This window comes from Kogia breviceps, chromosome 7 (assembly GCF_026419965.1).
Source record: "Kogia breviceps isolate mKogBre1 chromosome 7, mKogBre1 haplotype 1, whole genome shotgun sequence".
Lineage (NCBI taxonomy): Eukaryota > Metazoa > Chordata > Mammalia > Artiodactyla > Physeteridae > Kogia > Kogia breviceps.
In genome coordinates this window covers 51024454-51096542 of record NC_081316.1, presented here as the reverse complement: position 1 = coordinate 51096542, position 72089 = coordinate 51024454, and positions in this window count along the sequence as shown.

Sequence of the window (72089 nt, the reverse complement as noted above, 5' to 3'; positions counted from 1 at the left end):
TCATACTGTATTTGTCTTTCTCTGACTTATTTCACTTAGCATAATCCCCTCCAAGTCCATCCATGTTGCTGCAAATGGCAAAATTTCATTCTTTTTTATGGCTGAGTTTTATTCCATTGTACATGTATATCACTTCTTCTTTATCCATTCACCCATTGATGAACACTTAGGTTGCTTCCATATCTTGACAGTTGTAAATAACACTGCTATGAACATTGGGGTGCATGTATCTTTTCAAATTAATGTTTTTGTTTTTTTGAGATATATACCCAAGAGTGGAATTCCTCGGTCATATGGTAGCTGTATTTTTAGTTTTTTGAGAAATCTCCATGCTGTTTTCCACAGTGACTACACCAATTTACATCCCATGAACAGTGTACAATGTGACAGTTCCCCTTCACATCGCCCAGCCCACCACTATTGTTCAGCCCACCACTATCACTCACATGCCCTTGTGCAACCTCCAGTGAAGGGGGAACACAGACAGGCCAAGTCAGTACCCACAAGAGGCAGTGAGGACACCACAAATAGGGGCCACCTGGCTCCAGGAGAGGGACACTTGTGTCTCCTTTATCATCTAGACCTCCATAAGAGAGGTGCTCACTGAAGCACCACCACAGTGGAGACTGAAGGGGTTCACTGGGAACAGGAAACAATGCCACCTGTTCAGCCTTGGGCACATGAGGCATGCCCTGGAGTGCTCCAGGGGCATCGCAGAGAGCCTGTGAGACATGCTCTCACACTGGCCAGTGGGCACAGCACCAGGTGCCCCACCCCCATCCCCACCTCGGGGAGGGTTGCTTGTGGACACAGGCTGAAAGGTGAAGTGAGTGTCTGCTGTCTCAGAGAACCCTCGTCCTGCTGACACCTTGAGGCTAGGGTGGGAGACCAAGGGTCAGGACAGGTTCCATACCCCTCTCTTCCACACACCACCAACAGTGGGGAGGAGAGGCGAGGGGCCGCCAACAGAAGGAGAAGAGCAACCCTGCTGCTATGAATGTCAGTTCCTCATCTCTCAAGGCTTAGGCCCCACCTGAGAGAGCATGACATCACCACATCAATGGATCCAGGTATGGTCATTATTTTCATTCTTCCAAACTAAGAACATGGTAGATCTTTCCATCTGTTTGTGTTTTCTTCAATTTCTTTCATCAGTTTCTTATAGTTTTTGGAGTATAGGTCTTTTGCTTCCTTACAAATATATTTTCACATATTTTCTCTCTGCAAATACATGCTCACACAGGAATACACAATCACATCCCAGAACCACATTTTAGAGTCATTAGATACTATGAAATGATACTAGATCAGAAGATAAATTATAGCAAATCATTTCCAGATTATGGGAAATTTCAAAACAGTAAAAAAGTGAGTCCAGAATATTATCGCCCATGATCTATCTTATCAATTAAATAATGTCAAAGAAAAACTATTATCTATTCTCATTACTATTTCGTGTGTATGTGTGTGTGTATACACTAAAGAGAGAGAATAAATAAATTTTAGAATAAAGGCCAGTCCTTTAATGGAATAAATTTATTTTTATGACATCAAAAACTGACACTAGTCTATACACTGACATTTGTAAAGTGCTGACATAAGAGTTGGAATCTCAGGTCTTTTAGTTAAACTTTTTTTCTTCCAGTCTCATTGAGATATAATTGATATATGACACTGTATAAGTTCAAGCTATGCAGCATAGTGATATGATTTACATACATCACAAAGTGATTATCACAATGAATTTAGTAAACATCTATCATCTAATATAGGTAAAGAAATAAAGAAATAAAAATAATAATAATGCAATTTTTTTACATCAGTTTTGTTTTTGACATCATGTTTTACGTCTGTTTGGGGTTTTTTTTTGTTGTTTGTTTTTTCTTGTGTGGTACGCGGGCCTCTCACTGTTGTGGCCTCTCCCATTGTGGAGCACAGGCTCTGGACATGCAGGCTCAGCGGCCATGGCTCACGCGCCTTGCCTCTCCGTGGCATGTGGGATCTTCCCGGACCAGGGCACGAACCTGTGTCCCCTGCATCGGCAGGCAGACTCTCAACCACTGTGCCACCAGGGAAGCCCCCCATCTGTTTGTTTTGTGTATCCCTTAACTGCTCAATTTGGATATAGGTGATTTTACTACTTTTGTGTTTTAACCTTCCTATTAGCTGTTTTTTTTTTGTTTGTTTGTTTTGTTTTTGTGGTACGCAGACCTCTCACTTTTGTGGCCTCTCCCGTTGAGAAGCACAGGCTCCAGCTGCACAGGCTCAGCAGCCATGGCTCATGGGCTCAGCCGCTCCATGGCATGTGGGATCTTCCCAGACTGGAGCATGAACCCGTATCCCCTGCATCGACAGGTGGACTCTCAACCACTGCACCACCAGGGAAGCCCCCTACTAGCTTTATATGTGGTTGGTTTACTACTTTCACTGTATATTTGCCTTTACCAATGAGCTTTTTCCTTTTTTAATTTTCGTGTTTCTAGTTGTGGCCTCTTTTTTACTTTGGAGATGCCTTTTAAAATTTCTTATAAAGCTGGTTTGGTGACGTTGAACTCTCTTAGCTTTTGCTTGTCTGCAAAATTTTTGATCTCTCCATGATACCTAGGTGAAAGTCTTGTTGGGTTGAATATTCTAACTTGTAGTTTTTCCCCCTTCATCATTTTAAATATATCATACCTCTTCTTTCTGGCCATCAGTTTAAATATATCATACCACTCCTTCCCCTGAGCTGAAAAGTCAGCTTGTAGCATTCTGGGGGAGTTTCCTTGTACATAAGTTGTTGCTTTCCCCTGCTGTGTTTCATATTCTCTCTTTATCTTTAGTTATTGCCATTTTAATTATATGTGTCTTGGTGTAAACTTCCTTGGATTAATTCTGTCTGGGACTCTGCTTCCTGGACCTGGGTGTCTATTTCCTTTTCCAGGTTAGAGAAGTTTTCAGCTATGATGCCTTCAAATATGTTATCTGCACCCCTCTTTTTCTCTTCTCCTTCTGGAACCCCTATAATAAGAATGTTAGTACACTTGATGTTGTCTCAGAGATCTCTTAAACTGTCCTCATTTATTTTATTATTTTTTTTCCATTCAGCTTCCATGATTTTCACTACTCTGTCTTCCAGCTCACTGATCTCTTCCTCTGTATCATCCAATCTACTGTTGATTCCTTCTAGTGTATTTTTCATTTCAGTTATTGTATTCTTCAGCTGTGTTTGGTTCTTTATACTTTCTAACTCTTTGTTAAAACCTTCTAACCTCTAGCTCTGTTCATCCACTTTTCTCCTGAGATCTTTGATTGTCTTTATTATCATTACCTTGAACTCTTTATTGGGTAGATTGCTTTTCTCCACTTAGTTGACCTTCTGGTGTTTTATCTTATTCCTTCCTTTGGAACATGTTCTTTTGTTGCCTCATTTTGCCTAATTTGCTGTTTTTATTTCTATGCATCAGGCAAGTTGGTTACAGTTCACAGCCTTGGAGAAGTTATCTTTTGTAAGAGATATCCTGCGTGTCCGAACAGCACACTCCCCTCTGGCCACCAGGGCTATATGCTATAGGGGTGCCCCCTATATGGGTTGCCTGGGTCCCTCTGTTGTGGTCAACTGACTACTGTGAGTGGTCTGGTAGACATGGCTGGCCCCTGGTCTGGTTGGTTGCAAGGCCCTAGGGGGTCTTGGGGCTGGGGCTGGCCCACTGGTATGCAGAGCTGGATTCTGGAGTGGGGCTGTGGTTCCCAGACCTAGTGTTGGTCTGCTGGTTGGTGGGGCCAGTTCATTACATGGCTGACTATGGGTTCTAGCACATCCCAAAGCTGGTACTGGCCCACTGGTGAAAGGGGCTTCAACCCAGGGTGGCTGGCTGAGGAGTTCAAAGTGTCTTGGAACTGGTTTTGGCCTGCTGGTGTGTGGGTCCTGGGTCCAGGGGGTCCTGGAGCTAGTACTGGCTCACTGATGGAAGGTTCCAGGTCTTGGGGTATCTGGCTGCAGGGCACTGGGGTTCCTGAAGCTAGTGTCAGCCTGCTAGTTGGTGGTGTTGGATCCCAGGGCTAAGGGGCTCAAGGTGTCCTAGAGATGGTATTAGCCTGCTGGAGGGTAGGGCCATATATAACATATATGTAAATTTCTTAGTTTTGATAAATACAGTATCAGTGTGTAATATGTTAATATAATAGGAAGTTTGATCAATTGGGTATGAGAATTCTCTGTATTAACTTTGGACATGTTCTAAAAATCTAAAATTATTTGAAAACAAACGCTGTATATGGGCCATGTGTGTTTGTGCGTCTGTGTGTGTGTGTGTGTGTGTGTGTGTGTGTGTGTGTAGCCTGAACATTGAATAGTTGTAATGAAAATCTACTATTTATAAAATAGACACACAAACAACCACAGAGGTGACTAAGGCTCAACAAAATTATTTTAAAGCAATACCAAGCTAGCAACCATTGCTGTGGCAGCATGTCATATCTCAGGTAGAATGAAAGGATTGATAAAACCTATGCTTGCTTTTCTATTCCTTCCTTATTTTCTGGAATCATTCAAAATAAATTTTTCCTTATAGCTTGTGTGTATTCTAATATTCTTTTTCTTGACTGAATCCTTCCCATAGGTATTTAGAAACTCCTAAATGTCTCCCATCTTAAGTATACAATCAAACAAATCAATTCCATTTTTATTTCAAATCTCCTATCTACTTCCATACATTTCCTCTTCTTCATCAGTACACTTAGAGAAGGAATTTTCCATATTTAATACCTCAATTTATCCACTTCTCATTTACTTTAAAAACCCATTCAAACCTGGTCCCACTGTTTCCCCAAAGCAGCTCTCAATACAGTCACCAATGATCTCCATATTGTTCAATCCAACAGACATATTTTATCACTTGCTTTACACAGGTCTTCCTTGTTTAAAGAGATACTTTTCTGTTGGCCTCTAAAGTAATATATTCTCTTGACTTTCCTCCCTCTATGTCTGTTACTTCTCCATCTCTGTTGCAGGTTTATTAGTGTTGGCATTACTCAACCCTCAATCTTAGAATGAAAAGTATAGAATACTTTTCGTTCTATACATAAATATTTCACAATCTAGTGTCTTTAACTCAAAGCTTTCTATGACTCCCTGACCTATATTTTTAAGTATCTTCTGAACTTCGATGGTTCACGTGTACCTCAAACTCCATACTGTCATCTCAGTTTATTACCTATTATTATTTTACTCATTCTTATTTCACTCTGTGAAAGACATCTTCATTCATCCAAATAGTATACTAGGGGACTAAAACTCTTCTTTAAGACTTCTCTTTACCTTTACTCGATATATTAAAATTATCTCCGATTCCTACTGATTTTATTCTCGTCTTCAAATTAAATTTCTAATCTCTGTCTTTTTAACACCAAATCCCCTAGTCCAAGTTGCCAATAATCCTTGCCTAGGGTTCAGCAAGAAAATATTAGCTAGTCTTCTTCCATCCATTCTAATTTTCTTTCCAATATGTTCTCCATAATGCTGTTAGAGTATTCTGTTCAAACAGAAAATTATTTACATCACACTCTTGTTTAAAATTATTTTGAGAAAAATGAAAATATATAACTTTAGTTTGTGAAATGAAGACTACCTCCTTTCCAGCAACAGCATATACTACATTCCATCTTACTTTCTCCAAATTAACCTTCTTTGACTTTCCTTAAATCTGTCATGTTTCTTCTCTGTTTCACATCTTTGGAAATTTATGCCATGGGTGATTGTGATCATAGAAAAGCATGAATAAAAGCAAGGTGTCAAAGAACAGAGATGTATATGTGAATCTCTGATTTATTTATTTGTTCCCTTATTTAAAGGAATTTTCCTATCACTTTTAAACTTTACTTTCTTCATCATTAAAATGCAGTTAGTAGTGATATTTGCCTTATAGACTTCCCAAGTGCATTAAATAAAATGAAATAGAGTAACTAGCTAAATTCCAACATGTAAGTCATTGGCTTTGTGTCTTTTGACAAGTCACTTATCATCTTTAGACATTACTCTCCACATCAGGAAAAGAGTATGTTGGACTGTATATGTTATATAGTGCATGTATAATGTTGGTATTAACTGTTTAGTAATGTTGAAAATATGGGACTAATAATAGGAAATAATCATTTTCCTTTTTGATTTATGGTTTTGGGTAAAAAGTTATTTTTGAACAATACTGTTAACCAAATATTATAAATATTCTCTATCTAAACACTAAATATTCTTTATATTATAAATACTGAACATTCAAAAATTCTGCACTTTAGTTTTATCAGTGTTCCATAAACTTAATATGCATATGAATCACCTGGGGGTCTTTTAAAGGTACAAAAGCTGATTCAGTTAGGTCTGGAATGATTTCCAAAATTCTGCATTTCTAATAAGCTCCCAGGTGATGTTGGGATTCCCACCTTTAATTTGCTTTTTAGATATATAAGAATGGATGGATAGAGAACACTATCATCAGCATAAATCAACCTATCAATGCTAGTTTGAGCACTCTATATTTTTAAGTTGTACTATGAACTATGAAAGAAAGAAATATAAGACATGTATATCCTTCCCATCATGGCAATTGAAAAGTGAGGTTAGCTTTTCAATAGAGGAATAATGGAAGCCCTATTAAACCAATTTAAATGGTGTTGGCTGGTACAAAACAAATGGGAAGTTAGAGCATGTTGTATACATTATAGATGTGTAATAAATACTTAAAATAGGAACTCAATGGATGAGCAGATTGTTACTTGCAGAAATAATTAGGTATGATTAGGAAAAATAAAAGATTTGAATCGGGACTTGAAGGTTAAATAGACATTAGATTCTTGGCACAAAGAAGAAGGAGTTTTTAGGATGGAAAAGTGACATTGATCAAAGTTGCAGAAACAGGAGTATGTACCACAGAAACTGTACACATACAACGACAAGTAAAGTTCATTTGGACTTATAGGACTTGGAAAAGTTAGACTGAGCAGCAGCATTTGACATGCTGGTAAGTCTGGGTTTGTTATGTGCAATTTGTCACTAATAAGATTTTAAGTACCCAATATTCATGTTGTATAAATTACAGTAAGTCAGTATTCAATATTATTTATATAATAACAATATTCAGTTACATCTTAATGTTATTCCTTGAATGCCAGAGAAAAATAGAGCAACAGCTGACATTTCATGGTACTGCCTATTGGATATATGTCTCATAGGTGAATGTCATCTCTTATGTACATCACAGCAGTATAAAAGTTGAGAATCTCTGTGCTAAAGACTAGTGCCAGACACATAGTAGGTACTTAAGAAAATACTTGCTCTTTGACCAAAAGGATACCTGATCAATTGGCAGTGGTGTTCCTTGATTACAGAATCCCTTGTGCTTAAACAGATTATTTAGTGGTAACACTTTTTATCGGAAGAAAGCTAAACATAATATTGCCTTATTGTGTCAAAGATAGTAGAGAGAACCATAAATATTTATTAAAAATTCAGTTTTATTATTATCTGCATTTAACAATCAGAAGAATGAGATAACTAAGCACGTAAATTGATAATTTCAGAGGGAGGATCCTTGTTTGAAGTCCCTATATGTCTAACATAAAGGAGCCAGACATTTTAACAATAACTTCTCAAATACTGGAGGTCACAAATCATTTGAGAGATGATAATGTACAACAGTTTATTTAAAGAAATACTAGTATTTAGAAGGGGTCCAGATTCCATGAATATAATCTTTCAATGACTTTTCCTGATTTGAAATAGAGGGATTTATATTCTCTTATGCTTTTATTCAGCTGTTGTCCCAAGTACCAATGTGATGCTGTTCAAATTAAATTAGTGTTCCAATATTGCGAACTTTACGTTCTAACGCCACTCTTAAACTAGCAATGTAATTATATATATTACCTCCTGGTATTTATTATTAATAGGAAGATAATAAAGTGGGTGATTAAGCATTTGCTAGTTACTCTTGTAATCACTGGACCAGCCTCCTGAGGAAGCCAGGTTCAATCATACATCACCAAAATGATAAAAACATAATGAATCATTAACTACCTGTGGAATTGTCAGACACAGAGGAGAGTTATTTTGTTGATCATAAGAAAGGACATTGAGGCTAAGAAAATGATGTAATAATTTGGGTCACATTTATTAGGACACATTAATACATATATCCTAATGCTGGGTTTTCTAGTTTGTCAATTTCAGGTGCTCTGAAACATAGACAAATTATTTTTTCCTTTATCCTGAGTTACATTATGTAAGACTTATTTGAGTAAAACACTTGCAAGACTCCTAGTACTTTTGGATCTGCATAAATAAGTTCTTATCAATTCAAAAGTCATCTTATCTTACAATTCTCTAGTTTCAAAGTTATGCTTAGTTTTCTGTCTTTTGTTGCCATGTAGATGTACAACCACAGGTAATATACACTTCTCTTTTTATCTCCTCTAATTCGTATAGGCTAGAAATATATATATATATATATATATTTATTTATTTATTTATTTATCAAGATGGTTGACATAGTGTAGACACTGTTGTAACCTCTACAACTCAAGCAAACTAAGTTTCTGAAAGATGAACTCCCAGGTGGCATAAAGGATACAGCTTGTGTTCTTGTGACACATAGTTAAGTGGTAGAACTGTAGGAGAACCCGTGAGATACAACTAGTCTTTCATGTAGTCAGCCAACCCTGCAATGAGATTTATAAAACAAACCTTAGATGCAAGCTGGAGGTTTTAATGGATTCTGACTAGAGGAGGGTAAAAATAATCTCAATCAGTTGGGCTGCCATGTTGTTTGAGAAATGTTTCTAGGTCCCAGGGAGGATTATCACATAAAGAATTTGAAGAGTGCAATGACAGCAGATTTTAAGTATTTCACCTGAGAGACTTTACTTGTAAGAAAGACTAATGAAATTAGGACCACTGAATGGATATTGATGAGGGTCATTATTTAGCTCAAGGAATAACTGTCTAAGAAATAAAGCCATCAAAAATGCATTCAGTGGTCCAGCAATTCCACTCCTGGTTATATATCTGAAGAAAATGAAAACTTAATTTGAAAAGATACATGAATCCCAAGGTTCATTGCAGCACTTATTTACAACAGCCAAGATATGGAAGCAGCCTAAGTATCCATAAACAGATGAATGGCTAAAGAAGATGTGATATATCTAGACGCAATGGAATATTACTCAGCCATAAAAAAGAATGAAAATTTGCCATTTGCAACAACATGGATGGACCTGAAAAGTATTATGCTTAGTGAAATAAGTCAGAGAAAGGCAATACTCTATGTTATCATTTATACATGGAATCTAAAAAATAAAACAAATGAATATAACAAAACAGAAACAAATTCACGGATATAGAGAACAAACTAGTGGTTAACAGTGGACAGAGGGAAGAGGGGAGGGGCAAGATAAGGGTAGGGGATTAAGAGTTATAAGCTATTATGTGTAAAATAAATAAGCTACAATGATATATGGTACCACATGGGGAATATAGCCAATATTTTATAATAACTATAAATGGAGTATAACCTTTAAAAATTGTGAATCACTATATTGTACATCTGAAACATAATATTTTAAATCAACTACACCTCAATTAAAATATGTGAAAAATAATGGTCTTAGGAGAAAACAAATGGGGTAGTTTCATTGACATTTTTCTTGGCAATTATTTTTTGGACTTGACACAAAAAACAAACATAACAAAAGCAAAAATTAAAAAGTGAGACAGGGCTTCCCTGGTGGCACAGTGGTTGAGAGTCCGCCTGCTGATACAGGGGACACAGGTTCGTGCCCCAGTCCGGGAAGATCCCACATGCCGCTGAGTGGCTGGGCCCGTGAGCCATGGCTGCTGAGCCTGCACGTCCAGAGCCTATGCTCTGCAATGGGAGAGGCCACAACTGTGAGCGGCCCACATACCAAAAAAAAAAAAAAAAAAAGAAAAGAAAATTGGGACAATATCAAATTAAAAAGCTTCTTTCTGCACAGCAAAGGAAACCACTAACAAAATGGAATGGGAATGTACAGAATGGGAGAAAATATTTGCAAAGCATATATCTGAAAAGGAGTTGCCAAAGTTAGTGTAGCATCAACATATATACACTATCAAATGTAAAATTGATAGCTAGTGGGAGGCAGCAGCATAGCACAGGGAGATCAGCTTAGTGCTTTGTGACCACCTAGAGGGGTGGGATAGGGAGGGTGGGAGGGAAATGCAAGAGGTAGGGGATATGGGAATATATGTATGCATAGGGCTGATTCACTTTGTTGTACAACAGAGACTAACAGCACTGTGAAGCAATTATATTCCAGTAAAGATGTATAACAAATAATATCCAAAATATATACAAAACTTATATAACACAATAGCAAGAAAAAAATAATAATAACAACAAGCAATTTGATTTAAAAATGGGCAGAGGGACCTAATAGAAATTTTTTCCAGTGAAGGCATCCAAATGGCCAACAGGTACATGAAAGTGTGCTTAACATTGCTAATCATCAGAGAAATGCAAATCAAAACTACAACAACTTATCTCATAATGATTAAAATGTCTATCATCAAAAAGACAAGAGATGACAAGGGTTGTCAAGGATATGGAGAAAAGGGAACCTTTGTGCACTGTTGATGGGAATGTAAATTGATAGGGTAATAATGGGAAATAGAATGGTTATTCCTCAAAATATTACAAATAGAATTACCATATAATCCAGTAATTCCACTTCTGGATATTTATCCAAAGGAAGGAAAATCACTGTCTGAAAGAGATATCTTCTGCAGCCGCATGTTCATTTCAGCATTATTCACAGTAGCCAAAACATAGGAACAACCTAAATGTCCATCAGTGGGATGAGTGGACAAAAATAATGTGGTATGTAGATACAATGGAATATTATTCAGAAATAATAAAAAGAAGGAAATCCTCCCATTTGCAACAACATGGATGGTCCCTGAGGGCTTTTCTATGTTAAATAAGTCAGAGACACAAATACTGCATGATCTAATTTCTATGTGGAATCTAAAAAAAACCAAACTCATAGAAAGACAAAACAGATTGGTGGTTGCCAGAATTGGGGGTGGGGGAGGGTTGGGGAAAATAGGTGAAGGTGATCAAAAGGTACAAACTTCCATTTTTAAGATAAATAATTTCTGGGGATACAATGTACAGCATGGTGACTATAGTTAAGAATGTTGTATTGTGTATTTGAAAGTTGCTACGAGGTTAAATCTTAAAAGTTATCATCACAAGAAAAACAATTTTTACTATGGTGCTGGATGTTAACTCATTGTGATAATTATTTGCAAATATTACATATATAATATATATGCATCACATAATTATATTTTATACCTTAAACTAACACAGTGTTATACGTCCATCATATTTCAATAAAACTAGAAAAAAAAGAAAGAAATGGATTCAGTGTTAAAAAAAAATTAACAGTCTACTATGTGAGGTAGTGGGCTTCCCTCTATTTTTTTTTTTTAAGCTTGAACGATTACCTATTAGAGATGTAATAAGTGAGATTTCTGAATTTGTTGTATTAAATATCTTATATTTCTATATGATTATTATAGTTATTACATTATTTAATTCATGCAAATCATATAGAATAATCTCTGCCACGTAGTAAGCGCTTAAAACTGCTAGTTATGTTTATTATCAGTAATGTCTTTACTATGTCTTATTATCTTATGTTGCCTTACTTTTTATATTGTATCTTCTGTCCAATTGAATTGTGTGTCTTAAATAACAACATTTGACAGGTTCTTTCCTGTTGTAAAGACCAATTAGTCTCTAACCTTTAAGGTATGTCCAACAACTGCCCAGTTAAGGTGGAGAGTGTCAATCTCAGTTCACGAATATGTTAATATGTATGTCTGAAATTGGAAAGGCATTCAAGAAAAAATAGAGATTTGGCCACACTGAGAAGAACACTATCCTAAAAGTTAACCTCTTTTAATTTGAAGTGTTTCATATTGGTAAGGAAGTCATCAAGTTAAGTATTTGTCCTTAGCTGATCTTTTCATTAACCGAAGGTATAAAACTAGGGTTTGAAACCTTATCATTATCACCAAGATTTTGTAATGACTGGATTGCTCATACAGAATTATTGTAAAATGTTTTGCCTATTGATGGAGGGATCTTTAGAAATATTAGACCATGACATATCTCTGTAATAGAGACTGCTATATGTTCCCCATGTCCATTCTCTACTTCTTCTTTTAGGGGTAGAACTTTTGCTAAAGTATACTATATAGTTGTCCAATCAGATTACATTTTTCCAGCCTTCTTTGCAGTTAGAAATGACTATGTGACTAAACTTTTGCCAATAGGATGTGAGCAGAAATGACATATGAAACTCCTGAGTCTCTTTTATATCAGGAAGCTGCTTACTCTACTTTTTTTCATCTGGAGAAATGTGGGCCAAAATGAAAGCCAATATTGACTATACAGGTAAGAGGAACACGCTAATGAATGCAGAGCAAGACAAAAGGAACATAGGCACTTTTAGATGACCTTGTGGAACAGAGAATTCCATTTAACTGATGTCCTCAACCCTGGCTTCTGACAAGTTTCCCTTTATCTGCTCCCTGCACGTGCCTCACTGCTTCACCACATGCATGTCTTTTGCTCAGGCTTCCTGTTGTTACCCTAGTTATTTGAGAGAGAAATTTCTATCTTGTTTGACCCACTATATTTGTTGGCCCCTATTTCTTAAGAAGCTTATCCTATACCACAACTAATACATTCTCTAATGTATTTTAAATGAGGCTGGGATGCTTACTCTTTCTTTTTTTTTTTTACAGATTGTCTGATTAGTTGTTGTGGATTTTTCTCAAAATAAATGTGAATCTTTTCAAAGCCTTTGCTCACAAATAAGATATATGCCTAAAAAAAACTCTCAGTCTCATGGAACTAAATCTATCCTATTGGATAGATTTAAAAATGACTTTAAAGATTTCAAATTTAATAAATCTGACTTATAGTTAAATAAATAAATAAACAGATAAATAAAAATGAAGAGGTTTTCAATTGAATACTGCCTACTTAACCATAGATGTCTATAGAAAGGTCAGCTATGGAGTTGAGGCATGAAATCTGTCTGAGTAGATCAAGAAATCCATGAAATGAAAGAGTCGTCACTTAGAGAATAATTTATTTTGTAACTTAAAAGTGATTACTCTTTGCCTGAGAGAATATAGCGGAAGATTTTATATATACTTTGTTTTGACTATATGTGTACACTCATAAGTTTAGATTTTTGATTTGGAACTCATTTTTTTAAAAGGACCCTGTTTCTAAAATGAGTTGAATATAGTGGGGTTTCAGAACACTTTAATATCCACAGGAAAATTCTATATAGATTTTTTTTTGGATAAATAAAAATTGTCCTGCACTTTGTCATTGTCTTACTTCTCCCAGTGGAAATTCCATGAAAGCTCAAGTAACAGTCATGTTGTAGAGATAACATGTATCTATATCAGGAAGGATAGAAATGAAAATCAGAAAATCCTAGTAGTTGGGTCTATATGCTAAACATAAAATGAAGATCAATTACTTGATTCCTTCATTGATAGTTTGATATGGAAGCAATCTCAGCTCTAATTCCTTGACTTATAAATAAGAAATTAGAGGCCAGAAGAGTTAGACAAAGTAATAAGATTAATCAAGGTCACAAAGTTAATTGAGGCTAGAGTCAAGATTAGAACATTGGTTTCCTGGTTTCCAGTCTTAGGTTCTTCCCACTTAGCTATATTATCCTTAGGGCTCTGTTTAAAAATAATCTGGTTGAAAATATGGTGAAAGGAAAGAAGCAAGTCTCTCCAGGTAGCTCAACCAAATGCAAAATTCCTGAAAGTTCACTCACATAAAGCATACCTGGCTAGAGCACCAGTATCTTGTTATAGCAGCGCATATTAAATCAAAGAAATTGGAGTCTGAACATGCCTGGGAGGGGCTGCAAAGTGTAACACTCTGGGCAGTGGAATTCAGGCCATATTTTGAACTGCTTGAAAGAGAGGGGAAGATTTAAGCCCCAAATGGGGCTTAAATGAAGAATAAATCTGTTAGCAGAGCAATTACTCATGTGCTCTGTAAACTACCTCCTTTAAGGATTAGCAGATAAATCTAGGCCTAGGCATTAGAGTTTTCTTGGCACATTCTCCTCCTTCTCCATGTCAATAACAATGTATTTACCCAATTACCAGATAATCCCAGTTAAATTGATCAATTGATAGCTTCCCAGTCCTTTCAAAGCACTGCTTTGTTTTCTTTGGCCTCAAACACCTAAAAATATTTCTAGGGGTCAGGAAAGTACAAATTGCAAATTTAGTATTCTTGGAGTTGCTGGATGACCTTTAACCCTGTGTTTCTGAACCCTGCATGGTGCCTTGGAAAAGTGATTTCCATTAATGAAAATAGGAGTCCTAGGGCAAAAGGCTGAAGGGAGCTTTGAGACTCAACCCCTTCACATACTTAGCCCACACTGAGAAGAGGAATTTTTAATGACAAATGGTACTTGCCATTTTTAAGTCACTTCACTCTGAAATGGCTGAGTTTTTTTTTTTTTTCTTTTCTTTTTTGTTTTATTTTTTCCCTTGCTTTTGCAAGTAAACAAAAACATGTACAACTTGTTAAAAGTGATAACTGCTATGGAGAAAATAATTTTTCCTTCGTACAGTAGACATATAAACACTAGGTGGGTTTAATTTAAACAAGAATAGCATAGATTCTCAACTTCTCATTTGAAATCTTTAGAACTAACAGAAAAGGTCTCCTCAGAGTCCAATTTCTTTCATAGTTCTAGGAGGAGTTAAGAGATTTACCAAGTAAAAACATAGAATATCCAGTTAAATTAGAATTTCTGATAAGCAATGTATAATTTATTTAGTGTTATTGTGTACTAAATATTTCATGAGATATATTATATGAAAAATGTCTCCATTGTTTATAATATTTTGGGCATTCTGTAGTCTGGCATTTTGTCTGGCAATAGAATAATGAGAGACCCTAACATTTCAGTTATTGATGGTGTAGTGCTTGCCAAACAACAAGAGGAAGGAAGCTGCTGAGGCACAACATAATTTAGGACTGACTGGGTTCAGAACATGCTACCGCCAAAAATATGGCACCTTGGCGGACTGAATATTTGAAGCTGAAAGATTTTGAGTCAATGGCAGAAGCAGGAGGGTCTCTGACCTTCCCCTTTCCTTCTCCTTCGAATCAGGTCATAAGACCCTCCTATGAGAGGTGAACTCCCTATATCTTTATCATGAAAGCAGCTCTTTTATGCCTTTCCTGTTTGCCATTTCTTGTTCCCCTCTAACCTTAAAATAACCTAATTATAGGAATGAGATCACTAGGCAATTTAACCTAACTCCTGACTTATGCTCCACTGAATGCACACAATGCCTTGCCTAGCCTGTTGAGTTTTTTCTAGATTAAAAGAAGTAAGAATGAAGAATTAAGTAGTTAAAGAATGACTAGCTCTCTACCTCCAGCAGCCTTCACAGCATTGATCCAGGCAGGCCTCGTGGGCAAGATAGCATCTGAAGAAAAAGCATGAAGAGTCAGCCAGTCTGCACACAATGGAAAAGGACACAGAACCCTACCTCCTGCCTTGATAATTCACAGAGATTCTTTCCCCCCCTTTTCCCTTTAAAAGCTGTCATGGCTGAGCAGAATCTTTGGAGTTGGTTTGGGACATCAGTCTGACTTCTCCCCAGGCTGCTGGCACCCTGAATAAAGTGACCTTTCCTTTCTACCAACACTTGCCTCTCAAGTATTGGCTTCTGAGTGGAGAGCAGCTGAACTTAAGTTCATTAACAACCAGGAGGAAAGAGCATCCTTATAACAGGCCTTGCTGTTTCCCCAGTTTACCACTCTCAGCTCATACTCTTTGTCCTATTACATCTTTCCATGACTGTCCATTCCACATCAAACTTAGCACAATAGCACTCAGGTTTAATTGTTTCTTTGGGTCTTTATTTCCTCATGAAAGCTCCCTTGTCATGTAAAATTTATATAAAATGAATTTGTATGCTTTTCCCCTGTTAATTTGTCTTTAACAGTTTAATTTTCAGACGCAGTCAGGGGCCATAAGAGGGTCAAGGAAACATTTTTTTCTTCCTCTTCAGGACACATTCTGCTATATATCACTTTCACTAATAATTAACAGAGCAAAGGATTTCAGCAAGGTTTATGATGGAAAAAATCTTTCTTCATCAATAGCACTTTTACAGTTTGCCTCCTGCTTTCATTTTCAGCTGCATCTCTCAGGCTTCTCTCATCTCATATTCCTCCCAGACTAGTTTCCTTTTCCTGCCCCAAGAATGCACTTGGCTATTCCCCGTATTCCCCAGTGTATTTTATTTTATTTATTTATTTATTTATTTTGTGGTACGCAGGCCTCTTACTGTTGTGGTCTCTCCCGTTGCGGAGCACAGGCTCCGGACGCGCAGCCTCAGCGGCCATGGCTCATGGGCCCAGCAGCTCCGTGGCATGTGGGATCTTCCCGGACCGGGACACGAACCCGTGTCCCCTGCATCGGCAGGCAGACTCTCAACCACTGCGCCACCAGGGAAGCCCCCCCAGTGTATTTTGATTACATTGTTCTCCCATCTGGTACACACTTTTCCCATCTGTATCTTCTCTATCATTTAATATCAGTAACCATTTAAATCCTATTGCCTTTATAAAATTTCCCTTGTTATGCAATGGCCCTCCTCCCCATCTTGAAGCATCTGAGAATATTCTAGATCCTTCATTTGACACTAACATTTCAATGTGGTTCTTTAAGTTACTAATTTTCTCTTTCTCTCTCTCTCTCTCTCTCTCTCTCTCTCTCACACACACACACACTCACACACACACATGCATACACATACACAAACACATACACTACCCTTGGCTTTTTAGTTAAAGGGTGATGAAGGTAGACAGATGAAGGTAGATGGATTTATTTAGCTGTATTTATCTTCCAATGATAATAAATGTGCCAATTATGTATCTGATCTGTGTTAAGTGTTTCAATATTCAGTCAATCTTCTAACTTGAAGTAATTCTGTCTTTGAATTAATATTCATTCAATAATATTTATTGGGCACCTATTGTGTGCCAGATGTTTCCTAAGCTTTCAGATCACTAAAATCTAAATCACGTAAGAGCAGAGATTGTGTTTGTATTGTATGGCTAAATCTTTAGAAACTGGAAGATGCCTGGCACAAAATAGGTGTTCAATGGATTTTGATTGAAACAATAAAATAGGACCTACTACCTGTTTGTTGTCTTAAATTCAACCTTTCTTTCTTCCTGAAAATTTATCTCTCTTTCTCTGTCTCTTTTAAACAATTACATCAGTGTCTGTAATTGTTAGAGTGCCTTCAATCTTTTTTTTTTTGCCTTCAATCTTTAACTTACTGATTACTATGCAGGTTGCTGCTAGGATTATAGCCCCCAGTCAGTTCTAATAGCTTTAATTCTCAGCTTATGCACCTTCTATGATGTCCTGTTACATAAAAGATAAGGACCACATTCTTGAATGACATGTTCAACCCTTCACAACCTGGACTAAACTTAGTTTCCAGATTTAGCTGTTTATTCTCTACCTCACTCTTATGATTCAACCAAATCCATCTAATTCCCCTTTGATGAGGCTGTTAAGAGCTAGAGTTTTCTGGGGTCAGATGTTTAGTAAAAGGAGGGTTGTGGGTCACTAAACAGGCTCACTTTTAAACTCACTAGCCATTTTCTATATAATTATTTGCATATGTTGTTACAGATAGTAAGGTTTTTCCCAGATAGAAAATTTTCTTGTTTTTCTTTGATTGAAAATCCCTAGGCTTCTGTTCCAAGTCTTCTTATGCATAACTGTCTATGTTATTCCCGTCCACCTGCCTGATTTAAAAACAGAAGTTCCATTCTGTGCTATTATAATACTTTGCTTTGTCTGTATGTCTGCCAGGGTGAGCATGTTAAGTTGTAACTTGACTAGTTTCTGAGCTCCTTGAAAGCAGAGACATTGTCTTGACCATCTCTATGCATATCAGATCCCTAACATGTTAAATAGCACATGGATTATTTGATATGGTAATTCCACTTGTGTAGGGTGTTTCTCTTTTCTTGACTGTCACTGTATGAATATATCCCCACCCTCATTCTGGTCTTCCCTTTGCTGCCCTTCTTTTACATTTGACTGAACCTCAGAGTGACTGGTGAGTACAGATGGTACTCAACCTATGATGGCTTCACTTATGATTTTTCGACTTTATGGTGGTGTGAAAACAATATGCATTCAGTAGAAACCATATTTTAGATTTTGCATTTTGATCTCTCCATGTTCTAGTGATATGCTACATGATACTCTCACGATGCTGGGCAGCTTCCAGTCAGTCACAAAATCACAAGGGTAAACAACAAATGTACTTAAACCATTTTGTACTCATACGACCATTCTGTTTCTCACTTTCAGTAAAGTATTCAATAAATTACTTGAGATATTCAATGCTATATTATAAAATAGGCTTTGTGTTAGATAATTTTGCCTAACTGTAAGCTAATGTAAGTGTTCTGAGTACACTTAAGGTAGGCTAGGCTTAACTATGGTGTTTGGTAGGTTAGGTGTATTAAATGTATTTTCTACTTAGGACATTTTCAACTTATGATGGGTTCTTTGGGGGTGTAATGCCATCATAAGTAAAGGAAGATTTGTAGTCCCTCCTACAAGTATACAAAGGCAAGAGAGATAGCTAGCACCCTCCTACAGATTTCTGTAGGTAGGATACCATTTCAGTGATCTCTAGATCTGCCAGTGTTGTGACTTTAGGATTATAAATATCAATCCAAAACCTCCTTGTAAACTTGTGAGGAACCTCACAGAAGCCGCATCTAGCACTTACAAACTCCAGGAGAAGAAGAGTTTTTATCTCTTCTGTTTATCTTTCTATCCCCAGCACCTGTTATTGTGCTAGCAGTATAATATTCACTAAGTAAATACTGTTGGCTAAAAACCATTTGTCTGAAGCCATGCAGCTGGTAAATGTCAGAATTATAACTGAAAATCAGAACAGTTTGGTTCCAAAAATCATTTTTTAATAGTTTGCTACCTCTTAGATGGCAATTATTTAATATAAACTCAAGCTCTAGAGCTCAAAGTCTAGAGACTTTGCCACCTACTCCATCTGATCTATTTATTCAGACTTGATCTTCTGGTGCTAAGTGCCTTGTCATTCTTTCTTATGAAAATAGTTAACATTTATTGATCTAACATTATTAATAGGCACCGTAGTAGGCATTTTACATTTATAAACATAATTAATCACCACAAAAAGCTTATTAACACCATTTCAAAAATGGTGAAATGTGATACAGTGTGGTTAAGTAGTATGCTCAAGGTCAAACATTAGTAGCTTTTTTTGGAACCTGTCTAGCTTCACATACAAGATCCTTGACCTCTATGTGCCAGAAGAGTCATATTAATCAGTCTAAAACTGGGTATCAGCAAAGGAAGAACTATTAGCTGAGTCTAGCACACCAGCTTCTGAAAGTGTACCAGTGTCATCAGAGTAACATGTGAACTCACCCCTTCCATGCTGGTATAAAGAACGATGTGAAATGGTGTCTTCCACAGCCTCCTTATGTCACTAACAGCAACAGTTCACAAACCCCTCCACTTGACGATCAACAGGTGTTGCATCTGTGAAAGCAAGCAGAGAAATAGCATAACCACAGGACCTGAAATCACTTGCCTCGTATTAGAAATATAAAAATGCATATTGAAATGTAATTAATGGCTAAAATGCTGAAACATATGTGTTTCAAAAATCATTTATTGCTTTTTAAAATAAGGAATATTTTATTTTTAATTGAATTAAAGTGACTTTTTTTAACCACTTAGTTGTTACAGTGACAGCTGGAGCATAGCTGTTAGGGGAAAAAAGAGTGAAGTCAGAAAAGCTCTAAATTAGGCAAATTGACTTGGCAGATTTTTTTTCTGTTATTGGGGAATATGGAAAGTATATATAGTATTAAAAATACACTCAAACTTACAAACATTAAATAGTACAAATATAAGAATAGCAAGTGTGTATATCTCTCCGTATTTATAAATGAAAATAGAATACTCTTTAATGTGTAGTATTCCTAATCCAATGCATACCCTTAAACTCTCCTTTTTGCTTAAAATTGATTGTGGTATGTTGAGGATTTCTTATCTTCGGGAGTGAAGTAAGCTGAAAGCTATTAACTCAGAAAAAAGGAGCCGTTTAATTAAGAGGATTGAAATGGTTACTGTTTTCCTCTCATGTTCTATCTATGCCTCAATCTAAACCAAAGTCATTCTCTTCCTTTCAATCCATTAAAGTTTTCAAAGTGTTCTTCCAGATGAGCTATCTGTATTTGTGTTTACTCCTTCTTTTGCTGATTTGTTTTATATTTATTTTTTAGGCATTTTTAGGCATTAAACAACATTTTTACTTACCACTATTTATAAAGTATATGTGTATGTATGTTTGTACATATGTGTACATCATGTAAAGTATAATATAGGAGTGTAAATATATAAGATATAAGTATTTTCCAGAGTGTTTTAATTATTTTAGTGATGGTGATTTCTGTTTTCAGGTTGTATTTGAGATTTATGTAATTTATCAATCTTTTCTCCAGATATTGTGTAACATTTAGAAAGGTCTTCCCAATTTCAGAGTAGTAAAATGCATTTCATTATGTCATCTTGTACTTTTATATATTTTTTTCCATTTAAACTTTTTGATTCAAAGTGGAATTTATCCTGTTGAAATTGTGAGAAATGGATTCAACCTTATTTTTTTCTACACAACTATCCAATTGTTTGAATGCCATTTGTTGATTAATTCACATTATTTCCACTGACTTAAAATATCTTTTAAAAAGCTAAATATCCTCATATACTTGGGTTTGTCCTAGACTCTCTTCAGTTCCATTGACATATTAATTCATGAGTTTTATTCCATATCACTTTAACCCTTATTACTTCTTTAAATATTTGCATTTGGTTGCAGTATGGTGTTTTAAGACAGTTTCATCATCCCAGTGAACATTTTCAATAAGGATCCATGGCTTGCAGGGATTTTCCAGCAGTTTTACTCCTTTGTTCATAGTTTATTTTTGTGGACATGAGTCAAGTTTATATGACTAAGTATCTGTATAATGCAAGAACATTGAAACTCAGTAAATATATATTTTTGTTAAAAAGCCACACTTTAATTTCTTATAACTTTGTAATACATTTCAGTATCTTATAAGAATAATTCTCCATCATACTTTTTACCCTTGGCTATTTTTGTTTATTTTTCTTCATGAACTTACAAACCAGTTTATTTAATTATGAAGAGAATCTCTTTATATTTTTATTGTTGCCAGAATTTGACTCCCTTCTGGACCACAAAACTCTGCAGGTCCCTTTACTTTTCTCTTCAGGGAAAGTCATGTATTTTAACCAGGATTGCTGAGCAGTGGCAAACACTACCCTGTTTCTTGTTTTTATTTTAATTTTTTTATTGAAGTACAGTTGATTTATAATATTATATTTGTTTCAGGTGTATAAGAAAATTGTATAGGTTATACTGCATTTAAAGTTATTATAAAATATTTGCAATATTCCCTGTGTTGTACAATACATCCTTGTAGTTTTTAAGTTTATACATAATAGTTTGTATCTCTCAATGCCCTACCCTTACTGCGCCCCTCCCCCTTTCCCTCTCCCCAGTGGTAACCACTAGTTCATTCCTTGTATTTGTGAGTCTGTTTCTGTTTTGTTATATTCACTCATTTTACTTTTTAGATCCCACATGTAAGTGATAACATACAGTATTGTCTTTCTGTGTATAACTTATTTCACTAAGCACAATATGTTTCAGGTCCATCCATCCATGTTGTTGCAAATAGCATAATTACATTATTTTTCATGGCTGAGTAATATTCTATTATATTTATCACATCTTCTTTATCCATTCATCTGTTGATAGACACTTAGGTTGCTTCCATATCTTGACAATTGTAAATAATGCTGCTATGAACTTTGGGGTTCATATGTTTTTTTGAATTATTGTTTTCATTTTCTTGGGATGTATACCCAGGAGTGGAATTGCTGGATCATATGATAGTCCTATTTTCAGTTGCATAGCTGCTAAAACCAAGGGTTAGTGAATTTTTACTGAATAAAATACTTTTGACTCTTGCATCTATAGCTTTTTTTTTCCTATTCTCTTAAATTAATACTTCATACCAAAGGTCACTGGCAATTTAACCAAGATCTACAAATGACTGATACACTTAGCTGATTATTCAGGAATTCCTTGGCTGTCACTGTGTCTTTGTATAGTAAATTTTGGCAGGAAGAGAATACAATTGCTTATCTGAAATACTTATACAGTCTGAGAACTTCATTATGTAGGCTGTTATAAACTTTCTTTCCTAGCAAAAATCATAAGATCTATGAAATTTAAATTTTTCTATTTTCAGAAGAAAGCATGTGTGGTCTCCTGCTTTAAAATTTTCCCATATAAAATTTTAAATCATTAGCCTAAATATACCCTCCTCCTTTGACAGCATGGTCTCAAGGTTAAATAATGTTAAATTAATAAATTCTCTGAACAGTGGTCAGCTCTGAGTAAGCATTTTCTGATTTTTAATTTAACAATTATTATTTGCTTTAATATTCAACTATAGCATACTAAACTCAAATAACATTTTTATTGCCATTGTACCACTCAATGTCAATTTAGCACAGCTCATAAAAAACTCAATAGAAGTGATGAGAATAGATATTTAACCACTGACCCTCACCAATGGAATCTACCTAAGCAGTTCTTTTCAGCTTGGGGAATATTCGGCCTGATTCATTTCAAGTTAGGGTTTTCTTTCTTTTTATAAGCCCTGTCACTGTCACTGTCACTATCTTGTACCCCCTTGAATAGTTTACCTACTATCTCTGATTTGTTTTCTCAATGGTAAAATTTGTAATGTAAAGAATGATATTGCATTGATTTATTCAACCACATTTATTGAGTGCCTACTATGTGCTAGAAAATGTTCTAATTCTTGGGAATACATTGGAGAAGAAATATTCTTCCCTCATGGAGCTTTAAGAAAGCTGTTGGTAGAAACAGACCACAGGTCAACATATAAATAAAATTTATTGTTTATTGGGTAGTGAAAGTGCTGTGAAGGTAAGAAGGATTAGACAATAAGAATAAGCAGAATTGAGGCAGTGAGATTAGCCATTATGTAGGATAATTTAGAAGCCTTCACAGACAAGATGATATTTGAACAGAGATTCAATGGAAGCTAGAAAGTGAATCTTGAGTGTGTCTGGGGAAGGGGGCAGTCTCTGCAAAAAGAACAGCAGGTTCAAGTGTCCTGAGGTAAGAAATTGCTTAGTATTTTTGATGGACAGAACAGAATTAAGCAGAATAAAAATTGTAGGATGTAAGATCACAAAAATACTGGGAATGGGAACAGATTATGAGGACTATCAAGGCCATGGTCATTAAGGACTTTTGCTCTGAATAAAAGAAGTCACTGGCTGTTTTTGAATATAGAATTGACATGATCAGATTTTTGTTTTAAAAGGATCAGTTTGGTTTGGGGTTGAAAATGAACTAATAGTGAGGGCAAGGGTTGAAGTAGGGAGACATCTTAGAAGATTATTGTCACAAAGTGTGAGATGATTTGCACCTGGGACGTATTGGTGTCATTGAGAAGTAGATTTAGAAACTAAATATTTTGATGTTAAGATAAACAGAATTTGTTTGTAAATTGAATATGGGCTATGAGCTTGGAGTTAAGAATGACTCCAAGATTTTGGGTCTGAGTAGATAGAAAAATGGAATTGACATTTATTTAGATGTAAGCAAATGCAGGAAGAGAAAGACAGTTTTGGAGGGAGACGTATTTCAGGAGCTTGGTCTCAAGGAATGTTAATTTTGAGACGTCATTTAAAAATACAGTTAGAGATGCCATGTATGCAATTGAGCATACAAGTCAGAATTTGTTGGATTTGGGAGTAAACTATATATTTTGGTGTATTATTATCATAGAATTGGTATTTAAAGCCACGGGCCTTGATATGATGACTTAGATGATGGGTGAGGGTAAATAAGAGACGTTATTTACTACTTGATTAAAAAATTTGGAGCCAATTTCTGTCTTAACTAATAAGTTCCTTTCCTGTCATTAGTACTTTTCTATATTCCAAATTATCTTAAACTGAGGATAGAGTACCCTATGAATTGAGTTCAAATATTCAGACAGAGGAAATAACTGATTAAGAAAAATCACAGTATTTATCTAATATGTAAACTTACTAAGAACAGAATGATTGGGAGGAAGGAAGCCCAAGTGTTCTTTGTATTCCACAAATGGTGTGGTTGGCTTGAATCTACTCTCATTGAGAGGTTTAATATCATTATAGACACCAAAATATTTTTAGGACTTTAGGAACCCCAACAGCAATGATAAAGCAGATGAGCAAACATATAGTAGAAACAGCAAAGAGTATGGAATTAGAGGAAACCAGTTTGTGTCTTGGTCATCTTATTATCTGTGTTACTTTAGACTAGTCATTGAGGTTTCCTGGGTTGGGGATCAATGTGTACATTAAAATGTATACAGTAATTTTTGCCTTGAGCACCTCAGAGAATCATTTTTGAGAATCAAATAGAACATCTGTGACAGAGTTATGTGAATTATTAGAGCCCTTAATAGATAAGAGATTTCTTGATTGATTTTAAGATCAGTAAAGTTTGGTAACTTGGTATGAAGCAAATGGGCATTAAGAAATTTAAAAAGTTGAAGCTCCTGAATATTAGCAAATCACAATTTTTTTTTCTTTTTCTATACACAGCTTAAGATTAGGAAATCAACATGGTCAGTGTGTTTGAGAGGGTGAAGATCATGAGGGGTTCATTTGACAAGGGCAAATGATACTGAGTTGTTGGAAATAAAAGGAGAAATAGGACTGTTGATTTGAGACAGAAGCAGCATTGGACACTTCACACATTGTGATTGCTTACCAGAGACTGGGGGGAGTAAGAGAATTTGGGATAGATATACAGTCAGTGGTGTGTTTTCCATACTACACCATTCTGGTTGCCTACAACATTTTTTCCATAGCTATTTGTGCATGGATGTTTCCTATGTGTTTTCTGATATGGTTTTCTTAACATCATTTCTCAGTCACAGTAACAAATGTAGGTATAGTATTCAAAGTAAAAACTCCTGGAGCATAGTCTAGCAAGTAATAAAAGTAATAATAATAGTTCTTAATTGTCCAATACCTGCAATACTTTAGGTATGTAGCCAAAATTTCTATTCCTTACATTAACCTTATAAGATAGGTAATACTATTTCTTTTATAGATGAAAATATTGAGATTCAAAATAAATAAGTAGTTTTACCACAATGACAATCCTAACCAGGATAAAAATCTAGTTCACTTAGACTCCAGAGCTTCTTTATATACTATGAAAAATAGTATTTCTCAATTATGCCATTTAAGTAATTCTTACTGCAATACCACTTTTCTTGTGGGTTTGGCATCTTGTATATTCAGTGGCTGTAGAATTAGCTGAAATAGGCAATCACATAAAATTAACCATATAAACTGAATAGAAGAAAGAGTCTAAGAAATAGTCAAATAGGTATTTCCTTTGAGTTCTTTTAGTTGTTGGAAGTGATGTTTTCAGAATCCTGATTTCAAATCTGGATTAATAGAAAGGAGAGTCTTTGTTTATTAGCAATATCTTTCATAAAATAGAGAAGAAGAAATAAAGTGTGCCAAGTAATTTCTAACATGTGTTTCACTTCAGCCTTAAAACAATCCATGATCCTCAAGAGTGAATCTGACTTCCTTAAATTTTACACAGTTATGAGAAAACAAACCAATCCAGCTTAAGGTACAGTCTACAAAATAACTGGCTAGGACTTTTCAAAAATACCAAGATGATAAAGAAAGACTAGAAACTAGACTAAAAGAGAATAAAAATCCATCACAACTAAATGCAATACCTGATTAGATTCTGGACTGGGAAAAAATATTTGCAAAGGGCATCATAGAAACAATTGACAAATGTTGAATATAGTATCTGGAATAAATACTAATAAAATTGTTTTATTTTCTTAAAAATTTTTATTGGAGTATAGTTGATTTACAATGTTGTGTTAGTTTCAGGTGTACAGTAAGTTGAATCAGTTATACATATACTCACTCTTTTTAAAATTCTTTTTCCATATAGTCCTTTACAGAGTATTGAGTAGAGTTCCCTGTGCTATACAGTAGGTCTTTATTAATTATCTATTTTATTAATATATATAGTAGTGTGTATATGTCATTCCTAATCTTTCAGTTTATTCCTCCCCCCGTTACACCCTGGTAACCATAAGTTTGTTTTCTACATCTGTAACTCTAGATTTATGAATTTTAATCATTGTATAATATGGAAGGGAATGACCTGTTCTTAGTAAATACACAATAAATTACTTAGGGGTAAAGTGGTGTAATATTCCAACTTACTCCTGAATGGCTCAGATAAAAGTTATAAATATATATGTGTGTGCATATGTATGTGTGTGCATGTATAAAAAAAGAGAGAGAATGATAAAACAAAAATAGGCAGAGTATAATCAATTGGTGAATCTAGGTAAAAGGTTTAAATGTGTGTTATTTGTTTTGTTCTTACAACTTGCCTAATGTTTTAAAATACATAAATATAAAAAATTGCAAAAGGTTTTTATTTTATATATATAAATATATATATTTATTAATAAAAACAGCCACCACTTAAACCCACTCATCAATATAAGCAATGTAGAACAGTCAACCATTATGTCTATTCTATAATACAAAATAAACTGTCTAGAATCACCTATTAACTATTCTTGTCCAAAATGTTTAACCTGAAACTAATGAAGTCTTCAGAATTAATTCCAACTTACAGAAAGTACAGAAGATAGAGGAACAAATGAAATGACACCATGAGAAAGCAGTCACCAAGATTCAGAAGTTGGAACTTCCTGTAGGAAAATCCTGACCTAGTTTTCAACAAATCATAGTCATGAAAACTGTGGATCTGGTTTAGATTAGCTGTGACTCAAGAAGCACAACAAAAGGCAAATCAGTTGTGATAATCTAGGGGAATTTGGAGAAATATGAGTAGGGAGTTTTAATTAAATTATAACTAATATTCATTATAATTTGCATGATACTGAAAGCATGTTTATGTTAGAAAATTTTCCATTTTCATAACATTTTAGGAAAATATAATAAAACATTTAAAGGTAATTATGAAGTCTAAGAGTTAATTTAAAATATTTCAGAAAAATAGACCTAATTATGGAAATATTAATAAATTTAAGCCAGATGAAGAGTTTGTAAATGTTAATTAAACCCTTCTTTTAGTATAACTGAACACTTTATCAAATATTTGCTATAATAAATAGAATTAAATAGACTTGTAAGTCATTGACCAAAACAGACTGGTAAACATCAACTTTAGTTGGCAGAGAAGTCAGAAGGAAGATATTGAGATGTTATAACTGCAGACCAGTGAGCATGGTACACAAAAATTACAGATCAGACATAAATAGCTATTGTGAAAATATAGGTATCAGGATGATCTTGGTCAGAGACAGAGTTACAATTGTAATAAGCTCTCAAAATAAAAGAAACCACAGTTGATGTAGATCCTAGTTGAGAAATTTGCTACTTTCCTCATCCCTGGATTTTGATAGTTAGCAAGCAGGTCAATGTGGAACAGAGAGATAGCAGCTTTTCCAATAGTGCAATTTGCATGCCTACTACATCACAGAAAAATAATTCTTAAAGCAAATTAAGAATGCCATTAAGAATCACAGCAGACCTTTTGTTGGCAGGAAGAAAAGTGAAGAAAAGTACAATGAAGCCAGAAAAGGCCGCTGTAAGTTGGAAAGAGAAGAAAATAGAATTGAGTTCATGTTAGCCAAAAAGTTGGAATAATAAAAGGCCATTATTTTTTATTTTATTTTTAAAGATGTCTTAATGGAATAAAAAGACGTAAGCTGATTCATACTTCTAGATATAGTTGAGATGTTACTACATGTAAAAGAGATAACATCCAATTCTAAAGATGTTTTAAAATGGATCCCTGAAAACATAAAAATGAATATATTAGAGATACAGAATGAGGATGATGTGGAAACTATGACAACTATTAGTCAATAAAAATATCAATTCAGAAGGAAGACTTAAGTTTGAGGAAATTGTGAAGTTGAATTATAGGTTACCAAGAAATGAAGGTGAAAGCTCAGTTTTGCTTTTGGAAATTCCTGCTTCACTGCAGCAAGAAGGTAACTCTCAGGATGCTAAAGAGTTTTAAGAATAACAAATGACAAATTAAATACTAGTGATGATATATTTATTCATTCAAGCATCTATTAGTAATATTTTGTAGATATACTGCTAAGCCTATAAATATAAAGACAAAAAGGATTTTTGTAAAGTTAGGATCAAAAAAAGATGCACATAAATAATAAAATTAGAGAATTTCTATTTAATGTAATTCATTCATTTCCAGTGCTTCTGGGAAGATAGTATCATTAAAGATAATATAAGCATTGTAGACTTGGAACATTGGAAGATCCAAAGGAAAGTTGGATACTAATATATACAGCACAAATATAGGAGATGAGCTCAGAAAATAAGTAGGAGCTTATCTGTAGATTACTATAGTCAATGATAAGGGATATGATTTTATTCTAAGTCATTAGCTAGATAAAGTCACTGACAGTTTTGAAGCAAACGAGTGTTATAATTGACTTTATCACTCTGTGTGTTATAAGAAAACATAGTCTAGGGAGAGCAAGAGTGGCACTGGGGAGAGCAGGATAGAGACAAATGCAGTACAGTAAAACAAGCCATAAAAGGACTTTACCTAGGAAATATAGAAAAGGTTTCTCAAAGTAAATATCAATGGATTGGCTTGAAGAGTATTTCTGGGAGATACAAAGATACTTAGTCTTATTTGTTTTTGTTTTGTGTTCTGAAAAAAAAAAAAATTAGAGACAATTTTTTTTAAGAGAAGATTTAGGTTTACAATAATATTGAGAGTAAGGTACAAAGATTTCCTGTATACTCCCTGCTCCCACACATGTGTAGAGCTTTCCCATTATCAACATCATTCACCAGAGTCGTACCATTTTATTAAACCAGGTATAAACCTACAATGACACATAATAATCACTCAATGTCCATAATTTACTTTAGGATTCACTCTTGGAGTTGTACAGTATATGGGTTTGCACAGATGAATAATGATATATATCTGTCATTATAATATTATATGGATTATATAGAGTATTTTCAATGCCCTAAGAAATCCTCTGTGTTCCACTTATTGCTCCCTCAACCTCCCTCCTCCACAACCCCCAGCAATTGCTGTACTTTCTACTGTCTCCATTTTCCAGAATGTCATGTAGTTGAAATCTCACAGTACATAACATTTTCATACTGACTTCTTTCACTTAGTAACATGTGTTTGTTTCCTCCATGTCTTATTAGTGATGAATAATATTCCATGTTTTCATATACCATCATTTATTTATCCATCACCTACTGAAGGACTTCTTAGTTGCTTCCAAATTTTGGCAATCATGAATAAAACTGCTATAAACCTCTATGTGCAGGTTTTTGTGTGGACATAAGTTTTCTACTCCTTTGGGAAGATACCAAGGAGTACAATGGATGGATTGCATTATGAGTATGTTTAGTTTTATAAAAAACCTGAAAAATGGTCTTCCAAAGTGGCTGAACCATTTTTCACTCCAACCAGAAATGAATGAGAGTTCCTGTTGCTCCACATCTTGAGCAGCATTTGGTGTTGTCAGTATTCTGTCAACATTCTGTTAGGTGTGTATTGGTAACTTGTTCTTTTCCTTGATGTGGCACATCTTTTCACACCCTTATTTGTCCTCTGTGTGACTTCTTTTTAACGGTTTTATTAAAGTACAATTGACACAAGTTAAGCCACACATATTTAATGTACAGAATTTGATAACTTTGATATATGTTTACACCTGTGAAGTTATGGCCACAGTCAGAGTAATGACCACACCCTCCCAAACGTTTCCTTGTGGCACTTTATAATCACATACTTCCACTACCACTATTTCCAAACAACCACTTATCTGCTTTCTGATATTAAGTATTAGTTTGCATTTTCTGGAATATTTATAAATTGAATCACACCATATGTGCTCTATGTATCTACTGTTTTAACTCAGCATATTTTCAGATACATTAATATGGTAACATATATCAGTACTTCATTTTTTTCATTGTTGAATAGTATTACATTGTTCGGACACACCACTTCTTTTCTATCTGTTTACTTGTTAATAGGCATTTGAGTTGTTTCTTAGTTCTGCTATTACAAAAAAGCTACTTTGAGTATTCATATGTAAATCTTTTAAAGGACATATCATATTTGAATGCTCTTTAAATTGAATTATTTTTACAGTTTAATTCCTAATTGTTGCTAATATTTAGAAATAAAGTTGAATTATTTATATTGTTCTAGAAACCTACCACCTTGCTAAATTCACTTTTTTGTTCTAGTAAGTTCTTTTGGAGAGTTTACTGAATTTTCTATCTAGAATATAATGACATCTGTGAATAAAAACAAATTTTACTTCTTTCCACTCCATATGCCTTTTATTTCTTTCTCTTTCCTGATTTCACTGGCTAAAAACTCTAGCACAATGTTGAATAAAGGTGATGAATACAGGCTTCCTTTCTTGTTCCCAGTCCTAGTAATATTCAGTCTCTTGTCACTAAGTGTGGTGTGAGATGGAGCTTTTTTATAGATGCCCTTTATCATGGTCAGGAAATTCCCTTCTATTGTAGTTTGTTGAGAGGTTTTATAAAGCAAAAATCATGTATTTTATTAAATGCTGTTTTTCTGTGTTTATTAAGGGGACCATTTTTCTTTTAAGTTTGGTATTATTAGTAAATTTTTATTGATTGTTTTTTCTAGTGTTAAATCAATCTTCCTTGGATAGACCTCACTTGACCATAATATACTTTGCTTTTTATGTATCTTGAATTTGATTTGCATTTCGTAGGACTTTGCATGTATATTTGTGAGTGGTATTGATTTGTGGTTTTCTTTTCTTGAAATGTCTTTGTCTGTTTTTGCTATCACAGTACTGTCATTGATTAACATACAGTCCAATATTTGATTAAAGAAGAAAAACATTATGTACATTGCCCTGTGAGAATCACTTTTCATAATCTATCTCATTTCAGTTTTTTGCAACATCCTTTATGCAGTCAAAAGATCACATCTAGTAAAAGGCAAACTGCATTTTAATTTTGTGCCAGCTCTCAACGTATCGGCTCTCAGCTCCAAATTTTTTCATTACCTGCTTTGTAATAATGGACTGGGACCTTTGAGCATTTTGCCTTTGCAGCAAGTACAGTGTCAGTTGAGGTGCTGGAAAAGCCATTGTAAGAAAAAGAATCTTCTCTGCTATCAGAGACACTCTTCTCCAACCATACAAACAGACTACACAATCCCTTTGCAAGCTTGGACTGCTGATCTCCCACCACTAACCACCTTATTGAAATCATCTGGAAGTGGACACTGTGCACTCCAGACCTAGTGCCATGCTGCCAATGAGTAAGCTTCTGACACATCGATCTTTCTGTGCCTGTCTCTCAGCCTCCATCTGCCTGCAACCCAGAGGCTATTTCTTGGGGCTCTCACAATGTGGACACTGTATATCCCAGACTAGACACTACTGGCATGTATGCTCTCAATGTGCCAACTCCCTCTGCATGCTGGCTTGCCAACCTTGGTCCACCTACATTCCAGATGGGTGTTTCCTCCTTGCCTAGTGACTGTGGACTAGTTTTGGCATGGGCACCCAGTGAACCACTCCACCATCAAGTAAGGTGTAACTACAACTTCTCCAATGAGATGTGATTTATAGCCTTGTAGGAGGATCCCCATCCATATTGCCCCTTCATTGGTTACTCCTCCTCAGTCCTAAGGTATTTTTTGAGGTTTTTTAAGAAAAATCTCTTTATAGTTACTCTACTGAGATAGTTAATATTTATTTGTATTAAACTATCCCTGTTCAAATTACTCTGAAGTCTATTTCTCTGGATTGTTTACAGTTTACACAAATGTACTTTTTTTTTTTTTTTCCCACAAATCCGTGTTAACTTCCATTGCCTGTAAAGAAATACCTCTACTGTCAAGGACTCACTACCTCATCAAGGGCTGTAAAATTTAAAATTCTGTTTCTCATGAAACAACTTATATGCTCATAATATCTAGAGGCTAAGTTGTTAACATAGTCTTACATCAAAAAATGTAGCCAAACCAACACACAAGAAATAATTAAGGATAGAAAGTAGTTACTTATTGCAAACTATGCTTTTTTTTTTTTTTTTTTTTTTTTTTTTTTTTTTTTTTTTTTTTACTGTTTTTTACAAACTATGCTTTATACAATGCTAACTTTTGGAGAAGGTTAAGGAAAGGCACTTCTTGTTTATGCAGCTTGTTCCACTTGTACCTCACTTGTACTTGTTGGAGACTTTCACCTTTTCTCAGAATAGAGGAGCATCTTCCTAGAGGAATGCTGATTCTTCATTATTCTCTCATAAACGTTTCTCCCTTTTTCATGTGTTGGGTCCCCCCAAATAGCAGGATTTCAATCTACCTTGACCCTTTGGCCAGGTTCCAGACATTCAGTCCTGTTTCTCTTCCTGATCAAAACTAAAGGGAACTTCAGATTTCTGCTGAAGAAAGAGAGTATCATGATGCTGAAGGAAAATAACCCCGACTTTTGGCATCTGGGTATAAATAAATAATGCTTGAATGTTGTTATGTTACAAAGAGCTGTATATATTTTCCTTGTTATAAATAATATTTACAATGGCTCTCTCTTTAAAATCTCTTGGTTGATGATAAGACAGAAAATTTGGGGCATCGCATGCAGAGTCAGCTTCTTCCCTCTCCAAGGAGAAGAAAGCAGCTGGGACTTTTCATCCGCTTGATCTGTAGTGAGCCAGGGAGATAGTCTGTGACTACAGCCAGCCGTAACTGCCATCTTTGTTGTCACTGGTTTCAGAAAACTAGTGTATACCAGGTCCTATTCATGCTCTGAGACAGTCAAGACAAAAGCCAGTTTTCTGGGAAGCCCCTTGGAAAAATTGGATGTGTGCTCCAACTTTTTGTATCCCAAGAGAGAAACTGGGATCTGGGGCATTTCCTGCTGATCATGTATGATGCTGCACTGGGGGTAGGATTCTAGTGAGATGGTACTTTGAATTTCTCTGCTGGCTTCTATGTGGCTGATTTTACACTTCCCCAGAGAATAGGAGCTTCTCAACTAGTTTCCTGATTTCTCTCAAAGGGAATCTGATCATATTCTATTTTTGAAACAATGTTTGGTATTAGACAGTTTTATTTATTTTTATTTTTTGCAATCATCACCTAAGATTTTTAGAAACTTACAAGGAGGAAGATAATCTATTGTGTTTATTCATATTATTGCTATTTCTAATGTTTTTTTCTTTCCTTTTGTATCAAGATTACTTCTTTATCATTTTGTCTCTCCTTCAATGACTTCCTTTTTCCAGCCTTAAAGGTTAGGTCTGATAGTGAAAAATTCATTTAATATTATCTTGCCTGAGAATGTCTTTGTTTCCTTTTTGTTCCTGATAGATAGTTTTACCAGGTACAGAATTCACAAGTGCCATTTTATTTTCTTTCAGTTCTTGAAATATGTTGATATGCTTCCTTCTGGCCTCCATGGTTTAAGATTAAAAAATCTGTTTTCATTTGTATTAGTGTGCCTTGTATGTAAGTTGTTGTTTCTCTCTAGATGTTTTTAAGGTTTTGTAAATTGTCTTTAGTGTCAGAAGTTTAATTATAACTCTTGGATTTGTTTGTTTCTTTGACCTATTCGGTGTTCTCTCAGCTTCTGGTATTGTGTATCTTTTTTGTCAAATTTGGGAAATGTCTAAATAACATTTTTTTGAATACTCTTTTTGTCCCACTCTCTGTTTCATCATCTGGGACTCCAATGATATGAGACTCTGTTTATTTGTATATTTGTTTTCAGTCAATTTTTTGTCTGTACTTTAGATGAGATCAACTGTATTGATTTGCTTCAAGTTTATTGATTATATACACCATCATCTCCACTCTAGAGTCCTTACTATGAGGTTCTTCTTTTTTCCTTTCTGTTATTGTATTTTTCAATTATATAATTTCTTTGGTTTATTTTTAGAACTTCTATTTATTTGCTGAGATTTTCATTCTGTTGTTTTTCTTTCAAGTGAATTGGTAATCACTTGTTGCATCATTTGATAGTTGTTTAAACATCCTTGCCTGGTAATTCCAACATCTGGTTTATCTTGGTGTTGATTTTTTTTTCTTATTCAAATTGTAATTTTCTTGATTTTTTAAAAATTTTTGTATGATGGGTAACTTGCAATTGTAAGTTGACAAAATGATCATTTTGTCTATTGTGTTGGAGACTTTGGGTATTATTTAATGTTTTATTTCAGCAGGTAAACACTTTATTTAGGTTTAGCATACATGTCTGTATAATTTTCTAGGTTTTTATTCCAATGGCAGTTTAAGTTTCTGAACCATTGTGGTATTATTTTGTTCCACTTGGTTTATCTGATGCCATTTGGTTCTCACTTGTCCATTCTGTTGCTTCTTTAGGGAATAGAATGAGCTTCCACCAGCCAGAACTCTCATTCTTGTGGGAGAATTTCTGCAATGTAATTATTCTCAAGTTAGTGGGTTGTCCATCTGGGGTGTATGGAATTTGATTATATTGCAAGTGCGACTCTCCTACTGTCTTGTTGTGGCTTCTTCTTTGTCTTTGGATGTAGCCAGTATCTTTTTTGGTAGGTTCCAGTCTTTTTTATCTATGGTTGTTCAGCAGTTAATTGTTATTTTGGTGTTCTCATAAGAGGAGGTAAGCTCAAGGTCCTTCTACTTCACCATCTTCCCTACAAGATCTTTAAAAGTCTGACCAAGTATAGTCTTGAATACCAGACAGTTCTGTAGGTCAGAAGTTGAACATGGGTCTCACTGGGCCAAACTCAAGGTGTCAGCCTGGCTGTGTCCCTTTCTGGTAGCTCTAGGGAAGAATGGGTTTCCTTGTTACTTTCCAGTTTTTGGAGGACTCCTGCCTTCTTTGTCTCATTGCCTTATTCTTCCATTTCTAAAGGCCATAAATAGAAATATACAGGCCAAACAGAAATATAGATCAATGGAACAGGTAGAAGGGCCAGGAATAAACCCACACTTCTACATTCAGTTAATCTATGACAAAGGATGTAAGAGTATACAATGGAGAAAAGACAGTCTCTTCAATAAGTGGTGCTGGGAAAACTGGACAGCTACATGTAAAAGAATAAAACTAGAACATTTTCTAATACCATACACAAAAATAAACTCCAAATGGACTAAAGACCTAAAAGTAAAGCTTGATATTCTAAAACTCCTAGAGGGAAACATAGGCAGCACACTCTGACATAAATAGCAGCAATATCTTTTTGATCCATCTTCTAGTGTAAAGGAAATAAAACAAAAATAAATAAATGGGACCTAATTAAACTTAAAAGCTTTTGCACAACAAAGGAAACCATAAACAAAATGAAAAAACATCATTCAGAATGAGAGAAAAGATTTGCAAACAATGTGATTAAAAGGGATTCATCTCCAAATATACAAATAGCTCATACAACTCAATATCAACAAACAAACAAACAAACAACCCAAACAACAAAATGGGCAGAAGACCTAAATAGACATTTCTATAAAGAAGACATAGAGATGGACAAAATGCACATGGAAAGATGCTCAACAACTCTAATTATTAGAAAAAAGAAAATTAAAACTCCAATGAGGTATCACCAGTCAGAATGTCCATCATCAAAAAGTCTACAAATGCTGGAAAGGGTGAGGAGAAAAAGGAACCCTCTACACTGTGGTGGGAATGTAAATTGGTACAGCCACTATGAACAGTATGGACATTCCTCAAAAAACTAAAATTAGAGTTACGACATGATCCTGCAATCCCATTCCTGAGCATATATCTGGAGAAAACCATAATTTTAAAAGATATATGCACCCCAATATTTATTTCAACACTATTTATATTGTAATAGCCGAGACATGGGAGCAGCCTAAATGTCCACTGATAGAGGAATAGATAAAGAAGATGTGGTATATTTGCACAATGGAACATTACTCAGCCATAAAAAAGAATGAAATAATGCCATCTGCAGCAACATGGATGGACCTAGAGATTAACATACTAAGTGAAGTAAGCCGGACAGAGAAAAAAAAATATCACATGATATCGCTTACATGTGGAATGTAAAAAAAAATGATACAAATAAACATATACTAAATAGCAATAGATACACACATAGAAAACAAACTTATGGTTACCAAAAGGGAAAGGAGGGGAGAGGAATAAATTAGGAATTGGTGATGATCATATACACATTACTATATATAAAATAGATAACCAACAAGGACCTACTATACAGTACAGAGAAATATACTCAATGTTTTGTAATGACCAGTAAGGGAAAAGAATCTGAAAACAAAATAGATATATATGTGTCTATAACTGAATCACTTTGCTGTACACCTGAAACTAACACAACATTGTAAATCAACTATACTTCAATTAAAAAAAAGATCACTGATCACAGATCAATAAATAAATATAACAATAATGAAAAAAGTTAAATATTGGGAGAATTAACACAATGTGACACAGAGACATGAAGTAAGCAAACACTATTGGAAAAATTGTACCTATAGGCTTGTTTGGCACAGAATAACAGCAAACCATCAATTTGTAAAAAACAAAGTATCTACAAAGCACAATAAAATGAAGTATACTTGTATAGGTCTTTCAAACCAAGTGAGTAGAAGAGATAAAGAGAACAGTTACAAATTTCAGATACAAATTTAGATTTGAGAATGTGGAGAAAACAAACAGTTTGAGCAAGGCATTACTATTTGTAATTTTTTTAATGTTAGAATAAACAACATTGTTAGTTGTATGACTTTAATCTATATTTCTTTAGTGATTGATAGTAAACGTTAGCTTATTAAAAAAAATTTAAAACCACATTAGTACAATAAGATTTGAAATTGTTTTAATCAAAAGCTATTTTTTAAATCCTTTTTAAAATTATATTTCTTAGAAATAAAACCAGTTTAAAATTACCACTATAGTTTATGATTTTAATGATCCAACACATAAGTGTAGTTAGTTAAATACTGCATAAATTTTCTCCTGGAATAATCACAATCACTTATGCTATTAGTTCTATGTTTGGCAACTGTATTGAAGTGTTGATGTAAAATTCTAGGAAATCAGGTTCTGAAGCCCTATTTGTATAGCTCTTAGAACTCATTCAGCAGTAACAACATAACTCTTTTTTGATTGTGTTATACTGTGATTACAGGTGGAGAGTATTTTTGTATACTAATTTTCCTTGCGTTTCAGGGATAGTATTCTGAGATCTTCCTGTTGGTAAGTATAGATTACATATCTGAATGTTTTGCTTTGTGGTTTCCCTCTGAAGATGGTTTTGGTGTTAATCCCCAGACAAAGGATTACATCATTATATCCATGATGTAAGCCTTTGTTATTGCAGTGTATCAAGACAATAATACAGAGATGTGATATACATATAAGGATATCAGAAAACTAAATAGAGAGTTCATCAGAGAATGAACTGACAGTGAAAAAGGAATCTCTGGTCGAGACAGAAAAAATGATGAAGCAGCAATGACCAGCAGGAGGATTGTGATTCTGCCCTGCCCTGCCCTCAGTTCCTAGAGAAGGTCACATCACCTCCATTTTCTTGTAATTTAAGGGCATATTGTGAACTAGGCTAGAAAGTCACATGCTACTGCCTGTGACTATTCCTGTGAGGAATATATTTTACCCACAAAAATGCCATGAAATTAGTATAATTTGTGAAAGATTACATAGATTTCTACAGGTGTCTCTGAGAAGGAAAGGTGGAAAATAAGTTTACTGATTGATTAATGTATATACTTGGAAAAATCAATAGTCCAAGCTGTTTTTTCAGTCCTTTGGACTCCTGTTTCTGAAGACTTTCTCTCTAATATAATCTGCATTTTGAATAGATTGTGGTACTGAGGGGGAGTCAGGGAGTGCTTAATTAAGAAGGAGATATGACTAGATATTTATCAAAATCCACACACAGGATTTTTCAGCAGTAGTTTTATTAACAATGTAGGCCAGGCAATTCTTTGTTGAGGGGACTATGCATTGTAGGATATTTAGCAACATCCCTGTCCTTTATCCACTGTCTACTAGTAGCCACTTGCCCAGCCCCAGCTTATTGTGACAACAAAATTGTCATAACCAAATTTGCCAAATGTACTCTTGGAGGCAAAATTTTCCCTGGTTGAAAACTACTGGATCAAATAATTATAGCAGTTTGATTTTACTTGTCAGCAATTGATTTAGGAATAATGACACACATCTAAGTCATAATCAAGTTGCTATAAGATGCAAAATCAAGGAGGTAAAGAGAAATATAGTTTTGAGTCAAACAAAATCAGATTCAAATGATTATGCTGTGAATTTTATCAAGTTGCTTAATTTTACAGAGGCTCAGATTTCTCATTTGTAAGTGGAAATAATAGTATCTATGTCAGAGAATTACTATGGGGATTAGATAAAATGAATGTAAGCTCCTTAACAGATTACCTAGAATATAGTAAGTATTCTACTGTTAAATACTAATAGATGTAATGATGAAAACATGACCAAAGTATGGGAATTCTAGTATGAAATACTAGAAATACTCTTCAAATTTTGATGGGAAAATATAGACTGCATCAAAATATAAATGTATTGAAATCTCATGAATAAATTTTATTCATATTATATTTCATATTAAATTGTCATCAAATTCTAATAATTGTATTCATTTAAAAATTCTAATAATTTATTAGATTTTACAAGTAAAATTGAATTTCTAACAAATTGAAATAATTAAATATAATGTTAATAGAAATATATCAGGTTAGAGCTGTTTAACAACTTTTATTTTTAAAACATGAGATTCAGGAAATTGTGGGTGGGAATTTTTTATAGTATCAGGAACTGGGATCAATAACATAAGAAATCAGCTTTATAAAGTTTTTCAATTCCACTAGAAATCAATGACAGTGTATTGCACAGGTGCACTCTTCAAATACAAGAGATATAGCAAGACTTAATGCCTTATAGTTGTACTTTATACCTTTGCATAAATGTGATTGTATTTTATACCTCTGAGTAGAAAAAAAAATCCATTGAAGACCATAGATCCATTGGAAGGAAAAAAATCAGCTGAGGAAGATACTCATAGGGAAATAACACTTAACACGTTAAATATTTGGCAGGTTCTGTACTTCTAGCTCCTCATATGTGTAAATAAAGGAAGAATTTAGTAATACAAATGAACAGTTCCTAGATTTTTACACTCTTCTATTTTTCAAGTTCAGAAAATAAAAGAATATATTTTGTTAATATATTTATTCTTTCATTTAAAAGGTAGGAGTTTTAAAGAAAGGAAAGAGGGTTGAAATGATAAAGAATGGAAGCGACAACAATAAAACAGATGAAACTGACAGGAAGGAAAAGCAAAGACTCACAGAAAGAGTGAAAAGAAGGTAGATAGGAAAAACAATCAGTAAGATGTTTTTCCATTGATTTACACTGTCTTTTGTAGCCATTTGTAAATATTGCTGCTTGTGATTCATAAGATTATGTTGTGCTTTCATAACTATATTTACAACTGAAACATCTATGTCTTGTCACTTGATTCAGCTGCTAGATAAAATTAAATAGCACTTTATTCTGGCATAAATGGTGAATATAGCTATGTCTGGAATTCACAAATAGGTCTTTCCTCATTGGGACTTACATACACTTTTATTCCAGCAACACTTTCTTGCACTCAAACTGTGGCAGATACAGAGAAGTGGTTAGGAGTTGTTTGCCTACAAATTCCTTTTTTACATTTTCTTTGTTCTTTTCTTATGACATCTTTGTAAGTGTAAATGTTTGATAGTGTAATCAAAACAAAAGGGCTTAGAAGCCTCATAGAAAAGCAGTGAAGATTGTTAAGTGTTCTGGTAGAACTTGGGTTATTATTAGCTGTATAGGGAATGGTTACTAGGTAATGAAGTGCTTAATCTAAAATTGCCAGAACCAGTTAAGAGTCACTAACTCACATGGTAAATTTGAGATACTAAATGTATCCTAATTTTCTTTTAGCATCAGTTTAAAAATTTTAGGAAAATAAATAATACATATTTAGTTAAATTTGGAGGCAACAGTTATATCAATGGACTCTACAGCTAAACAAATCACCTGGACTTGCACTCATAACTGGCAATACTTAAACCAATTCTGGTTATTATTATTAGACAGAAAATGAAAATCAAAGTCTGAGTCCTTGGTTCACAGGGCATCATATTTTTGACTTTTTGGTAACTTGTTTTTCCAAATGATATTCTTCTTTAAAAATGTGCATAGGCTTGGATCTTTAGAAAATTATCTCAGATTTTACATTGAAATATTTGTTTTACCTTTGTTTTTATTTTTTTATTGAGGTATAGTTGATTTACAACATTATATTAGTTTCAAGTGTACAACATAGTGATTCAAATTTTTTATAGATTATACACCATTTAAAGATATTATAAAACATTGGCTATATTCCTTCTGTTGTACAATAGATCCTTGTAGCTTATTAATTTTATCCATAATAGCTTGTAACTCTTAATCCCCTACCCCTAACTTCTCTCTCCATCTTCCCTCTACCCACTGGTAACCACTAGTTTGTTCTCTGTATCTGTGAGTCTGTTTCGGTTTTGTTATATTCAAATATTTGTTTTACTTTTTAGATTCCAATATAAGTGATAACACACAGTATTTGATTTATTTCACTAAGTATGACACCCTCCAGCTTCATCCATGGTGTTGTAAATGGTATAGTTCAATTCTTTTCTATGGATGAGTAATATTACATTATATATATATATATAAGATTCCATTATATGTATATATATATATATATATATATATATATATGCCACATCTTCTTTATCCATTCATATGTTGATGGACACTTAGATAGCTTCTATATCTTGGCTACTGTAAATAATGTTGCTGTGAATATTGGGATGTATGCATCCTTTCAAATCAGTGTTTTGATTTTCTTGGGACATATATCCCAGAGTGGAATTGCTGGATTATATAATATTCTATTTTTAGTTTTTTAAGGAACCTCTCCATACTGTTTTAAATAGTGGCTGTACTAATTTACATTCCCACCAACACTGTACAAGGGTTATCTTTTCTTCACATTCTCACCATCAATTGAATTTGCTGTCTTTTTGGTGATAGTCATTCAGACAGGTGTGAGGTGATATCTCATTGTGATTTTGACTTGCATTTCTCTGATGATTAGCAATGTTGAGCATCTTTTTATTTCTTGTTGGTAATCTGTATGTTTTCTTTGGAAAACTGTCTATTCAGATACTGTGACCAGTTTTTATTTAGGTTGTTTGTTTATTTGTTTATTTTATTTTAGTTGTATGAGTTCTTTGTGTATTTTGGATATTAACCCTTTATGAGATCTTCTTGGATATCATTTGCAAATAACTTCTCCAATTCAGTAGGTGGCCTTTACATATCATTGACTGTTTCCTTCACTGTGCAAAAGGATTTTAGTCTGAGGTATCCAACTTGTTGCTCTAGTTTCCCATGCCTGAGGAGACATATCCAAAATATTATTACTAACACTGATGTCATAAAGTTTACTACCTATCTTCTCTTCTAGGAGTTTTATGGTTTCTAGTCTTACACATATGTTCTTGATCCAGTTTGAGTTTATTTTTATATGGTGTGAGAAAATGTTCTAATTACATTATTTTAATTATAGCTCTCCAGTTTTCCCAGCCTCAATTATTGAAGAGACAAGCTTTTCCACATTTTATATTCTTGCCTCTTTTGTCATAGATTAAGTCATCATAAGTGTGAAGATTTACTTCTGGGCTCTCTATTCTGTTCCATTGGCCTATGTATCTGTTTTTTGTTTCGTTTTTTCCACCAGTATCATACTGTTTTCATGACTGTAGCTTTGTATTATAGTCTGAAGTCTGGGAGTGTGATACCTCCAGTCTGTTCGTCTTTCCCAAGATTGCTTTGGATATTCTGGGTGTTTTGTGTTTCCATACAAATTTCAAGTTATTTATTCTAGTTTTGTGAAAAATGCCATTGGTATTTTGAAAGGGATTGCATTGAATCTGTAGATTGCCAAGGATACTATGGTCATTTCAACAATATTAATTTTTTTTTTTTTTTTTTTTTTTGGTGGTACGCGGGCCTCTCACTGTTGTGGTCTCTCCCGTTGCGGAGCACAGGCTCCAGACGCGCAGGCTCAGCGTCCATGGCTCGTGGCCCCAGCCGCTCCGCGGCATGTGGGATCTTCCCACACCGGGACACGAACCCGTGTCCCCTGCATCGGCAGGCGGACTCTCAACCACTGTGCCACCAGGGAAGCCCAACAATATTAATTTTTGAAGTTAGATTTATTCTTTTTGATTAGATGGTAAATGGGATTGATTTCTTAATTTATCTTACTGATAGTTTTTTGTTAGTGTATAGAAATGTAACAGATTTCTGTATATTAATTTTGTATTCTATAACTTTGTCAACTTCATAAATGAGCTTTAGATTTTTGGTGGTGTCATTAAGATTTTTTATGTATAGTGTCATGTCATCTGCAAACAGTGACAGTTTTCTTTCTTCCTTTCCAATTTGGATTCCTTTTATTTCTTTTTCTTGTTGATTGCTGTGGCTAGAACTTCTAATGCTATGTTGAATAAAATTGACAAAAGTGGACATCCTTATCTTGTTTCTTATCTCAGAGAAAATGCTTTCAGCTTTTCACTATTGAGTGTGATATCTGTGGGCTTATATGACCTTTATTATGTTGAGGTATGTTCCCTCTACATCCACTTTGTTGACAGTTTATATGATAAATTGATGTTAAATTTTGTAAGTTTTTTATGCATCTATTGAGATGATCATATGATTTTTATTCTTCAGTTTGTTAATGTGGTGTATCATATTGATTGATTTATGGATATTGAACCTTCCTTGCATCTCTGGTATAAACTCCACTTGATGATGGTTTATGATTCTTTTAGTGTACTGTTGAATTCAATTTGCTAATTGTTTTTTGAGGATTTTTCCATCTATGCTCTGAAGTGATATCAGCCAGTTATTTATTTATTTATTATTTTTAGTTTTTATTTTGTGATTACTTTGTCTGGTTTTGGTATCAGGGTGATTCTGGAATGACAGACTGATTTCAGAAGTGTCATTTCCTCTGCAATTTTTTGGAATAGTTTGAGAAGGATAGGTGTTAACTCTTCTCTAAATTTGTTATAGTTCACCTGTGAAGCCATCTGGTCTTGGACTTTTGTTTGTTGGGAGTTGTTTTTTTTTTTTTTTTTTTTTTTTTTTTTTTGCGGTATGCGGGCCTCTCACTGTTGTGGCCTCTCCCGTTGCGGAGCACAGGCTCCGGACGCGCAGGCCTAGCGGCCATGGCTCATGGGCTTAGTTGCTCCGCGGCATGTGGGATCTTCCCGGACCAGGGCACGAACCCGTGTCTCCTGTATCGGCAGGCGGATTCTCAACCACTGCGCCACCAGGGAAGCCCTGTTGGGAGTTTTTAATTACATTACTGCTTCAATTTCATTACTGGTAATTGATCCATTTATATTTTCTATTTCTTCTTAGTCTTCCTAGTCCAATCTTGGAAATTATACATTTCTAAGAATTAGTTCTGTTAGGTGTAATGTTAGATTGTTTATTTGAGATTTTTCTTGTTTCCTGAGGTAGGCTTGTATCACTATAATCTGCCCTCTTAGAACTGCTTTTGCTGAATCCCATAGATTTTTGATCATTGTATTTTCATTTTCATTTGTCTCCAGGTATTTTTTATTTCTTCTTTGATTTCTTCAGTGATCCACTAGTTATTTAGTAGCATATTGTTCATCTTCCACATTTGTAGTTTTTACAGTTTTTTTTTTTTCTTGTAGTTTATTTCTAGTCCCATAGTATTGTGGTTGGAAAAAATGCTTGATATGATTTCACTTTTCTAAAATTTACTGAGACTTGTTTTGTGTTCTAGTCTGTGATCTATCCTGGAGAATGTTCCATGTGCCCTTGAAAATAATGTGTATTCTGTTGCTTTTAGATGGAATGTTCTATATATGTATCTATTAAGTCCATTTTGTATAATGTGTCATTTCAGACCAGTGTTTTCTTATTAATTTTCTCTCTCAATGATCTGTTCACTAATATAAATGGAGTGTTAAATTTCCCTACTTTGTGTTACTGTCAATTTATTTCTTTATGTCTGTTAATATTTGCTATATATTTAGGTGATTCTATATTGGGAGCATATATATTTACAATTGTTATATCTTCTTCTTGGATTAACCCCTTGATCGTTATATAATGTCCTAGTACTGGTGCCAACAGGCTGGTGGGTGGGACCAGGTCCCATTGTTAATAAGCTAGAAGGGACATTCCAAAATGGCACTTACCAGTACCTGTCTCCACATGGTAGAAGGAGCTCCCAACATGGCTGTCATAAGTGTCTATGTTCCCAAGGTGAGCTCTAGTTGCTTCCTGCCTCTGGAAGATTCTCTAAGATCAGCAGCTGTGCCTGACCTAGGTTCTTTTCAAATTACTGCTTCTACCTTGGGTCTTGGAGCTTATGAGATATTGTGTGTGCCCTTTAAGAGTGGAGTCTCTATTTCCCACAACACTCTGGCTCTTCTGAAATTTAAGACCCACTGCCCTTTAAAGCCAAACATTCTGGGAGCTTGTCTTCCCAAGGCAGGACCTCTAGGCTGCTGAGCTTGATGTGGGGCTCTGACCTGTTGGTCCTTGGGGATAACCTCTGCAATTGTAATTATCCTCCCATTTGTGGGTCTCCCACCTGGGGATATGGGTCTTGAGTATACAGAAACTCTGCCCTTTCTACCTGTATCCTTGTATCCTGTATCCTTCTTTATATCTTCAGTTGTCTAAGACCTTTTCTGCTAGGTTCTGGTCTTTCTCATCAATAGTTGCTCTGTAAATAATTGTAATCTTGGTATGCCTGTGAGAGGAGGTGGGTTTAAGGTCTTCCTACTTTGCTATCTTGGCCAAGCTCTCTACATGAAATACTATATTTTAAAAAGAAAGATTAGTAAAACCAATGTATGGATAAAAATACCTCAGTTTTACAACCATTTTAGGTCATAATTAGGGTCCATTATTTTTAAAAAGAATAAGAGATACTTCAATGACTATAGTTTATTTATGGTTTAATGACATCCATTATTATATAGAGATATATAGAAACATAATCCAGGGTGAGTTTTGCAGTTCTTCTATGTTACATAATTTTGTCAGCTAAAGGTGCAATTTCTATTCATTTCTACTCTTTTATTAAACTGGTGAGAGTTTCTAGAGATATTTCATCTCAACAGATGCTAGAAAATTGTTCACATGAAAACATTATACTTCTTATATTAATATCCTAAAATTCATTAGAATTTGCTTCAGGTAAATTTCACTGACTGAAACTAGTGAAGGATATATGATTTACATGCATGTCTTGATTTTTTTGAAAGACAGATGTTTACATTCCTCTTCAGACACTACTAAAATGTTGGTTCAGCAGGAGCAAAATGAGTGATTTTTCTAGAGGAATAGAGTGAGCAGAAGAAGAAGAAATAGGAGAAGGAAAAACAAATAAGGCAGGAACAAAGTGGAAGAAAATAAAAAAGATCGAAGATGGGGAAGAAGGGGTGAGCCTTGAATCATCACTCTGGAATCTTGATCGAATTAATTTTCTCTTTAACTAAGAAAGTAGATGCATGGAAAGAAAAGCAAGGGATAGATTTTCAAGCCAACAATCCCAAGATTGCCAGCCAGTTCCCTTTGTGTTTGTGAGTTACTGCCATATTGAACTAAATGTATATAATATATTTATTCCTGGTGAATATGCATTCATTACTCTTCACTGTCTTTTACTTTGCTAGATCTTTTTCAAATTTTCTTAGCTAGAAGGAGAAAAATTTTACTATCTCAGACATCAATTTCATACACAATAGACTGCTGGTTAGGTGTGAGAGATTCTATCCAGATATTGGAAATAGTGTCACCCAGTAAAGAGAACTTTGGAAGGCTAGAGAAAACTTCAAATACAAAGACATGAGCTGTTCCTATGTGGTCTGCCTGGGTATTCAAATATCAAGCCACTCCCTTACTCTTCTCTTAATTCAGCTTATTGAAGTTTTGATTGTATTTAATAATATTATAGGCATAGGTATAAGGATGCACAAAGCAAAACCCACCACCTCTCCCCACCATGAATTATCCCATACTGAGTATACATGAAACAACAGAATGTAGGTGAATTAAGTAGTCTTTTATTAATATCTGGTTAGTATTCCAATGTAAAGCGTATTGAGCTGAAGAGATAAAAATGGAGGCCTAAGTTGAGCCTGCTAATTCCTCTTGTATCTACATCTTGGAATTTGTACACTCTCAGGTCAGCAGCATGAGGAAGAAAGTGGAAAACCAGGTGGGTTGTGGTGGGAAAATTTGGATAAACAAGCCCTGGAATATTTCATACACTCAGACACAAGGAACTGTGGAAGGATGATAGACCCTCTGAGTCCAAAAGAGAGCACAGGCCCAATATGCTTATTTAGATGCCTAAAGCAGAATAAAATAAACATTTATAAGAACAGAAGATAGGCTTCTGCTTCTAAGGCATAAGAACTTCATCCACTAGTAATAATTGCTCAATGAAGCATTAATAAAACAGCTAGGACCTAGAAATGGGGTAGTCAGAACATAACTTAGCATGGAGAAATATAGCTAATAATTCCCCTATTCCTACATTCCAATGAAGTTGGGACTTCTGAGATAGTTCTTTCTGGTATAACTTATGTATAGAGGTGGAGTACCACAGAAGTATCGAGTTGGAATCCATCTGAGGTGAAACTTTGAAGTGGCTCTGGTCACTGACTTTTGGTTATTGTGACCCAAAGACATCAAATTGAACTGATTTTTTTCCCCAAAATTTACTAGTCTATTGGTAGGCTAAGTAGAAAATTGCTATTCCAGGGTGGTAAGGAATTTTTCCAAGTTATTATAACTAATTGCTACTATTTCTAGAATATTACATGACACAGAGTCATAGTAAACACTTAATATAATCCTCATAAGTAATGAGAAAATATAAGACATATAAAAGACTTGGAGACCAGCCCCTTTGTTCATTACTAAGAACACTATAACAACACTTAAATATAACAGCAGTTTGGTTTTATTTTTAGTTTTTTGTTTTTAAGATTTATTTATTTTTTATGCATTCAAGCAGATCTGTGTCACCTCAAGTTTTTCAGAGACCTGCCCAGGGAATTTTAATTATACATGAGAAACTACTTCAAAGGGTGGAGGTATTCTGACCCATTTCATCATCTCTCTGAGGGCAGCCATTATTTCATTTATGATATCCAAACAAATTCCATTACCTCATGTGAGAGATTATAATGGGCAAGCCCCTCTCTGTTTTTTAATAGCAACAATAGATGGCAAGCTGTTCAACAATTTTTGAACAATGATTTAAACAAATGTTTTTCTAGCTATACATGTTATATTTATTACAGTAATATGGATTTTATTTTTCTGAGAAAGATTACCACATATTTTAGGGGAACTTACCACAGAATAACATAGTCACAATTTCCCCAAGAGAAGGAAATATCATTAAATGTATGTGTATATACAGAAGGTTTCAGGCCCATAAAGGAAAATTTGGCCAGTCTTTCTCTGAATGTGAGGTTAAATAATTTGCAGAACACAGCAGTACAACTATTTACATCCAGAACTCTATTCCTAAAGTCAGTACTCCTGAATTCTGCAAATGCTACTGTATTGCCACATATAAATGTTACTAATTACATTTGTGCAGAATTTATGTATGCTTTGTCAGCATACATTGTTTATATTATAGCTAGGTTTATTTGCATTCAAACCAAATTCTGAGGCCGTTCACACTCAAAATGCTACCTATGCATTATTTGGGGTTTATTTTGAAAATATATTTATTCTAAAGGGTAACATTAGGATCAACATTTTTATTCTCTTCCGTATCCCTGACTAAATCAACACAAATGAACACTTTAGAATTCAGGGAAATATATTTCAGAAATTATATTTAGTTTACTATATTTTTTCCTCAATTGTTAGGGAATTTTCTGTTTACATTTATGCCCAAAACTCAAAATTCCATCTACCTGTGGGGTTTCCTCATATGTGTTTCTATTTGGAGCACAGGAGACTTTAAATATCTGCAAAGTATGAGAAAATTCTTCCTTTTTCCTAAACTTAAGCTTCCAACCCAGTTAGAGAGGGAATATGACAGAAAGCAAGGAGTAGCATGATTCCAAGTTTTAAAAAATTAAAAGACAAGAACAATTGTGGATTACCTCAGAGACAAGGAAGAAAAACCAAAGATGAAAAGTTTAGGTAATTGAAAGAGAGAAAATAGAAGAAAAAAACCACAATAAACAAAATATATTCTTAAATGAATATAAAGACAGAATGAGTGCATATATTTGCATATTTGTGTTTGCATCTGACTGTTTCCTCTAGAAAGAGTAACAAAGATTACATATGTTTTCCAAGACCACTGTTCTCCATTAAAACACTGGTGTGTAATGATCCCCAAATACTAATTTCTGTAATGGAATTTTTAAGACTTTATTATTTCAGGGCACTTTTAGTTTTTCAACAGAATTGAGAGGGGAATGCAGAGGTGCATAGCCTCCCCCATATCAACATCATTCACCAGAATGTACATTTTTTATCAAGGATGAACCTACATTGACACATCAAAATACCCCAAAGTCCATAGTTTACCTTAGGATTCACTCCAGGATATTGTACAGTCTATGGATTTAGACAAATGTATAATGATATATGTCCATTATTATAATATCATACAGAGTATTTCAACTGTCCTAAAAATCCTCTGTGCTCTGCCTATTCATCTCTCCTTGCCTACTCCTGGCAGCAATTGATCTTTTTACCATCTCAATTGTTGTGCCTTTTCCTAAGTGTCATATAGTTGGAATCATACGGTATGCAGCCTTTTCAGATTGGCTTCTTTCACTTAGTAATATACATTTAGATGTCTCTTCATGGATTGACAGCTCACTTCTTTTTAGTACTGAAAAATGTCTGGATGTACTGTAGTTTATTTATCCATTCATTTACTGATGGACACCTTGGTTGCTTCTAAGTTTTGGCAATCATGAATAAAGCTGCAATAAACAGCCTTGTGTAGATTTTTGAACGGACATTAAGTTTTTAACTCCTTTGGATGAATACTAAGGACTACAACTGCTGGATCATATGGTAAGAATATGTTTGACTTTGTGAAAATCTGTCAAGATGTCACCCAAAGTAACTGAACCATTTTGCACTCCCATCAGCAATAGATGAGTCTTCCTATTGTTCCACATAGTTGCCAGCATTTGGAACTGCCAATGTACCAGGTTTTGGCCATTCTAATAGGTATGAAGTACTATCTCATTATTTCTCTAATATGATTTTAATGTGTGCTTCATCTCAAGTTCTTCTGCAAAGTTCCTGCTAAAGTTGTATATAACCAGTTTCATTCAAACTATCTTTCCATTGGCCTTATATTAATTATGCCTCCTTAATAAGAGGTTAAACTTAACAGATACAATTGAGAATATGAAAATAGCACAAGAAAATTCTGAATGTATACTATTATAAGCTAATCTTGGTCACAATAGGGCCTTGCAAAAATAGACACCCGATCTATGAAATTTAACCCAATTAATAATTAATAAAAAATGAATATAACATGATTCTGTGGTATGAAAAGAGATCACCTCCTGGACTTTCCATATTGTTATCAGGATTTAATGATTCATGGCCATGAGTGATATTGTTGAAATGCATAAGTAGTAAATGTTCTTTGCAATGTGGCTTTGCATCTCCTCTATCAAGGATGGAATTTTTTCTTTACCCACTTGGATCTGGCCTTCTTAGTGATTTTATTGAGTAAAAGAATGTGGCAGAATGGAAGGTGTGAGATTAACCCTGAGCCTAGACCTCAAGAGGCTGTGTGTGCTATACTTTCTTGCTTGGACCCATGTGACCACCAAGTCCAGATTAGCCTGCTGGAAGATGAGAAATCATGTGGTACAGAACCAGTTTATCCCAGCTGAAGCTATCTTAGATCAGTGAATTCCCAGTCAACCTACCAGCTGACCATACACTCATGAGAAAGAATAGTCAAGATGAACCTGAAACAGACCAATAGAACTATCCAAGTGACCCACAATCCTGTGAGCTAAAGTTAAATAAATGATTATTGTTTTATCATTGATTTTGGGGGGTGGTTTTTATGAAGCAATAGTAATCAATATAGCATGATAGAATGCTTAACTTATGATTCAAAGTTGGGGACAATTCTTTCCTCACTACCATCATGCAAAAGAGAACAGCTGTATTCCATTGAACATTGAAGGTATTGGCATAGATGAGATTTGTTGCGGATGTTCACTATCTCTAGAATACTCACCAGTTCAGCAAGCGTTCCTCTTCACCCTGTGCTAGAGATACAACATTGAAATATTCAATAAAAATATCTAACTTAAATAAGTTCTAAGAAGAAAAATAAAGCAGAATGGAGTAGGGAAGGATCAAGAACTGCAATTTTGGACAGGGCTATTACATTAGAGAAGGCCTTATGAAGGAGGTGATGTTTGATAAACACCCACAACATGAGAGAGTAAAGCATTAGGATATCTGAGGGAAAGGCATCCCATATAGATGCAAGGTCAATGTAAGGTCTAATGTATAAAGATGTTTGGTGTGTTGACTCAACTTAGGGAAAGCCAGTGAGGCTGGATCACTGTGAATGATGGGGAGAGTAATATGGGATCAAATCAGAAAAATTGTTGAGAACAGATGATAAGCAAGTTTTTCAGGTCATTCTAAATCTTTAGCTTTTACTCTGTTAAATGAAGAGCCACTGGAGAATTTTTACCAGAGGAATGTCCAAAAATGGCTTTCATTTAAATAGCATCATCTTGGCTTCTGAACTGAGTATACTTAAGAGAGGTGGGATCAGAAGCAGGAAGATATCTGTATCAGTAATCCAAGTGAGAAATGATGGTGGACCAAGGGAGCAGTAGTAAAAATAAAATGACCAGAATATCATTATATTTTGCAGATAGTGCTGAAGGATGTATTGATACAATAGATTCAATGTGGTGTACAAGGGAAGAAAGGTTTTTGGCCTGAATAAGAACTTACTGGTATATTATTCTCAGATGACATGAACTTATAATATGAACAAACCAATGTCAAATCTCAAGAGTAGCTTTGATTTTGTCTACTCTTGGTAGGGCAGTTATTCTTTTGTTTAATATAGCAGGTGGTTTTCAGAATATATCTTTAAATGTAACTGAAAGGTAAAGGATTTATAAAGGGGGAAGATGAATCTCCATCTTTCCCCTTCTCTCATTCAGTCTGATCATTTGAGCTACTTTACATTTGTAGGCTGCATATAATGTACTGATTAAATCACATTATGGGTAGCTGGGTGAATATATTATTAAACAAATTACCCTTTTCCAGAACCATGACTGTGCATCTGTAGCAAATGGTTGAACATTTTAATAAGGAGAGTGTAATTATATCATGGTTATTGCTTTTTGCTGGATTATTGGCCATATTTTGGAGGTGAATATATTCTAATGAAGATATTTATTGAAAAGGAAGGGTTTTCAAACTAGAGTCAGTACTCATGACTCACTGAAAATATCCCTGCTTAAGAAATAAAGGAGCACAGAGGTGGAGCTTTTAAAGATATTATTGAACTTAAAAGCAATAAATCACCAACTGGTCTTGTTTTTTGTTTGTTTGTTTTTTCAGGAATCACTTCTTGGTGCTATCTATCTGTGTCTATCTATCTACCTACCTACCTACCAATCTATTCATTTTGCATTGAAAGCAAAACAATGTAAAGGAAGTGAAACAAAAATTCTCTGTCTTACTGTTAGATGGAAAGAAAATGCTCCAGCAAGTGGAAGATTCACTTGGAATTATCTAACATTTGCTTTTCAATCAGTTGTATGCACTCAGTACTGATCCAAGAGAAGGGCTCCAGATGAGACTTCTAATTAAGAAAAATGCAAAGGGACTTTTCTTCTGATAACTGAAAAAAATAATTTGACCACACAAAATCTATGGCCTCACTATAACATGAGTATAAAACAAGTGTGTCAGTATCAAAGAGATTAAGTTGTGTTTCAAAGACAATTTGAAGATAAAAATAAGGAATTGCATACTGACAAGATGCTTGGGGTTTGCCTCTGTCTACATGCCTATGTTTAATGACAGTTCTTCAATAATTCACTCAACCAAATTTGAGAAAATTGCAATTATAACAAGGAATTATGTTTTCTGGTTTATAGGGAAAAAGGTAGAAAGTCACACATTAGATCTGCATCTGAATAACTGGTCAAGGATACTGTCAAGTGTAAAAATAGTGAAGACAATGACAGTTTTGTTATTCAATTATCAAAATACTTTAATTAAAACTAGAATAATTAAACTAGTTTGCTCAACTTCCTTTCTCTGAGAGTGTGAAATAAGTTTTGACATCTTAGGATGGATACAGAGCAGTGACTGGTTCTCTACTAGGATTGCACTTCACAATTCACTGAGTTGTTCTCAAACTATATCCATGTTAAGGTCCCATTCCAGAATAAGTAAATGGAATCTATAAGTGATTCTATATGGGCAAGGACATTAATAACGTTCAAGTTCCACAGGTGATTCCAATGTGCAGCTATGGTTGAGTAATAATGGTGTAGTATATCAAGAAATTTCTGTTCAGAATATTCCCATGTATTCCAACAGTTGGAAAAACACTCAGCCTGAGAGGTCTCTTTTAAAATTTAGAGGGGAAGTTTGAATCTCAGTCATGATGACATAATTTAGATTTCTTTAATTAGAAAAGCTTTCCATTAACATGTGGCAGAGTTCAACAGACTTAAGAAAAGTTCATCTTGACTGGAGTTAGATTTGGGAAGTGTGATGGTTAACTTCATGAGTCAACTTGACTAGATCACAGGGTGTCCAGATATTTGGTCAAACATTATTCTGGGTGTTTCTGGATGACATAGCATTTATATCAATAGATTGAGTAAAGCAGATTGCTCTCCCTAAAGTGGGGGGACCTTATCCAACCTGTTAAAGGACTGAGTAGAACAGAAAGTCTGACTGTTTCCTGACTAGGAGAAAATTCTTCCTGCCTGACAGCTTTCAGTATGGGACAGAATTTTTCCTGCCTTGCGACTCTAACTGAAACATCAGCTTTCCCTGGTCTCAAGTCTGCTGACTTTCAAACTGAAACTACTCTATTGACTCTTGGTTCTCAGTCCTTTAGACTCAGACTGACACTGGACCAACAGCTTTTGTCCAGCTTGCTGACTCACCCTAAAGATCTTGGGACATGCTAGCATCCATCAATCTGTGAGCAAATTGTTCATAGCAAATATCTTTCTATATGTGTGTGTGTGTATGGGCACATGCACACATATGCATATATTATGACTATATTCACAAGTGGTAAGGGAAAAAGGAAGTAAAAAGCACCTATGGCGAGAATAAGTTCTATATAACACATATACAGATATATAGATATAACTATGAATACATCATATGTCTATATCTATATACATGTATCTATCTCTATATCTAACTATGTATCCATTGAGATTGAAAATTATTTTTATTTCAATTTTCCCTCTTCCACTTCCCTACTAATATAAAATGTGTTAACAGTCATCAGCCTTATATCTCAGTATTTAAGTTACAGAATGTCAGGTATATCTAGATGTCAAGTTCACAAGGTATGAGCTGAGTCAGATTCTTCTATTATCAACTTTATTTTATTGGGAACTACATTTCCCAGAATTTTCCTTACTCTATGACTTCAAGTTAGAATCGACACATGTGGTTGTGTGAGGTTTGGTAGTTATAAACAAAGCAGAAACTTTATGTTCTGAAAGTTGTTGGTTACAGGCATTGAGATTCAAAGGAAAAGTTTCCAGAGGATTTCAGTTTTCCCTTGCTCCTGCCCTCACCCCATCCAGCTCTCTTTTGTGAATTCCAGCCCTGCCTAACAACAGTGATGTTAAGGCCCACTGCCACACACTTTGCTGAAAACTCATATGTAGTAACCATGTAAAGCCAACAGCCTGACATAAACATCAATCTCCCTTCATAGTCCCACTCTAACAGCCAGATGCACTATTCTTCCAAATTTCCTTGTAAGCTCACACTAATTTGTCTGTGTCAGAGTTGGTTAATGATTTTTCTCCAATCCTTCAAGAATTTCTTTCATGTATTTATTTCCCTAGCTCCTCCTTTAATTGTTTGATTTCTAATTTCTATGATAAATTTCTTATTCCATAATATTCATGTTAGTACTGATTGAATCCTAATTTATACATGGAGAGAATAAATAGACTTAAAGTCCAAAATCTGAAGAAATGAAGACTAAGAACATTAAAAAAAGAAAAGAATCTTGAACTTAAGAAAAAACACTGTAGATTTAATCAAACAAACATGAATGAAAAATCTCCAACTAACTTTAATTAAAGTATAAAAATATAACACAGAAAATATGGGTAAAGCTAAGTATATGAGCTTGGAAATGTTTCGAAATGTGGTTTACATTTCATTCCATCTAATTCAAATGTGGTTTTCAGACTTAAAGAATACAGTTTCCAGGAAAAGTTTTCAATTATTATTTAACAAATCACAAGGACACAAACAATTCCTAAAGATTTGTTTCATTTCTTCTTCAATCTCTGTTTAATCTTGAATATATTGCTTTAAAAATATTACTGTTGAACTCTTGCTAATATGTGAAACAAATTGGGGTATTAAATGTGTTGTCAAGGGAATATATGAACTGATCTATGAAATGTTTTAACATGTATATATAACTATTAAGATCCTCAAGAACATTGTATCAAGCTTTCGTTATTAACACTGAGACCTTTTGTTAGATGTGGCTCAAAGTTTTTGACTAGGCTGAGCAGCACAAATTTTTTTTTTCCCCACTTGTTACTGTTTGGTCCAGAGTTCTCCTGTCAGTTTTCAAGTTTTATCATTGGCTGTCCGCTTGGTAGTATAAAGAAGAGTTCTTCAACATCATGAAGAGAAGAAATATATTATTACAATAGAAAGATTTCCTAGAGTTCAAAGATCAATAAGACACAATTACCTTCTTTTTTGGGAACTCAGATTATGCCAGGAAGGACATACAAAGATGAGTAACTGAAACAAATACTCTAAAATAACTAGATGAAACTTCGCATATAATTTTTATAATTTTATAATGACTCTAGGATTAGAAAAAATAAAAATAAAAAACACTAAAAGCTACTTAGCTCAAGAGCTCTTTTGTGGTCTATATGAACCAAATTTGCAGTGTGGCTGGATTTTTTGTTTCTATCCAGATATTCTCAAGTCTCAGCTAAAGGACTCAGAAATAATCTCCAAGTCTCATGGTGATTATTGTTTCTTAAAGTATACTTGCCTTTCTGCTTCTTTTACCTTACTGGACAAGAAGAGTTAAGCTGATATGAGGAAATTTTCCATTTCAACTTGAGCCTCTCGGTATTAATTATGTATTGAAAATTTTGTTCAACATCAGGGAACTGCTTCAATAATTAAGTAATCATTTAACAGCAATGAACTACACTAGAAAAAAGCAACTGAGACTTTTCAAAGCACCAAGTAGCAAACAGGATATTTTTTTAACATCTTTATTGGAATATAATTGCTTTACAATTGTGTGTTACTTTCTGCTGTATAAAGTAAATAGGATTTTAATTGTTACTGTTTATTGTAAGGGAAACTCACATGTTTAATGGAAATTGTATTCACCATATTGAAGCATAAATGCACAGAACGGCTTTTTCAATTATCAGCTGTCTTAGTTTTTAGTTCTGCTTTGGAATACAACCAGTCTCAGAAGAAGAATATCACTTTGCATACTAAGTTATCATGAGCATTGTCCCTAAAATATTTTTTATTCATATTCAAAGCACACTTTATAATATGCCTTCTGCACTTGAATGTCTCCTAACAACACACTAGTGTGCAGTATAGATTTTTAATAAAGAATGCCAAAATGGCCTTATCAAAGAAAATTTGCATCCAGAGATACCTGTGTAAAAGTAGTTTTCTTTGTTAAGCTCCAATGAACAAATTTAAGAGATTCAAGTTGAAGGAAAAAATTATTTGTTTAAATTTAAGTATCGTTGATTTACAAGGTTGTGCTAGTTTCTGGTATACAGCAAAGTGATACAGTTATACATATATAAACATTTTTTTTCCATTATGGTTTATTATAGGATATTGAATATAGTTCCCTGTGCTATACAGTAATACTTTTTTGTTTATTTTATATATAGTAGCTTGTATCTGCTAATATCAAACTCCTAATTTATCCCTCACCCATCCCCCTTCCCCTTTGGTAACCATAAGTTTGTTTTCTGTCTCTGAGTCTGTGAAAGCAAACATTTTTTGTATAGTAGCTCCTTTTCCCAATAAATGCTTCCCAATATACTACCATCTTACTAATGAGCATGAATAATATATAATAATAAAATATAATAATAATAAAATAGGAGTAAAATACACTCTTATGACCTGTTGATTTTTCCACAAAAAAATATACTGACCTAACCACTGGAAATAAAAGTATGCATAAATTAAGTTCTTTGTCTTCAAGGAGATGGAGAAGCAAGTGGTAAGTTCCAAAGTGAAGGTATTAAAGTTCTAAAACGTACCAACTTATTGTCCATGAAGAAGCTGGGAAAATTTCCCAGAAAGTATTTATCAATGCCATAGGCACAGTGAAGAGGAAGTATACCATTTCAGGAAGAGACAATGTGCAAAAATATTTGTGAGAGAGATTGCTAATTATCTTCCAGTATCTCTTCCCACTCTTTCTTATAATAATTTTCTCCAATATTTTTATCTAGCTGGATGTGGCCAGGTGACATGTTTAGGATATTAGAAAGTAAGCAGAAGTCAAGGTTGTATCTTCCAGATCATATCATTAATTAATTAAGTTGCTTATCCTTTGCTTTTTCTCTTTTCTCTTTATTAAAATGCAGATAAAGTGAAGTTGCATCAGTTTTAATAGTGAAGATGAGGGCTCTATCCTAGGAAATCATGGAGCACCCCAATAGAAAGGACCTGGTGTCCATTCTGGATTGTCTGCCTAAATTTGGACTGTTAATGAGAGAAAAATAAAATTATACCTCACCAGAGCTATTGTATTTACTGTTCCTCTTGTAATAGTAGCTTATTTTTATTTATTTTTATTTTTTGCTGTATGCGGGCCTCTCACTGCTGTGGCCTCTCCCATTGCGGAGCACAGGCTCCGGACGCGCAGGCTCAGCGACCATGGCTCACGGGCCCAGCCGCTCCGCTGCATGTGGGATCTTCCCGGACCGGGGCACAAACCTGTGTCCCCTGCATCGGCAGGCGGACTCTCAACCGCTGTGCCACCAGGAAAGCCCGACACTTTTTGAATTAAAGTTTTCTCAGGGTATAGGTCCAGTAGTCCAGTAGTGGGATTGTGTCATATCATCATTGTGTCATATGATAGTTCTATTTTTGTTTTTTAAAGAACTTCCATACTGTTCTCCCTAGTGGCTGTATCAATTTACATTCACACCAACAGTGCAAGAGGGTTCCTTTTTCTCCATACCCTCTCCAGCATTATTGTTTGTAGAGTTTTTGATAATGGTCATTTTGACTGGTGTGAGGTGATACCTCATTGTGGTTTTGATTTGCATTTCTCTAATGATTAGTGATGTTGAGCATCCTTTCCTGTGTTTGGTGGCAATCTGTATATCTTCTTTGGAGAAATGTCTATTTAGGTCTTCTGCCCATTTTTGGATTAGGTTGTTGGTTTTTTGAATTTTGAGCTGCATGAGCTGCTTGTATATTTTGGAGCTTAATCCTTTGTCCATTGCTTCATTTGCAAATATTTTCTCCCATTCTGAGGGTTGTCTTTTTGTCTTGTTTATGGTTTCCTTTGCTGTGCAAAATCTTTTAAATTTCATTAGGTCCCATTTGTTTAGTTTTGTTTTTATTTTCATTTCTCTAGAGGTGGGTCAAAAAGGATCTTGCTGTGTTTTATCTCATAGAGTGTTCTGCCTATGTTTTCCTCTAAGAGTTTTAGTGTCCAGTCTTATATTTAGGTCTTGAATCCATTTGGAGTTTATTTTTGTGTGTGGTGGTAGGGAGTGATCTAATTTCATTCTTTTACAAGTAACTGTTTAGTTTTCCCAGCACCACTTATTGAAGAGGCTATCTTTTCTCCATTGTGTATTCTTCCCTCCTTGATCAAAGATAAGGTGACCAAATGTGTGTAGGTTTATCTCTGGGTATTCTATCCTGTTCCATTGATCTGTATTTCTGCTTCCGTGCCAGTACCATACTGTCTTGATTACTGTAGCTTTGAAGTATAGTCTGAAGTCATAGAGACTGATTCCTATAGCTCTGCTTATCTTTCTCATTCTTGCTTTGGTTATTTGGGATCTTTTGTGTTTCCATACAAATTGTGAAATTTTTTGTTCTAGTTCTTTGAAAAATGCCACTGGTAGTTTGATAGGGCTTGCATTGAATCTGTTGATTACTTTGGGGAGTAGAGTCATTTTCACAATGTTGATTCTTCCAATCCAAGAACATGGTATGTCTCTCCATCTGTTGTATCATCTTTAATTTCTTTCAACGGTGTTTTATAGTTATCTGCATACATAGGTATTTTATTCTTTTGGTTGCAATAGAAAATGGGAGTGTTTCCTTCATTTCTCATTCAGATTTTTCATCATTATTGTATAGAAATGTAAGAGATTTCTGTGCATTAATTTTCTATCCTGATACTTTACCAAATTCATTGATTAGCTTTAGTAGTTTTCTGGTAGCATCTTCAGCATTCTCTATGTAGAGTATCATGTCATCTGCAAACAGTGACCGTTTTACTTCTTTTCCGATTTGGATTCCATTTATTTCTTTTTCATCTCTGATTGTTGTGGATAAAACTTCCAAAACTATGTTGAATAATAGTCATGAGAATGGGCAACCTTGTCTTGTTCCTGATCTTATTGGAAATGGTTTCAGTTTTTCACCATTGAGAACGATGTTGGTTGTGGGTTTGTCATATATGGCCTCTATTAGGTTGAAGTAAATTCCCTCTATGTCTACCTTCTGGAGGGTTTTTACCATAAATGGTTGTTGAATTTTGTTGAAAGTTTTTTCTGCATCTATTGAGGTCATCATATGGTTTTATGTTTCAGTTTGTTAATATGGTGTATCACATTGATTGATTCGCATGTATTGAAGAATCCTTGCATTCCTGGAAGAAACCCCACTTGATCATGGTGTGTGATCCTTTTAATGTGCTGTTCAATTCAGTTTGCTATTATTTTTGCATCTATGTTCATCAGTGATATTGGTCTGTAGTTTTCTTTTTTGGTGATATCTTTGTCTGGTTTTGGTATCAGGGTGATGATGGCCTCGTAAAATGAGTTTGGGAGTGTTCTTCCTTCTGCTATATTTTGGAAGAGTTTAAGAAAGATAGCTATTAGCCCTTCTCTAAATGTTTGATAGAATTCACCTGTGAAGCCATCTGGTCATGGGCTTTAGTTTGTTGGAAGATTTTAAAACACAATTTCGATTTCAGTGTTTGTCATTGGTCTGTTCATATTTTCTATTTCTTCCTGGTCCAATCTCAGAATGTTGTGCGTTTCTAAGCAATTGTCCACTTCTTCCAGGTTGTCCATTTTATTGGCATATAGTTAACTGTAGTCTCTCATCATCATTTATATTTCTGCAGTGTCAATTGTTACTTCTTTTTCATTTCTAATTCTGTTGATTTTAGTCTTTTCCCTTTTTTTCTTGATGAATCTGGCTAATGGTTTATTAATTTTCTTTATCTTCTCAAAGAACCAGATTTTAGTTTTATTGATCTTTGCTATTGTTTCCTTCATTACTTTTTCATTTATTTCTGATATGATCTATATGATTTCTTTCCTTCTGCTAACTTTGGGGTTTTTTTGTTATTCTTTCTCTAATTGCTTTAGGTGTAAGGTTAGGTTGTTTATTTGAGATTTTGCTTGTTTCTTGAGGTAGGATTTTATTCCTGTAAACTTCCCTCTTAGAACTGCTTTTGCTGCATCCCATAGGTCTTGGGTCATTGTGTTTTAATTGTCATTTGTTTTTAGGTATTTTTTGATTTCCTCTTTGATTTCTTCAGTGATCTGTTGGTTGTTTAGTAGTGTACTGTTTAGCCTTTATGTGTTTGTATTTTTTACAGTTTTTTTTTTCCTATAATTGATATCTAGTCTCATAGTTTTGTGGTTGGAAAAGATACTTGATATGATTTCAATTTTCTTATATTTACCACAGCTTGATATGTGACCTAGATATGATCTATCCTGGAGAATGTTCCATGAGCACTTGAGAAGAAAGTATATTCTCTTGTTTTTGAATGGAATGTCCTGTAAATATCAATTAAGTCCGTTTTGTTAAATGTGTCCATTAAAGCTTTTTTTTTTCCTTATTTATTTACATTTTGCATGGTCTGTCCATTGGTGAAAGTGGGGTGTCAAAGTCCCCTACTATTACTGTGTTACTGTCGATTTCCCCTTTTATGGCTGTTAGTATTTGCCTTATGCATTGAGGTGCTCCTATATTGGGTGCATAAATATTTACATTGTTATATCTTCTTCTTGGATTGATCGTTTGATCATTATGTAGTGTCCTTCTTTGTCTCTTGTAATAGTCTTTATTTTAAAGTCTATTTTATCTGATATGAGAATTGCTACTCCAGCTTTCTTTTGATTTCCATTTCCAATGAATATCTTTTTCCATCCCCACACTTTCAGTCTGTATGTGTCCCTAGGTCTGAAGTGGAGCTCTTGGAGACAGCATATATATGGGTCTTGTTTTTGTATCCCTTCAGCCAGTCTATGCCTTTTGGTTGGAACATTTAATCTATTTACATTCAAGGTAATTATTGATACATATATTCCCATTCCCTTTTTCTTAATTGTTTTGGGTTTGTTATTGTAGGTCTTTTTCTTCCCTTGTGTTTCCTGCCTGGAGAAGTTCCTTTGTCATTAGTTGTAAAGCTGGTTTGGTGGTGCTGAATTCTCTTAGTTTATGCTTGTCTGTGAAGCTTTTAATTTCTCCATCGAATTTGAATGAGATCCTTGCTGGGTAGTGTAATCTTAGTTGTAGGTTTTTCCCTTCCATCACTTATATATGCTTTGCCACTCCTTTCTGACTTATAGATTTTCTGCTGAAAGATCATCTGTTAATCTTATGGAGACTCCCTTGTATGTTATTTGTTGCTTTTCCCTTGCTGTTTTTAATTTTTTTTCTTTGTATTTAATTTTTGATAGTTTGATTTATATGTGTCTTGGTGTGTTTCTCCTTGGATTTATCCTGTATGGGACTCTCTGCCCTTCCTGGACTTGATTGACTATTTCCTTCCCCATATTAGGGAAGTTTTCAACTATCTTTTCAAATTTTTCTCAGCCCCTTTCTTTTTCTCTTCTTCTTCTGGACCTCCCTAATTCGCATGTTTGTGCATTTAATGTAGTCCCAGAGGTCTCTACGACTGTCCTCAATTATTTTCATTATTTTTTCTTTATTCTGTTCTGTGGTAGTTATTTCCACTATTTTATCTTCCAGGTCACTTACTATTTTTCTGCTTCAGTTATTCTGCTATTGTTCCCTTCTACAGAATTTTTCATTTCAGTTATTGTGTTGTTCATCATTGTTTGTTAGCTCTTTAGTTCTTCCAGGTCCTTGTTAAACTTTTCTTGTGTTTTCTTCATTCTATTTCCAGGATTTTGGATCATCTTTACTATCATTCCTCTGAATCTTTTATCAGGTAGACTGACTATTTCCTTTTCATTTGTTTGGTCTGTTGGGTTTTTACCTTGCTCCTTCATCTGCTGCATATTTCTCTATCTTCTCATTTTGCTTAACTTACTGTGTTTTAGGTCTCTTTTTCACAGGCTTCAGGTTTTTAGTTCCCATTGTTTTGGTGTCTGCCCCCAGTGGGTAATGTTGGTTCAGTGGGTCATGTAGGCTTTCAGGTGGAGGGACTGGTGCCTGTGTTCTGGTGGATGAAGCTGGAGCTTGTATTTCTGGTGGGCAGGACTGCATCTGGTGCTGTGTTTTGTGGTGTCTGTGAACTTATTGTGATTTTAGGCAGCCTCTCTGCTAATGTTTGTTTTCCTTTCTTGCTATTTTTTTGGCATGCTGTGTCCAGTACTGGCACTTGCTTTTCATTGCTTGGAGCTGGATCTTAACATTGAGATGGAGATCTCTGGACAAGCTCTTGTCAGTTGATATTACATGGGACCAGGAGGTCTCTGGTGTATCACATCTTTATCCATTTTTCTGTCAATGGACATTTAGGTTGTTTCCATGTTTTGGCTATTGTGAATAGTGCTGCTATGAACATAGGAGTGCATGTTATCTTTTTGAATTATAGTTTTGTCTGGGTATATGCCAGGTGTGGGATTGCTAGATAATATTGTAATTCTATTTTTAGTTTTCTGAGGAACCTCCACAGTGTTCTCCATAGTGGCTGCACCAACTTATATTCCCACCAACAGTGTAGGAGTGTTCCCTTTTCCCCCACACCCTTTCCAGCATGTAATATATAATGGGAAAATACAGTCTCTTCAGCAAGTGGTGCTGGGAAAGTTGGACAGCTGAATGTAAATCAATGAAGTTAAAACACACCCTCACACTATGAACAAAAGTAAACTCAAAATGGCTTAAAAACTTAAACATAAGACATGACACTATAAAACTCTTAGAAGAGAGCATAGGAAAAACATTCTCTGACATAAATTGTACCCATGTTTTCTTAGGTCCATCTTCCAAGACAATAAAAATAAAAACAAAAATAGCTAAATGAGACAATCCAACTTACAAGCTTTTGCACAGCAAAGGAAACAATAAAAAAATAATAAAACAACATATGGAATGGGAGAAAATATTTGCAAATGATGCAAAATACAAGAGCTTAATCTCCAAACAACCCATACAACTCAACAACAAAAATTAAATGAATACCCCAATCTATTTGTGTTCTTAAAGCTGAAATGAGTCTCTTGTATGTAGCGTATACCTACATGTTGAGTCTTTTAAAATTTTAATCCATTTAGCCACTTAAGTCTTTTGATTGGATAATTTAGTGCATTTACATTTAAAGCAATTACTTATAGATATGGGCTTATTATTGTTGTTTAGTTACTGTATTCTGGTTATCTTATAATTTCTTTCTTCCTTTCTTCCTTTCTTGCTCTTTCTTTGTGATTTGATGATTTTCTGTAGTGGTATTTTGACTCCTTTCTCTTTATCTTTTGTGTATCTATTATAGAGTTTTGCTTTTTGGTTATCATAAGGCTTACATAAAGTATACTATAACATCCTATTTAGGTTAATAATAACATTATTTCAAATGAATACAAAAACTCTCTCTCCAACATTTTATGTTTTTACTATCACAATTTGTGTGTGTTTTGTTTTTACATTGTGTAACCATTAACATATTATAGTTGTAGTTTTGAAAATACTCCTGTTTTTTAACTTTCGTACTAGAGTTATAAGTGATTCACCCAACAGCATTACAATAATTTATTCTGAATTCAACTATATATTTACTTTATCAAAGAGTTTTATATTTTTATATGTTTTCCTGTCACTAATCAGCATCCTTTTGTTTCAGCTAGAATAACTTCCTTTAACATTTCTTTAAGGCCTGTTTAGTGGTGGTGAACTCCTTCAGCTTTTTGTTCTTGTTGTTTAGAAAACTCTTTATCTTTCCTTCAAATCTGTTTGACAATTTTGCTGAGTAGAATATTCTTGTTTGGAGCCAGCCTATTTTCAACTCCAACTTAGCCTTTACTTCCTGCTTGTGCTGAGCTAAAAAATTAGCCAAGGTTAAATGTTACTGTCTCTTCAGGTCTTTTCTGAACTTGTTTCCTGCCCTGCATATGCACATGGGCTTTCTAGTTGACCCAGTATATGCTGAAACCTTTCAAAGCCCTTATTCCCCCATATTCTCACTATCAATGTTTTCTTCCCAGGCTGTGTGTCCATTATGTGCCTCAACTGTTATTTTTTGCCCAACATGACAAGGGCTTTTCATTTGTTTCTCAATGTTTTCATAGCCTCCCCTGTCTGATAGAGTTTCCAGGTAGGCAAAACAAGGGGAAACCCCTTGCATTAGTGCTTTTGAAAATCTGTCAGGTCAAAGAAAACAATATTTCTTGGAAAGAAGGTCTTCTCTATTCATTTTTAAAATCAGATACCCTCATCTGGAATGTGGGTTGCCATCCTCAAGAACTTGGCAGTGCTAGGGAAATGGATGGAATCAAGGTCAATTAAAATGCCACAATGAATTTCTACCATGTTCAAACTGTCTTTAAAGGTTTGCTTATTTCCTCTAAACTTTTGACTATCTCTCTGAGTTCTGCTAAGATTAATTCTGACAGGTTTTACTAGAGCTTTCAGTGTTTCTGGGGAAGAACAGACTCATCTGCCCAGAGTTCCCTACTCTGCCATTTTCACTGACATTACCTACACCTACATTTCTTAACGTGACTAATTGTATACTACTGAGTAGAGAATATATGATTCAAGTTCTTAGATTTTCTAATATAATAGAGGTCATGTCCATTATATAGAAATGTGTTGATGTACATATAATAAGCTATAATCAGTAATGAAGAAGATTAGAGGGAAAGGAATATTAAAATCAGTCAATTGAAGTGACTTTTTCAATATTGCTCTGTTGTTTTTTGACTGATAAAAGCACAGAGCCCATGTATTCTGTCTTTCAGCTCAGCACAATCCTATACACAGATCTTCATAGTAGAGAAGATTTCTGTTGAATATTCACTAGTACATATTTTGTAACTTCCAGTTAAGTTTCTTGTTGGTGACATAAAACTTAAATCAATAAAAAATACATATCATTAATCCTCAAAGCCAGCAACATTGGTCTTCATAACAATGATTTTTAAATCCCTTTTAATATGTGACACAGAGATTCACTTTCTCTCCCTAAATGTTCTTAAATGCATACTCTTCTTCCAGTGCTTCTAAATTTGGATCTTATATTTTAGCTTTTAACATAAATTCAAAGTGAGACCAAATGTAAAAAGCAATATGTATATGTGTGTGTAAGGGGAAGGAAAAACATAAAAGCAATTGTTATCTAATGGAGCAGCTGCTTAAGAAACATTTGTGCAAACTTAAGTTAATTTACTGCTTAATGAAATATTAGAAAATACTTCATATGAGTTTGGTGAGCGAGAGACATTTAAGCCCTTGCAATGGAGAAGGTACAAAAGCAGCAAGTACAACCTGAGAATCCTGTATGGTACCTGATATCTATGGACAATAGTCAAGTGTTTTGTAAGAAAGGAATGCTCAAGAGCTAGCAAATTCTGTATTTAAACCTACAAATGTTCACAACTCTTCTGTTTTTCTTAAATTTTTTCTGTTTTTTATTAGCTGTTTTCTTTGCAATTTTAATGAGAATTGTAGCTTCTGTCTCTCTCATATCTAAGTCTGATGTCATTGTGCCCAGTAATATTCAATCAGTTTCATCCAGAGGCCAGAATTTTAAGTGTAAATGTCTTTCCTGTGCTTTGCCTTATTACGTTCCTGGGTGATTTCTGCAGGCAAGCTTTTCAATCTGACTCAGTCCCCACCGTTTCACTCTAATATAAGTTTTCAGCTGGAGACTATTTCATGTTGGCGAGATAGTGATATATTCTTAAATGTTTGTAAAAGTTCTACATGGGAACAAAAGCTTTCCCCACACTTTAATTGCTTATAGCATACTTGAAATTTTATCTAAATGAAAAAAATAATCTCTAACATCAAGTTTCGTGGTTTCACAGCTTTGCTCAAGCTTGGAGTCATTAAGAAATATATTCAGAATTAACAATAAATTGTTTGAAATAAAGGTAACCATTATGAACACTTCTGCCTTTCCTGATAGTGGCTTGGGGTATAAATGCCTAAGAATCATTATTCTTAGAAGAAATATAATACTTTATTAATAAAATGTGAGTCAAAAGTTTCATTTAAAGTCTTCTAGTTATTTTATTTTCTGGGAGAAATAAACACCATTTTGTCATTCTTAAAAATAAGGAAATATATGTATGTGTTAAGTGATTTATCCCAGGTCTGACTGAAAGACTCAGGATTAGCTTATATTTTTTGCTTATGTCTATTTCTTGCCCAATCCTCACATGGTACTCCGTGGCATTGATAGAAGAGGTGTGGCCAGATGTGCTCCACATGGGTTTCTATGATGCATGTACCTTTCACTGATTAACCTACCATATTCTCTTGAGTATTATCTTTATGGCCTTTTAGGAAGAGTATTGATAAGATATTGAAAAACTAAAGGTCATAATCTTTCATAATTCTCAAGATTTCAATATGACATCCTTTTGTTTGAAAATTTAAAACAAGATATTTTGACATTACTTCATACTATGAGGGAAATTATAAATTCTGATTGATAGTAAGATTTTTAAAAGTTTCCCACAAAGAAACCTTAAAAAAGGTAGACTATTTAAGATCTAGCATGTCTGATAAAAAGAAGGAGAATAGAAGGAGAATTGTAAAGATTGTTTAGTTCTCATACAGATATCTCTGCAGATAAAGACTTTGCAAATCCATGAATTATCCTGTGTTCCAGTTTCTAATTCAAATACCATTGCTTTTTCCTATTATGTCTATGTTATGCTTTGCCAACTGAAAAAATGCACAACCTAAAAGTTGAGAATTATCTTTTATTTAGGACATTACTGAAGACTATAACCTGCGAATTAGCCTCTCATAGAGCTCTGAGGAACTGTTCCAGAGAGATCAGGGAGGAGCCAGGATATAGAGCAGTTCTTGCTGAAAAACAACAACATATAGTTGAACATCAAAAGATTACTGGTAACCACAAAAAAAGCCCAGACATCTCAAATTTTAGTGCCTTTTTATGTACGGGAAGATGCAAGAATCTGGGCTTATTAAAATTATTCCTTTGATATACATCTTAACTACAAAAGGCCAGTATCTGGTTTCTCTCCATCCAGTATTCCCCTAAGGGTGCACTGTTAGGGATGGCTACAGTGGCTGATGGCTTGATGGTGGGCAACATTCATGTTTACTAAAGTGGCAGGTAACATTTTCTTTTGGACAACAGATTTTATTTCAGGTTTCAGAAGTAGATTAATAAACAAAATCCTCTTGAACTTCACAAGTATTTGGAATTTCACCATATTTTATTTCACCTTTGGAACCTCACTTTCTACTGATAGCACCTGTGCTTCAAGCATGAAGAAGAAATAAACTTACTTATATTTGTTTTTAAATTAAAATTTGAACAGAAGGCAAATTTTTGAATATGATTGTTATCATCCCCTTGAAAACACATTAGTTGTTTTTGAGCTTTTACTATCATTATCAGTGTTTTGAACAGAAACTTTAAATACAAAATAATGAAATTGTCAATGCCATTCTACTTCTTATTTTAAATCACTGATGTAAATTATCAATTAGTATTTATTGATAATTCCAATGCTATTGTTAAACTCAGTATTATGATCATGACCTAAGTATCTATATATCCATATGGACATGACACTCGGTGTCCCAGGCCTGTACTGTTTCTCACTGACGTGTTCCCTCAAGTTATAATTAACTCCTCTCCTGTTTCTACCTTCAATATGTAGTAAATTTAATTCTTATAAATAAGCCATTATGTCAGAAATATCAGTTTACTTCTGGAATTTTCCCAGGTTTCTTATTCTCTACAGTGTTAACCTCTTTTAGTTAGCACTCCAAAACTATAGCATGGTGGTAGGAGCAGGCAACAGGGAGGCTGAGCAGGGAATCCATGTTCTTTTCTCCCCATTTTATCTTAATGTGGTACAACGTCCTCAGAATATTTTTGTTGTTACAGTGAGGAGGGCACCATTGTCAAGGGCAAGGAAATAATACACAAAAATACTAATATCCCTATAATACTCTTGGAATATCTCATTTATCAAAACAGCATCCTGCATTCCATGGCACTTTGATATTTATTAATGCACAAAACGTTTCATAGAAATATAGTCTTAAAACATATCTCTTTATAATCTTTAAATCCACAGTTTTTTTAACTTTTATATTCATTAAATTTTCCAGGAATATAATACAACTAGATGAAATATTATATTTTATTTTGTTTTGAATTTTAAAATGAGTTGTTCACCTTTAGAAAAATCATAGCATGAGTAGCAATGCCAATTTTGGGTATTCGAGTCACCAATACAACTATCAATTTGAATTTATGGCTTATTCATTAATATTCTTTCTATCTATAGGAACAAGCATATGGCCATTTCCTTACATTTTCTAAAGTCAGTACACCAAAGCATTTACATATTGAATGGCAACTGCAATCATAATTTTTATTACTTTTGTCAATTACTGTTAGGACATTATATTGATTTTTAAGTAATATGAATAAGTGTTTAATTGTCTCTGTGAATTACATTAGGATACTAAAGGGGACTTTATTCATAAAGTCATTGAAAAAAGAGACTGGGCCTGTTAGAATTAATTATCACAGTTCTATAATATATGAATTGACTATGGAAAAATAAAGGGCTAAAACAAGAATTGCCCCCATGATCTGGGACTGAATTCAAGTCAGAATACAGAATAGAAGAAGATCCAAAACAAATAAGAGCAAAGAGACCAAATGTCATCCTGACTCACTGGAGTCAGGTCACAAAAGTGGTTTTAAGTGTTTGCCTTATTAATTCAAAGGACATTAGTTCTAAGAATGGGAAAAGAAGAGACTAAGAATTAAAACAGTCAGAGACTGAATGAGCTTCTACTGCATGGGAAAGAGGATTCAATTCAGGGTGAGGACAAGGAAAAGGAAAAATGTTGTCTGGAAAATTAATGATCAGTATAGAGGTTGGCCCTACTAAGCTCTTGATTTGGCATTTTAATAAAGGAACATGTGTAACAAAATTACTCTGCTCTGATGCCCCCATCTGTTTCTTTTTCCATTCTCTCTTGTACTTTGTTTCTGTGAGCTCTTATTTCTTGTCTTCCTCTCTGAATGTTTAGACCCCTGCATGGTCTTTTTTAGTTCCTTTTATTCTCACCTGAATGTGCAATTCCTGAGGTGCCTTTTATGTCAGCTTCTTTTATCTACCTGTTCCTGATGTATTATTGCTCTCTCCAAATTATGTTTTTGAGTATGGGGGATCAGTGAAGGTCAAAATTTCCATGTGTCTCTGGAACTCTAACCTAGCACAGACTTTAATTTCAAATACTGTCAATGATTCCTGACCTAATTCTTTATTCTTGATCACTGGTCTAGATTCAGTACAGTCACACATAGATGGAGATTAAAATAGGCTTTTTGAAAGATAATTCATTCTTTTAGGTTGTTTAGGTACCTTTTGTTGATAGGTGTCTTCATGAAACAAAGAAATTGTTACAGTTGATTCTTATAATAACATTCAAAGCCCATTAAAAAGTTTTACCAGAAGATATTATCTAAACATCCAGTGCCATTTGACATGAAGTGAGATATTACAAGGACTGGAAATCTTTAAAAGACTAGATAGTAAATGTTTTAGGTTTTGGGCCAAATAGCCTTCACCAAAGCTACTGAATATTGCTAGTGTAGTGCAAAACCAGCCCTACACAAGGCATAAACAAATGAATATGGCTGGTTTCTAATAAAACTTTATTTAACAAAAGAGGTGGTAGGTTGCATCTGGCCCCTAGGCCATAGTTTGCTAGCCCTGGACTATCACACTTGTAGCTTTTAATAGCTCAGTTAATTAATTTGAACTTAAATATGTTTTATAACTTTTTCCCTTCTGCACAGTCTTCCCAGGAAGATTCCAGTGTAAATTACAACTTTGCCCAGCAAATGAAATCAACTTGAGTTCATATGAGATAGTTTGCAATATATAGTATTATATTATGCTCACTGTGTAAAGTATGTAAAAATTGTTAAGCCTTGCCAAAATTCTGTGCTCAGAAATGGTGAATAATAAAGTTTAAAACTGGGAGGGAGTTGATATTTATTGCTATAAGAGGACATACTATCCTTTTTCTTACACCCATTTGTTAACTATTTAAAGTATTTTAGAGTAGTTAAATTGTACAACCAAAGTGCACTTTTCCAAACAGTGAGAGCTAATCTAAAAATCATCAATGCTCCACACAATTAAAGGAATTAAAACATCAAAACTACAGAGTTAATGAAAATAAAATATTGAAAGGGTGTTTACCTAACTACTAGCATAACCGTTATCCATTCTTGGTCTGGTCAAGAAATATTTGTGTGTGTATGTGTGTGTGTGTGTGTGTGTGTGTGTGTGTGTGTGTGTGTGTGTGTGTTTCTCAACACAAATGGCTCCCTAGTCTTTTAACCTTTGTCAAAATTTCCACATAGCAGATTGAAGTTATTGTCGCCAAAATCAAAATCAGAGCCTGAAAAATGTACTTATACTGAATGTAATTCCCATTTAACGTTCCTCTTTTGGATGACTTCAACTTTAGAACTTTTGCCCAAAGTATTTCAGGTTAAAATTATTTAAGAAATTTAAAATCAGTCAGAAAAAAGAAGGAAATCCTGCCATTTGTGACAACATTGGTGGGACTTGAGAGAGTTATGCTTAGTGAAATAAGACATAGAAAGATAAATATTTCATGATTTCACTTATATGTAGAATGTAAAAAAAAAAAACCCAAACTCATAGAAGCAGAGATCAGATTGGTGGTTGCCAGACGTGGGAGGGTGGAGGGTGGAGGAGGTCAAAAGTTATAAATTTCTAGTTACAAGATAAATAAGTCACAACATGGTGACTATAGTTAACAGTACTGTATTGTATATTTAGAACTTGTGAAGAAAGTAGATCTTAAACATTCTCTCCACAAGGAAAAAAGAATTTGTAACTATGTGAGGTGATGGATGTTAACTTATTATGGTAATCATTTCACAATATATACAAATATCAAATCGTTATGTTGTACACCTTAAATTTTATACTGCTATATGTCAATAACAACCCAATAAAACTGAAAAAATAAAATTAAAACAACATTTTCAGGCTTTTTAATATAGCTTTTAGGAGACAGCATTCTGGGAAAAAACTATCCAGGTCCAAATTCTTAAACAATCCTTTGGTCAGGTGTCTAACGTTATGTTCTGAAGTATCTTTGCATTTATTTCCTTAGAAAGAAAAACTGTCACTTTTCAAGAATGCCTTAGAAATTTTCCATTTTGCTCTTTACTGACTGTATCTTACCTATCAAATTCTTACTTCTTTCATTCATCTAAAAAGTATTTAATGAGAGCTTTCTGCATGCAAGGACTTTATACAAAAGTAAACAGATATGACTCTAGTTCTTATGGAGTTTCTAGGCTGATAAACAATCCAGAGTAAACAAGTAGATGCAGAAATAAATCCTTATTTAAAATGTAACCAATTATATGTGCAAAGATAATAGGATCCTGAACAGTACAGTATGAGTTGCACACCTCCAAGAATTATGCCCCTTACATTATACATACATATTTTGATTCAAAGGTGTCATTTACATAGACTCCTAGGGAGTCAGTATCCCTGGAGTTGGTAATAAGCTGTCCCTGGTAGTGTGATGGAGAATAACAATGTGATGAAAGATAGG